The sequence below is a fragment of the Corylus avellana genome, chromosome 10, assembly GCF_965113065.1.
Source record: "Corylus avellana chromosome 10, dhCorAvel1.hap1.2, whole genome shotgun sequence".
Taxonomy (NCBI): Eukaryota; Viridiplantae; Streptophyta; class Magnoliopsida; order Fagales; family Betulaceae; genus Corylus; species Corylus avellana.
This window is the reverse complement of record NC_142499.1, coordinates 13,327,912-13,388,859: the sequence shown is the minus strand read 5'-3', so window position 1 is coordinate 13,388,859 and position 60,948 is coordinate 13,327,912. Positions and strand designations below refer to the sequence as shown.

Here is a 60,948-nt window from a genome sequence, read left to right as displayed (position 1 = left end):
CACAGTTGCTATCTCCTTGCAAACCTTTGTCTCTTGGATAAAAGCTTTAATTTGTTGCGACCTAATTAATTGATGTGCGTCGATTCCCGATTTCTAGCTTGAGACAACTGAGTGGGTCCCTCCTCCTCCATGGGTACTTTTAAAGTAAATTTTGATGTATCCATTTGGCCAAATTTTGGAGTTGCTGCCACCACCCTCAAGAACCACAATGAATAAAAATAAAATGTTTTTACTTTTTTTTTTCTTTTTTTTAAGGTGTTCAACGTTTATTTGTTGAGCTCTCGTTGAAATGAACAAAGGTCTTGATTAGTGCAAGATTCGAGAAATTTTAGGCAATAAAGATACTTGCATATTATTTCATTAATTTGCTGTTATTTTTATTATTATTATTAAACTAGTGACCTCCGCTTTATGAGGCGTGGTTTAGAACTGATTGAGCTACTCTTTAAGGACAATTTGCTGCTATTTTTAAATAAACACTTACAATAAGATAAGATAAATAATATCCAACTAAAGATAAACATAAGAATAAAACTAATTTTAAATCAAATTGATAACTATTAATCTTTTCTTTATTAAATAAAATCGTTATTTAACACAAATTTTAATAAATAATCTAACATAATTTCTAATTTCTATTAATCGTAGTAAACCTAATAGTAATTTTAACCCTTTCTAATTTTTCTTAATAGTAGTAATCCTAACAATCCGACGCTGCTGAGTTTTGTCAACCTCAACCAGATATTTCGACTCATCATCCTCACCTCGTATCTCCATTTTCTTTATGTGTTTGGGCTTTCTCATTTCCATCTCTCTCGACACACATGATCTCCAATTTCTCAGCACGCATGATCTCCAATTTCTTTTGTGTTTTGGCTCTCATTAGTGTATCTAGTTCAATATCCACAATAAGAGCCTGAACTATCTCAAACCCATATGCTAAAACATGGCCTATGCATGTAATAAAATTCAAAGATAACTAAAAAAAGAAAAAAAGAAAAAAAAAATGATTTAGTACGTCTAAATAACTTGCTAGTTCCAAGCCAATTTAGCAAATAGAGAAATACCTTGTCTAGTCCCACTACCACAGCTTCCGCTATTTCATACTTTTGTTCAAAAAGATAATGCAGCTCCAACGTTGGAACAAATGCCCTAGTAACTAAACATATATAGATATAAGCAAGCGTGTTAGTTTCTCCTAAGTGTGACATGACCTATCTCTGGCGTAAATTATGATTATGATGAATATGTATGAGTTGTATCAAAGTACCATAGAGACCCTTCTTGGAGGGACACGTACAAGAGAAAAAAAGATAAGGGACATACCATCAAAAACATAGGATTCGATTAGTCTTTCGATGTTGTTGAGTTGGTAGAAAGTGTTTGTAGCCTTTTTTGCTGTAAGGCGATATTGAATAGATGCAACAACAGTAACAAAGACATTATCCTAACAAGACAACATAGATCACACAACTCACAGATTAATCACAATTTAAATATCACACGTGCGCGCGCACACACACACAGAGATATATATATATAATGTTTAAAATTGAAAAAAAAAATAAAAGGAAAGAAAAAAAAAATAAAGAGAGTACGCAATAGACCTTTGTCATCGTTTCACATCGAACATCAAGCTGCTGCACACGCAAAGTGAGTGAACAGAGTAGTGGAGAATTTGTTTTGGTCGACTGGACCAGAACATAATTAGAGCATTCTATTTATACTGGTTTACAAGTGTACAATTGAATTGGAAATATACAATTTACAAGGAAAGTCTTTTATGCCTATTCTATTCTAATACAAATCACTTCCAATAAGACGAGATACAAATCAAATCTACATGTGTTCATTGTGTGGCTATCTAAGGAGGTCTTGTGCAACATGTATTGATATCTAAGGAATGTCTTGCACACCACGTGGGAGTCTACAACAGAGACCTTAGGAGTGCTTTGACAGCTGGAGTATCAATCACCAAATCCTTCCTTGATAGGAGTATCAATCACCAAATCCTTTCTTGATTGTAATTCCACAATTCCTGTAGTATCTTCCTTCTTTGCTATCAAACTGATTTCCATAATTCCTGCAGTAGAATCTTTGTGATGAGATGAGGTGGCTGAGTTGCCTGCTACTACTGCATCTATCTTAACATCCCCCCTCAAGCTAAGGGGTCTAGGAAGGACCATTAGCTTGGATCGTAAGAGGGCAAAGCGAGCAAAGGATAGCCCTTTGGTAAAAACATCTGCAATTGGTCACCAGTGGATATGAATTTAATCAAGATATCCCTATTCAAAACCTTCTCACGTATGAAGTGGTAATCAACTTCAATGTGTTTGGTGCGAGCATGAAAAACAGGATTGGAAGCCAAAGCCAAAGCACTGACATTGTCGCACCAAAGCACAGGAGCAACAACCAAGGGAATACGTAATTCCTGGAACAACAAACGGAGCCAAAATAATTCAGCAGTAGTTAGAGCCATGGAACGGTACTCAGCTACCGTGCTTGATCAAGAAACTACGACTTGTTTCTTGGCACTCCAAGACACTAAGCAATTACCTAGAAAAATACCATAGCCCGATGTTGAGTGACGATTGTCTGGGCAGCCAGCCCAATCAGAGTCGCAAAAGGCTTGGAGATGCAACTGTCCCTTGGTGTAAAGAAGCCCATGGTCAGGAGTATGTTTCAAATACCTGAGTACCCTCTTAGCTGTGGACTAGTGAGATGAAGAGGGGGAGTGCATTTGCTGACACAATTGATTGACAGCATAAGAAATATCCGGGCGAGTAAGGGTACAATATTGAAGGGCGCCCACCACCTGACGGTATGCACTTGGATCAGCTAGCAACTCACCATCAAATTTAGAGAGCTTGGAACCAGAGGAGCAGGGAGATGTAGTAGGCTTATCACCAAACATGCGTGTGCGATGAAGAATGTCTGCAATATACTTGGATTGGGATAGGTGTAAGCAAGCAGTAGAGCGGGTAGCCTTAATGCCAAGAAAGAAGCCCAATGGACCCAAGTCTTTTAAAGGGAACCTCTCCTGGAGCTTAAGAATAAGAGATTGAATAACAGGGGGCTGATTTCCTGTGACAATTATGTCATCAACGTAAACTAACATAAAAATAGTAATGTCCCCATGAAAGAAAAGAAATAAGGAGGAATCAACCAGTGAAGCCGTGAACCCCAGCTCCAATAATGCAGTAGATAAAACATGTAAACCAGGCTCTTGGAGCCTGCTTGAGTCCATAGATGGACTTATGGAGTTTACATACAAAATTTGGTTTGTCACCATCAACAAAACCTTGAGGTTGCTCCATGTAGACCTCCTCCAACAAGGTACCATGCAAAAAGGCATTGGACACATCCAACTGCTTAATTGGCCAATCAAAGTGCATAGCCAAGGCCAAAATAATTCGAATAGTGGAAGGCTTAATAAGGGACTAAATGTTTCACTGTAATCCACACCACTTTCTTGTTCAAAACTTTTGGCAACCAAACGAGCTTTGAACCTATCAATAGAACCGTCAGCCCTTTGCTTAATTTTGTAGACCCACCAATTCCTTATAACACGTTGGTGAAGTGGACGAGGACACAATGTCCATGTCCCATTAGAGATCAAGGCCTCAAACTCAGCAGTCATAGCAGCCCTCCATCGAGAATCAGCGGCAGCTTTGGTGAAGCAAGATGGTTCAGTTTCGGTAAGGATGGAAGGAAAGGCTTTGAGAGGAGAGTGCTTTGTAGTATAGTAGAGATGGAAATCATCAAATGATTTAGGCTTAAGGGAGCCAGTCCTAGAGCGTGTGGTCATAGGATGCACATGGGGTGCAAGGCTCTCAGATGGGCAAGTGCAGGAGGTACATTGGGAAGATGGGCACTCTCAGATGGGGCAAGGGCAGGGGATGTAATGGGGAGTTGGTCAAGAATAGTACATGGTGACTCAAGGGAAAGACTAGGTGAAGAAGAAGGATGATCAAGAGAAGCATCCAGGGAAGAAACAATAGATGGGAGAGAAGAAGAGGCTGTGGCAGTGGGTGGTGTAGAATTAAGAGACAATGAAGGAGATATGGGATCAGGGATACTTACCGAAACCATGAAGGGAGCATCAGATACTGCATTGATCTTTGTTGTTCCAAATACTACCTAAATTAATAGATAATATTTAGTACATTTTAACTCACAAGTGCATAAGATCAAAACAATAGTATAGTAGGCAAATACGAGATAATTCCCACAAGGATTGGTAAATTATGTTTAGAAGTAATTTCCTATTTAATTAAGAGATAAACTCAATTGTCACGATAGAGTTAAAATAAAGAAATAAAATAAAAGATAAACAAAACTAAAAAGGATTAGGGTTTTGATATCCACCACTAATCAGACTAATTAAGATAACAATATGCCAATGCGCCAATTATATCGGTATAATTAATGTTTGCCAACCTAAGGGCATGGGTGTCTACTCCTTAAGCTATTGATTTCCCTAAGCAACAAATTAGGCATGGGTGTCTACTCTAATTCTTTTCTTTCTTAAAGGATTTAGCATGGGTGTCTACTAAGTTGTTCTTTAAGAAAGCATAAATCTGAGGAAATCGACAAATACACGAGGCCTAGGGCATGGGTGTCTACTCCCGGTTCCCCATGTTGATTAACCCAAGAATCCAGTGTGGATATCTTTTGTTACTCTTATTAAACCCAAGACTCGATCATCCAAATTGATTTAATTAACTAGTCTATACCACATGCATATGTTGGCCAAACAGACACATATGAGAAATACAAGATAACAGGTATTAATCAAGTTAAAAATACCAAAATATAATTCTAGCCTGAGATAGCTGAGTGGGGCCCTCCTCCATGGGTACTTTTAAAGTAAATTTTGATGTAGCCATTAGCCCAAATTTTGCAGTTATTGCTGCCACCCTCAAAACCACAATGAATAAAAGTAAAGTGTTTGTACTTTGGTTTTTTTTTTTAAGGGTGTTCAACGCTAATTTGTCGAGCCCTTATTAGAAGGCACAAAGGTTTAATTTGTACCAAGAACTTTATACAAGTTATTCTCGCTATATTAAGCTTTGCTTCAAGGTCCTTGAGTATTAATTGCAGGTAATGCAAGATTTGAGAAATTTTAGGCAAGATACTTGGAGGAATTTTGGGCATTTTAAAATAAATTTCTCATATTATTTCATTAATTTGCTGCTATTTTTAAATAAACACTTACAATAAGATAAGATAAATAATATCCAACAAAAGATAAACATAAGAATAAAACTAATTGATAACTATTAATCTTTATTAAATAAAATCGTTCTTTAACACAAATTTTAATCTAACATAATTTCTAATTTCTATTAATCGTAGTAAACCTAATAGTAATTTTAACCCTAATTCTCTCTCTTTTCATCTAAACAACACTAAGAAGAACTTCAAGATGAGGGAAGATCTCTTCCCTCCTCCCCTTTCATGATAGTAGTGCTCGGCGTCTTCTCTGTAGGTTCCACTAGTCTCCATTTCTAGTGGGTTGCTTTAGATCTAATTTGTAGATCCAGATTTAGTCTCTTCAACCTTAGATCTGATCATTTTCTTCAGCCAATGAGTGTTTTCCGAACGGATGTCTACGATGTCGTGCTTCTCCACTGCTGCTTGTGGGGGGTTTTTGTTTTTGTTTTTTGTTGTTGTTATTGTTTGTTGTTTTTCTTTTATGATCCTAGCCGTTGGGCTGAGGATGTGAATAATACTTTTGGCTTTCGGGTCGAGAGGGGAATGGTTTGGGTGTGAGTAATTTGCTCATACCTGAGAAATAGCTTCCTGTGCTCTTGGAATGAGTTTTCGTTAGCAGATCTGTTCTATAATCTGAAGATGAGGCTGGGATAGCGGATGTTTGACAGCATAGATTGGTTTTTCATTGTAAGATCTGTTATGTTTTCAATTTTTTGACGTGTAATCTTTTAGCTTCGGCTATGATCTTGCAGAACTGTATGTTTTGTGATTGTAAGAGCTTTATGCTCTTGACCACTACTAATGAAATCAGATTGATTTTCATAAATAAATAAATAAAATAAAAAATAAAAAAATTTAACCCTAATTGATAACTATTAGTCTATATTAAATAAAATAATTCTTTTCTTTAAGATAAATTCTAATCTAACATAATTTCTAATTTTTCTTAGTCGTAATAACCCTGACAATCTGACGGTTTTGAGTTTTGTCAACCTCAACCAAATATTTCGACTCATCATCCTCACCTCGCATCTCCACTTTCTTATGTGCTTGGGCTTTCTTATTTTCATCTCCCTCGGCAGACATAATTTCCAATTTCTTTTGTGTTTGGGCTTTCTCATTTGCATCTTTCTTAGCACGCATGATCTCCAATTTGTTTTCTGCTTTGGCTCCCATTTGTGTATCTGCTTCAATATCCATAATAAGAGTCTGAACTATCTCAAACCCATATGCTAACATAGCCTGTGCATATAAAATTAAAAAAAAAAAAAGATTTAGTACGTCCAAATAACTTTCTAGCTCCAAGCCAATTTAGCAAATTGAGAAATACCTTGTCTAGTCCCACTACCACAGCTTCCGCTATTTCATACTTTTGTTCAAAAAGAGAATGCAGCTCCATCATTGGAACAAATGCCCTAATAACTAAACATACATAGATATAAGCAAGCATGTTAGTATCTTCTAAGTGTGACATGAACTATCTCCCGCGTAAATTATGATCTTGATGAATATGTATGAGTTGTTTCAAAGTATCATAGAGATCCTTTTTGGAGGGACACGTACAAGAGAAAAAAAATAAGAGACATACCATCAAAAACATAAGATTCGATTAGTCTTTCGGTGTCACTGAGTTAGTAGAAAGCATTTGTAGCCTTTTTTGCTTAACACGGTATTGAATAGATGCAACAACAGTAACAAAGACATTATCCTAACAAGATAGCATAGATCGCAACTCACATATTAATCACAATTTCAATCATATATATATATATATATATATATATATATATATATATATATATATTGTTTAAAATTGAAAAAAAAAAAAAAAAATAGTATACGCAATAGACCTTTGTCATCGTTTCACATCGAACATCAAGTTGTTGCACACGCAAAGTGAGGTGGCCAGCTATCTTCTTGCCACAAATCCAAGGCATACAGTGACAACCAGGCTCAAGCACATCATCAAACTTTTCAAAACTTTCTTTGATAGCCGAAGTTGATTGGTCCACTTTAACACAGCCAAAAATTTGCCCCATTTTTGCTCTACGCACAAAATATAGAAAACGTACGGTTAGGGAAATCAATTGTAATATATAAAAATCAATCTTGAACATTCACCATTAGTAAAAGATTTAACAAGATATCCAAACTCAAAGAAAAAAAAAAAAAAAAAAAATTCTTTCTCCAAATTTGATTGAAGGACGTGATTTAAATAGACTTGCAACCAGATATACTAATCCTAATGCAAAACAAACTCAAGACTCCTAACCACAATTGAATTAAAAGGACTCTTACGACAATTCACACACTACTTCTATTACAATTGAAGGTCTCCAAACTACTTAAGAGGTAGATAGAAATTAAGATGAATTTTTAATCCTAAGCCTCCTAGGACGTACGGTAACATTATATATATATATATATGACGCCAAAATTATATTATACAGAATTTATTAAAAAAATAAAAATAAAAATAGGAAGAGATTAAAAAACCAGGAAAAACTAAATAATTGATAAAATAATAATAATAATAATAATAATAAGGCATATACCCCTTGTCTATACACCAAAATACATTTGGTTTAAAAATCTATATTTTATTTTAAAAATATTTGCAATTGGGTGTTATATTTTCATAAAATCTTGATTAACTAGGTATAGTTACGTTAAGCTACCATGGGGTGTTACTCACTTCTATAAACAAAAGAGGAATATTGGTAGCTAGCTAGGCTTACAAACAAATTTTATAGAAAAAAGTTTTACAACATGATTAAAAATTAGATAAATTTAACTTTTGAAAAACTCAATCACGTGTAAGAAAAGAGAAATAAAACACGCACCAACTCATATTTTCCCACAAGCCCATCACGAGTAAGGAAAGAGAAATTAAGAAGCTTTGCAGGATTCTTAATTTCTTATGGCCACCAGCGTTTTGGATATGAAACGAGGATATAATTTACCTTAAGTCCCCTTCTTTCTTTTTCCTCTGTTTTCTTTTTCTCTTCTCTGGTAAACAACTTATATTTCATGTGTTTGGAGGCAAAATGTTTCTGACAACGGCAGGGCACAAGGAAGATTGGTGCCTTGTGCTTCCAATTTGTTTATTATTCCATATATACACTATGGTTGGTGGCATATGAAGCCTCCGTAGATTCTGTCATACATGTAAGAGGATGCTCTCATCTTTTGATCTATGCAGTTTTTACCTCACTCCATGTAAATATGCAAGTTTGTTATGATGTAGGTAGACCCCACAACCTTTTTCACGGTACAAGGGAAGAGACATACACGCACAGTGACACAGCAGAGGTCTTCGACAACACAGAATGTTATGTTTACCAGTCCATGCAAATTAATAAATAAATGTTTTGTTGCATTTAATGATGTATATAGTGTCATATCATTTAAATTTTTTAATGAGATGACAACATATACACCATTAGACCTGTAAAATCTAATATAGATCATAATTATACAACAATAATCATGATTTAAGCCTGAAAATCCGAACATTGAGCAATAATATAAGTATAGTCAGTTGTCAATTGAGCCAGACCCATGGTTTGGCGAAAGATATCAGGACATTTCCCAAACCACGACAGAAAAATCCAGGACATAAAGGAACAAACCATTGCGTTGATTGAGCGTTTAACAAAAAATGGGGTGGGAGAAAAGGAAAGAAAAAAAGCTCAAATGAAAGATTCTCTCCAACTTTTTCAAAGATTTTGGAGATGGTGATGTTTTGAGCTAGTAGATTTGTGGGATTTTTTTTTTCTTTCTTTTTGATACACAATAGTTTTACAATAAACACACAACCCCACGGGGTTGGGAACTTATAGTCTGTTTTGTGTGCCTATACACTGTAATGGAACAGAAGTATTCTGTTTATGGTAATTGAGTGGACTTGTTCTGCACAAAGGCCTCCAGAGTTGAATTTTTCTCCTGGTAATCTTTAAATTCAACTCTCCTTCCATGACCTGCAATTGGATTTAACCTCTTAGATTGCCATCATAAGTGGCATTGATGTGATAAATGTGAATATAAGAACATGAAGACAGACAAACCAGTTCCAAAATTAGAAATAAACGACAAGGATTACATAAAAGAAATGCATTTTCTTGTTATTGCAGATGTGAAATGGAGTGATTAGTAGTAGGATGCATAGAAAGTAATAATAATAATAATAAAAATAAAAATAAAGAAACAAACAAACAAAACTAAGAAACGAATGTTTTTTCAATTGGTTTCATGTAAATGACAAGAACTACTAACCAGGTAGTACCCACTTGAAGTCCAAGTCTAACAGAGCGCGAATGCTCTTCAGTTGCAGGGGAACTGCAAAAGAAACAATTAAAACGAAAACTGATAATTAATCATCATTGAAAAACAATTTCAGTAGATGATTAGGAAAAGAGAGATTCAGCTAAGAAGATGTTCGTCTTCTAGGCCAAGACATGGACCTCCTCAATGGATTTATCATTTATTATATCAAGATCATTGATTTTCTCCAAAGATTGTTACACCATATTGGCTTTATCCACCAAAAATCTACTATAAATTCTTGTGAAATTATCTACCGTTCATACCTGAACAGTAATTGTACCGCTCAAAAATGCTCAGCCCAGATTCTGCCATGGCCAGATGGTCTCCCGTGAACAAAATCTTGAGTGACTTATAAAATAAGCAGACTGATCCCTGTGCCATCACATGGGAAATAAAATAATGAGCCCAGTTTATTGTTTGTTAATGCATCTCAACTTTTAGAAGTTAAGGTTGTGTAATTAATAGTATATCCAAAGGCAATATGATGAAGAGGCCAATTTCTCCAGGATATCCATTGCTGAACATGTCAAAGTGTGTAAGACAAATCAGACGAATATGATTTGAGGCAATATCAATTGACAAATAGGAAGTTAGGATACAAAGTTTTACAAGAAAAGGTGAAGCCATATCCATGGAAAATATCTACAAGTGTGCCATCAAATTCTCAAAATCTTTTTTTTTTTTTTTTGGGGGGGGGGGGGGGGGGGGGGGGGGTTGGTGTGGCAGAGCACCCTTGCCCTCCAGTGGGATCTGTCTGTCTGTCCATGCTTGGAGGCATATGTAGAAGGTTAAATCCCTGGCAAGAGTGGCTTTCTTTACTTAGACATCACCATTAAAGAAGATTCTAACTACAGATAATTTGCGGTTTTCGGAAGTGCAACATAACTGTAGTGGATATATGTTGCATGTGCAAATAAAAAGAAAGGGGAAACAAATCATTTACTTCTTCATTGTGATTTTCCTCAAGAATTTGGATAATGGTATTCTGTTCGTTTGAGATTTTGTGGATTGTTCCCAAAACTGCGGTCAATTTGTTTGGCAAATTCGAAGGACACTTTTGGAGGCATCATGGTAGGCAATATTTGGAACACAATTCCCTTGTGCCTTATGTAGTGTATTTGGAGGGAGAGAAGCTTTGAAGGGTGAGGGCTGGGTGTTGGAATTGAAGCTTCTGTTTTCACGTTCTCTACATGATTGGATAGCTTCCAGTAGTTGTTTCTCATTTTCAATTTTTTTGGAGTTTATTGATATGTGTTGATCTCTTAAATTTTAGATGCTACAATTTTTTTTTTTTTTTTTTTAACCTCCTATGTACTAGGGTTGTGCCCCTTTTTTATGCATATAATTTACTTACAAAAAAAAAATAAACAACAGATCCATAAACTTACTTCAGTGTGGCCTGGAGTGTATATAAGTTGGATGTCCTGGCCAAAGCTCCACGGACCACTCCCCTCTAGCTTTATCTCCACGTTTACAGTAGAATCTTCAACCTGGCAAGACCAGGACACAAATGATATGTTAGTTTGAAATTGATATTTATGAAGAAAATCAATCAGATGCAAACTTTCCTCAACTTGTCCAACATATGACATGTTTCTGTCCCCGCTTTCAACTACTTAAATCAATAGACAGGAAACAGCCTATGCCTGCTTTAAAGATTCAATTTTCCACCCTTCTTTTTCCCTTCTTTTTTTGAAATGTTTACACTAGTGTTTATTGAAAACTCCTATTGCTCTTAGTGCAAGGGGGGAAAGTCCTAGATTCAAGTCATTCCTCAAGTACGAAAAAAAGGAAAAAGCATAACATTGGTGGTGCAAGGAGACAAAGTGCCCCAAAGATAGTACAAGTATTTTGCCCCATAGTTCTCATTATTGGAGAAGATCTCCATCAACATTCCTAATGAATAACCCAAAAATTGCACATCCCTGTGAAGGATTCGCTACAACTTCACGAGAGAGGAACAAATGTAAATATATAAAAAATATAAGGAAATATTAAAGGGTAAGAAAGTGAAAGGTACCTCCAGTGAGTGCAGAATTCTATCACAACTTAGCCGCTTCGACCACCTCTCGTGATCTGCTATGTCATCCCTGACCATCATAACATATGTCAATATCATCTGGAAACACTTTAGATAATCTTACATCTAGGTTTACATTTAGGTCATGTCATCATACTTGTGGGTTAGAAACATGTAACGTGCCCCACCGAACATCTCAATATTATGTGCAAGCTTCTCTGTGAATCTCGGGCTGCAGAACAACAAAATAGAGAACTTATTCACAAAAAATTTTCCACCTAACATGACTAATATACACTTTTTTTTTTTTTTTTTTTTTTTTAAAAAAAAAAAAAAAGATCTTGTATTCGTCATTCTTGCCCATATTTCCAAAACTTCTGATGTGTTTTTACTGTTAAAGTATCTCATTTATCTGCAAAATTTAAAATTTAAAATTTTTTAAAAAAAATACCTGTCTACAAGTATATTTCCTTCAGGATGAACAATCAAATAAGAAGTTGCCCCGTATGATTTCTCAGAATGATAACCACAGTGATAAACACCCTGAAACCATTATGCAACTCTGAAGATTCACAAAGGAATACAAATTTGAAATTGGAGAAATACTTTAAAAAAAAAAAAAAAAAAAAAATTGCAATTGGAGAAAAAACGCAAAGAAAAAATATAAAGAGAAGAAGAGAAATATCATTTATCAAGGAAATGATGGTTTGCGTCTTAACCTAATGTACTAAGAAATTGGCTTGGTGTTGCTTGTAAGTTGATCCGGGAGAAAGTAACTCCCTTCTGCATCTTTAAGGTTGCAAGAAACGCACTTGAACACTCCAAAAACCTCTACTTTACCTAGACTGCTTTCCTCAGAGAATTACTGTAAAATGTTTGTTCTACTACTCAATTTTAGTAATAAACACCAAGTCTTTTAACCAAAAATTACCCTTGTAGACTTGTATTCTATTCAAAAGGCTAAACAGCCAGATGATAACTGATAACTCAAAGATCACAAGCAAAGGATTTTGCTGAGCATACACAATAGGTACGCAGAAATCCTTTTGGTAGCAGTTAGAAACAATCTTTCTCACAATTTGTTTCTAAGAGCACCCTTAGATTACAGATTTTTTTTATTTTCTTTTATAAGTAATTCAATCTCATTAGAAAAGTGCAGAGGGGCGCAACCCTAGTACATAAAAAGCATACAAGAGAAGCCCCTATTAGGGAGAAAAGAAGAACAAAAGTCATAACTTTAGATTACTGAATTCAAAACAACATATACAATAAATTTTTTTTTTTTTTTTTGATAAGTAATAACCAGTCTTATTAAAAGCGTAAGGGGCCCCAAAGTACACCAAGAGTATACAATAGGATCACCTAACTAGAAAGGGAATATACAATAAATAACTACCCTCTCTTACTAGCTGGTACTGAACAACCATTTTCCCTTTAATCCATATGCAGAATAGGATTTGCAAGGGCAATCACTATTTATGCTATGAGCCGTATCCATCAAAGATGGGAATCTCAGCAGCCAATAGATTTTTAATTTTGCAGTCTACAATTGAATTTTTTTTCAAATTGTATAATTTACTACTTTCCACATCTTCATGCAAAATTGAAACCAAATTTGTTTTATCAGTAGGTCTTTTTCTATTTTGGCGCTTTTGAGGTTTATCTCATGCTAGCATGATTGTTCATGGTTCAACTATTAGAAATCGAATCTAGGACCTATCCCAAACCCACCCCAGCATTTACCACTGAGACAAGACCTATGGGCTAGAAAAATATTTCTTTCTAAATATTCACATACATTTTTTATATGTCTACTAAGAAACCAAAAATGGAAAGACATGATACTTCCAAGAATGCTTACTATTTACTATGTAAATAACACAAATGCCTGCCAACTAATAATGTAAAATAATGAACTGGCAAGAACAAGCAAAAAAAAAAAAAAAAAGACTTACTGGAATTCTTTGCTCATCTATTGGACATGGGAATGTCTTCTGCACTTGTCGAATATCAGAAGCAGGTTTCTCTGTATGAATTGAGTTTGTTGGACATGAAAGCAAGGCCTAAGATACACCAAGGATTTAAGATGAACTGTTAGTTTTGGTGCTGCTATATGGAATAAACCAAATTCTAAAACCATAAGGAAAAAAAAAAAAAAAAAAATCAGGGAGAGAATTCTATAAAACCAAGTTTGCATTTTTTTTTTTCTTTTCTTTTGGTAAATGACACTCCCCCAACCCTTATATCATTTACCTCTATAAATTTTAACTCAGTGCAACACGGACCTTACTTTGAAGGTTCAGTGTTAGTTTTCTTCTTCCGTGCAAATCAGTTGTTAAGTTGGATAGAAAAGTTTGTGAAATAACTAAATTGCCTTTGACAAGCATGTTCATTGTATAATTGTTTAGGCACAAATTTGTTTTATCTATTATGTTGAAAATAAATATTAGGGGATTTGAGAATGGGATTGATATTTTTTTTTAATGTTTATGACTCCATTTTTCACATAAATAGGCAATTTAGTTATTTTACATATTTTTCAGTCCAACTTAACGGTTGATTTGGACAGAGGACAAATTGACGACAAAAATTCAAAATAAGGTCTGAGTTGCACTGAGTTAAATTTTCAGGGGCAAGTGACACATGTATAGTAGTTTATGAGGAAAAAAGTGTCATTTAACAACCCCGCTCCCCTTTTCATTCTAAAATAATTGATCATACGTGAGAGTCATTCAAAACAGCTGCATAGTAATGAATCATAATTTCTTTGTAGGAATTTAAAGCTTAATCTCTCCCTATTTTTAGAAGATAAAAGGGAAGACAGTCATATGGTGATAGGGAAGATCACTGGCAGCCCCCCTTGACGACTTGTAAGAGGCAAGGAAAAGCTGGTTCTAATGCTCAAGTCTTAATTTGGGATGTTTTGGATGAATGGAGAGCTCTCTTGAGACCTTGCTTAGCTAGTCTGAGTTGAATCCAGTCTTATTTGTTTCTCTTGGCTGGGTTGCTTCTGGTTCAGTTTTAATTTAGTTTTACTAAAAGTAGGGGTAATCTGGTAGTGTCTATATTTGCTAGAATGGCTATACCAGAGGTCCATGAATCATATTTTATGTTTCAGAATCCTTCTCTATTCTGTTTTAGTAATTTTTACTTAATTTAGTAGCTCTTTCTTCCTTTTATTTGATAAGTAATTCAATCTCATTAAAAAGGCAGATGGGGGCAGCCCTAGAGTACACAAGTATACAAGAAAGACCCCCCTAATCGGGAGAAAACGAACAAAAGTCTAAAAAAATTTAGAAAAACTAGAAAAATACGGACAATTGTACACCCCTATCCATGTAGAAAGGGATTTTAACAGAATAACATAATAATAAGAAGTGTATGTATGAAAAAAAAAAAAAAAAAAGAAAAAAAAGAAAAATCTGCTAAGGGGAAAAAATGAGGGCAATGGGAAACATAAACCGATAGCAAGAAGCACCTGTAGAGCTTTTAGCCGTCCCTCTTCACAAGTTGGCTGTTTGAAAACTGCTGAGAGTTCATCAACTCGTGTGAAGGTTTGCTGTGAAGATCAAGAAATTCATGATCATTATCAAGTGCATTATTCCAGAATTATCATAAACGTTATTAACAAAGAAACTCCATTATGAAGAGGCCAAAACAAAAAATGATTACTACAGAATTTTCTGGATGATAAAAAGGAAGTGCGGCAGATATTCACGCCACAAAGATTCTGACAGTTTCATATAGGAAAAAGGATAGCCAATCGGGAGAGCCAATAAATCCAATGCTTCATGTCAGTTGATAATTCAAAATATTCAATTCTTCCCATCATCTTCAGCCACTGGCTAACAAATGGCCATTTTAAGTGAACTCAATCAATCAAAATGAGAATTTTACATCAAAAAAAGTTTTGAATTGACTACAGTGATTACAAACTAAAACAATATCAAAACTGTTATGACTATGACCTTGAATCCAACTAGTTCTATATAACCAAAATAAACAAATGGAAGTTTCGATGATTACTGGAGCCATCCATCGACAAGTATCACAGTCTATGCAAGTGTGGTCTGCAAAACAAATCAAAGGGAAAACTCGAATTGTTTACATATCAGATTATAATCAGTTTATAACGCTATGATGTTAATATACATGTAAAAACAAAGCATTGTTTGATTAATTACCAACAAAGAACTCGCCGTCAACGTTCTGAGGCCGTCTCTGTTTTCGCGAAAAAGTGGATCCCTGGGCTTGTGCTTGTGGGCTTTGAATGGATTTTATAACAGGAATTCTACACGCCGTTGAATTTCTGTACAAGTTGAACGTCTTGCGAGTTCTCGGTGATGATAATGATTTCTTCGAAGAGGAAGGATAAGGATGCACAGCCATGCTCCTCACGACCATGGCCATTTCCCTATTCCGGCAGTCCAACTTCGGAATTATTCACGCAACGATGACTCTTTTAATCTAATATATATATATATATAAAATAGGGGAGTTATTTATTAAATTACTCCCCCATTCAAAATTTGCTCAAAAATGTGTTACATTGTCATGGTATTGTGACACATGATTTAGAAAGTAAATTTTAGAAAAAAGTTTAGAGAAGTGTATTGTAATGTGATACGATGTGCGGCTCCTTCCTGACCCTGTGGTGTTTTCAAAATTAATTGGGATGTAGCTCTTGAATAGTTAAGAAAACCGATGGGCGTGGGCATTATTGTTCAAGACCATGAGAGAAAGGTTCTAACAACAATGTGTTCTTCTAGGAAATTTATCATTGATCCAGTTGTGACGAAGGCTTATGCAGCATGGAAGGTGGTGATTTTAGGTAGAGAGCTGGCCTTTGCAATGTCATTTTGGAAAGTGATGCTCTCAAGATTATATGTCCATTAATCATGGAATAGGTATGGGAATTTGATAGACGATTCGAAGTTTATTATTATTATTATTATTAATTTTTTGTAACAACATCCATTCAATCAAAAGAGATTATAATAGAGAAATAAATACAAGCTAATCTGAAAAATTCAGTCTAGACAGACCCCTAGCACTTTAGTGAAATTGTAGGAGAGCAAAAAAATGAAAAGCACTAGCGAATGTAGCCAATTAAAGCCTAGACGCTCCAGGGTAAATAAAACTCATAAAAACTTAAATCTTAACAAGTTTTCAAAGAAACTGTGAAGATTTATCAGGAAACAAATAGTGGAAAAAGGGTTTCCTTCGCATACACAAAGTCTGAGGGCCAACTGATTCAAGTTATTTGAAAAACTCAATCTAGACAGACCACTAACACCTCAATCAACTGGAAAGAGACCCAACACGCGAAAAAAAAGATATTTTACATAGATACAGAGTCTGAAGCCCAACAAGTTCGGGTTAAACAGAAAGCTACGCAACAAAACATAATGGAAATACATGACAAAAGGTAGGGAAAAAAAATCTAAATTCATAAAATAGTAACACCAGAAGCAGAGGTGGAAGCAGAGGCATGGAAGAGCTCGTGGTGGCGCATGAGAGACATGCACCGACGCAGGTAGTCAATTGGGGAACGCCAAAAGAGAAGTTCTAGGGAGCTAAATAAATGAAACTAGAAAAATTTTCAAATTGGTGTGGCAAGAGTTTTTAAATTAAAAATAATGCAATTCTCTCCCTCTCTTGTCTGTCACTCATGGTTTGCCACGTCATTTTGAAAATTTTTCTAAGTTCATTTGTTTGACTCCCTAGTACTTCCCACGACAAAAAAGGTCAGCGGCAGTGTAGAAGGGTTGAGGGACGCCACACATGCTGCCTAAGGCGCACCACGCGTCGGCACATGTCTATTTTGGATAGACATGTGCATCTCTCTCCCTCTCACTCTGCGTCTCTTTCTCTCTCAATCTCTCACTCCCAGCCATGCGTGCGTGTGAAGAGAAAGGGGAAGGACATGAGGAAGAAGAAAAGAAAAAAACACAGAAAAGGGAAGAGCGTACGTGGGAAATAATCAAATGGGCGAATATTTATGCTTCATTTTGTTTTGAGAGAGAGAGAGAGGTCACTCTCCGCCACCTATCTTCAGTGGCAGAAGCATATTAGTACTTTTTTCTATGGTGACGTCATGTGCAACATAGTAGGAGAGAAGCAAATATGGTGGCCCATTTGTGGCAAAAGAGACTTTTTTTTTCCCTAAACCCTTCATCCCCCCTCCCAATCTTATGAAAGTTCCCTAAACTATATGAATTGAGGCTGTTGCCCAGCCCATAAAATTCTGCGGCCCCTACCCCTTTCTCCTACCCATTAATAGTGGAAAAAATTTGGCCCCTACCCGTGGGGCCAAGCTTAAAGCTTAAACTAGACAGCCTTTGCTTCACAGCATTAAAAGTTGGAATAAATGGGTATGGGCCTTTATGCACTGCTTCTCGCATCCTGCCTTTGTTCCTTGGATTTTCCTGGGTTTTGTTGGGATTTACCTATTTTTAAAACTTTAGGTTCTTGGTTCATTTTTTTTCTTTTTTTTTGTTTAATTTATTTTAGGTTCTTGGTTCACTTGAATTGTGTCAAGGATCTTGGATTTCAGTTGTTTCTATTTATTGTCCTTTTCCTTGATGCGTGTAATCAACAAAATCTTGGACAACTTCTGGTTCTCAAAGAACCTGACTTTTATTGGATTTTGTTGAACCACTTCATGTTTATGTTTTGCGACACTGTATGGTTGGCAAAACTCCAAAGGAGATTTTGATGTATTAAACCCCCAAAAAAAGAGAAAGAAAAAGAAAAGAAAGGAAAGATGAAAAGATTTTTTTTCTTTTTTTTTTTAAAAAAAAAAAGAAAAGAAAAGAGGCAAAATTGTCAATATTTTCACTCTTTGGCCCTGTTATTTGGTTTTGTTGGTCATTTGTTGACCCATATCAATTTTTGGCCATTTATTTGCCCAATTTATTTGGCATTTGTCATATTGTTTAAAATATAGGCCAATTTCTGCCCGTAATTAGCTTTCATTTTTTGCCCATAGTGGCCTGTTTTTGTTCAGCATTTGTGGTATAAAATATTTAAATAATCTTAAAATTAGGGATTTGATAAGGATTGTATTATCTTTAATGATAAATTGTGACTTCATAATATTGCATGTGATTTATAAAAAACTTAGTTCATCATATAATGACATGTATGTTATGTGCATTTATACTCACTAAGTCGTCGAACTTACTCTTGTATTTTTTTTCTCATATATGTGTACCTGTGTTGCTATAGATAGTTTAGCATAAGATGAAACTCGAGAGGCATCCAATTATTGTGAAGGATTTGATCCGTATCATTTTTGAGCACCTAAATCCCGTGTGCATGGCTCAAGTTTATGTGGGATCCTTATGGCCCCACCCGTCATGATATGATTGAAATCATTTTTATTATGTACCTTATTAAGTGTAGACTTTAATTATGTTTCAGAATAATAGAATGTGATATGTATCATATTTTGATGACTAGTCTCTGACCTCGACATTTGAAAGTTTATCTATGCTATAATGCTTTAAGTTTTTACTTGGATTATATATGATTGTGAATTTAAATTATAGCTATCTATGTCCTTTAAAGAAAGTCTTTTGTTGCAGAGTCTCTTCGGAAAGGATGAAATCTTTGAATTTTGTTTTTCGTGGAATTTGTTTATTGCTTCGCTACATTCAACAATTCTCTTTTTCTTTTTTATTTTTTATTTTTTATTTTTTTTTTATTTTTTTATTTTTTTTTTACCAATTTATCATGTACAAAATGATACTTTCTTGCATTAAGACATTATTTAAGCTCAAGATTAGTAATTGAACAATATTCAACAATTAAATATAAAATACAAGAATTGATACAAAGTAAGGTATGATAATATATACTTAATATTAATAAGAAAAATGCACACTTTTAACCTATTATCAACCATTCGTAAACACGAATCTAAGCTCGATTATTAAATGATAAATATAAACTTGGATCAACTTTTATGAACAAGCTTGTATAAGACTCGACTCGTATATATATATATATATATATATATATATATATATATATATATATATCATAAGTTTAATCAAGTACAGATTATAGTCACATAATGTTACATAAGTATACAAATTCATACTTATGCAATAATTAAGTAACTAAGTACATATATATATATATATATATATATATCATAAGTTTAATCAAGTACAGATTATAGTCACATAATGTTACATAAGTATACAAATTCATACTTATGCAATAATTAAGTAACTAAGTACCTAGATTATGAATTGTTGATTCATAATTCACAAAATATTTTACAATTAATTTTAAAATATTGTTCAGTTAATGAACTTGAGCTTAAATGATGTATTACTGCGAGAAATTAGCTTAGGTAGGAATTGGCGGTAAAATTACTAGCAAGTAAAAATAATGAGATACGTGTGTAGATGTTCAAATTGGATAGGCAATGAAATCAACGTGGGACCAAACTGAACCTGCAAGCAAAGCCAAAGAATTAAATTGCAAGAAAACAAAACAAGAAGAGATCAATCCTGATCCTTGTGGGGTGAAGTAAATCAGTGCAGCTTCAAGAAGATATAGAAGGACAGCAAATCAAGGGTCAACAAAAACAAGACAAATGTTTTGCAAGAAAAAACCATACATCTTGTAGAAAACAAAGGGCCAAGCTGGCCAGCTGCTCCTTTGAAGGATCAAAACAAACAAGAAGAGAAGAAGCAACAAAACAAATAGACAATCACGAAGCAGAACCGGTTTTTAAAGGAAAGAACCAATGCTAAAATGAAAAGAAAAAGGAGAAATTTTAAAGGGACTCTTGAAATACATGCGATTTAACAAGATTTTTTAAATTTTAAAATCTCTTAATTTTAATTGAAAGAGTTTATTATTTCGTAGAAGATTGGTGCCTTGTGCTTCTAATTTGTTTATTATTCCATATATATATATATATTTCTCTCCTGATTGCAGCTGCGTGCAGAAGCTGGCCTCACATGATGCTGCAAAACATTCAGACAAATATTGGTTTCTTTTGTTTTTACTTTGGCTCTGGTCTACTTTCTTCTTTGGTGTCACCTGCACACTGGCGCTTTGAAAGAAAGAAAACAATTTTGGGTATATATATATATATATATATATATATGTCTGCACCTGAACTTCTCTCATACATGCACTTAGTCTATCAAGTTTGGGTATATATATATATATGTCTGCAAATGGGGCTATTGTATTTGTACGTTGAAGCCATGAAAGATTGAAAGATGAAACTCAAGTCCATTTAATTGATTTCAAGATTCCACTTGGACTGAATAAATCATTTATCCAATTCGTTTCAATTAAATTAGTCTACTTCAAGGCCGGCCAGCTCAAGTACCACTAAAACAAATTAAGCAATTAATATTTTTTTAATAAATATTATTTCTTATTCTTTGATAAAGGCCCAGAATTTAAATAAATATAATTGGATTAAATGCAATTATATGCAATTAAGCAATTAAAATCGAAAGCATTAAATAAGGGAATCAACATTATTAAAGTCATTTTTAAATATTGGATTAAATGCTGGGAAAAAAAGAATTCATCTCCTTTACATGTTCAAAATGGATTTTGTATATCCTATAATTTCTTTTTATTGATATACTCACCAACTCATGTCACTTAATTATTGTTTGTTTCCTTATTTTTAACGTTTCTTGATTTGTAGTTTTTAATTAAATTTATTTCAAATTCTCTTTCATTGTCTGATATCTTTGCCTTAATATAATATTACCATATATATTTGCTTAAGAGTTAATACATATTGCGCTTATTCTTTTCTATATATATGCAATAAGTCTCTGATCGAGTGTTTTTCATTTCTTTTGAGGATAAATTGAAGTGTTTTTGTGTACTTTTCTCATCTAAATATGAAATATTCCGTGACATTCTCTCTTCTTTTGGTGACTTTGCTAGTTATTTCTTTGGGTATTGTTTACTCTCCTTTGTATAAATTTTCTTTCTTCTTCATTATCTTAAATATGTCTACATTGAAATATTAAATTTTCTACATATTTTAATAGATGTTTAGTGCACAAAAAGACTTCTTGTTTATTCAATAAAGAACAAATTCTGAACATTCGGTTTTTTTTTTTAATTGAAATTTTTTATATTGGTGTATAAAGTTTCTTTCTAGTTTAATTTGTATTTGGTGCTAAAAAAAATAAAATATTCATTCAATAATATAGTTGAATGATTATAGTTTTGACATTCAGACTTTGATCTAGAAAACTGGCGAATTCTTTTTTAAGGTGTAGGGTGGTACAAAAAATTAACCTGTTTAAACTTAAATATCTTTAAATTATATCGTGAGAAAGTTTGTATTTAGTTTACCATATATTGTAACCTATTACATACAAAATGTTATCTTTTATTTTATTTTATTATTATTATTATTATTTTTTTATGTCCAACATAAGTTTTAGAACCTTCATCTTTAAGGTAAAGGTCATGGTCTATACATACATAGAACTGTTAGTACTCTTGATCTATTCGATTTAAAATGGATTTTGTTTTTTTTTAACGGTAAAATGTAGGGTTGAGAACTTGAGAGCTAGCTAAAGAGCTCTATAATTTTTATCATGTTAGAAGCAATAAATAATTGATTCAACAACGTAGGTAATTTATTTTGTGTTTTGACGGTAGTTGTTTCCTTTAATGTGTAATGTTATAATATAATTATGTTAGCACCATAATGAAACCATTATATTTGCCTTAATTACATTTTTTTTTTCGTCCTTAAATAACAGGAATCGTATCAGGACAAGAATCCATTAAGTTTGTGAAGACTTGCTTTGATGGACCATGTGACCGTGAGAGTTGCCGCCACGATCTGTGTGAACTTTTACCTGCAGAATGTGTAACTCCAACTAAATGTTGTTGCTGGGTAGCCAATTGAGCACCAAAGTCTATCGGAGTTTCACCCTTACTAATGAAATAAGTTTACCTCCAATTGTACGTTTAGCCAGTGAATTTTATGGATTTCAAGTTGATGAAAAAAACATAATAAATTAAGTAAAGTGAAAAGGAAAATGAAGGCTAAAGAGTGTTGTAGCGAATAAATTGAAATGAAATAAACAATGCTTTGATAGTATCAACAACTCATAAGCAGATTATTCACATATAATGCAGAATAATATATGAGATGGCACCAAAAGACTTGAATCCTTCTATTTTTTTCCCATTAAAAAAAAAAAAAAAAAGAAGCATTCTTAGTTACTTTTACCATGCCCTACTAGTGGCCGCGGACGTTGCTGTAATAAACATTCTTAGCCCAACGAAAAAGAATAAAGAAAAGGTAGTGTGTTGTTACTATATATATATAATTATATATATACTTAGTGTGAAGCCCATGGTCTGAGATTTGGTCAATGCACTCTAACATCTTTTTTAGTGTAGGTTTAGGGTGGGGCTTGTGGCCTTAAGAACATTAACATTCCATTAGGCAAAGTTTTATTTATTTATTTATTATTTTTTTAATTTTTTAAATCTACCTGGATCAAGTAAAATTGAGATAATTTATTTTATGGTTCAAATTTACAGATTTACTAGCGTATATGGTGAAGTCGTGAAAGTGAATATATTGTCATGCTATTTAAAATTTTCAAATGATGTGACACTATATACATTCTTTAGACAAAATTTGAACCATAAAATTGATTCTCTCTTTCGATCCTATTCCTTTTTCCAAAACCTCAAACATTTCACACTAATTCATTTTTCTAATTGAATAGTCATTCCACGTACCAAACCGTTCAATTAAATTAACCGTCAGCAAGAAACCGTGTATTGATCAATATACTTTCTGAATTCCTTTAAAAAATAAAAATAAATGTACGTACTTTCTTAATTTTCTCGTTTCCCTCTCTTTCTCTCCCACCAGAACCCTTTTTCTCCTCTAAAAACCATCGTTTTCTATCCTCCCGTTTCCTCTCCCTCTCCAGCAATAACTATTCGATTAGTTATCAGAGTTGGTGTTATCTTTGTATTATTTATCTTTCATATATAGGTAGCTATCTTGTAAATTTTAAGTCTTTATTTTGTATACAGATAAATGATAATGAATTATTTATCCGCCAAATTGAAAGTATCGTATTTTCTTTCACTCATTTGATAGTTTGAAACTGTAAAATTTGAAATTCTTGACTTTTTAGATGCAATTTATTGAGTGATTTTTTTTTTCCTTGGGTTATAACCTGCCATTCTAAATATTAGCATACTATGATTCCAGATGTAATACACTCAACTAATTTTCATTCTTATATTGGTCAAAATTCATTAGAATTCTGGTCAAATGCTTTTTAAGGAGCAAATAAACATCAGATTTTGAAGCTATATATTTGTGATCACCACAATTTAAACGCCAACATTGTTAATGCAAACAATTTACAATATGATCTACAAATATATGAAAATATATAATATAGATATATTGAAAATATATATCAATTTTATAGATTTATTTTAATATATAAAAATATATAATATATATGGGTAGGCGGCCGCTAACCACCCCTCCATAGGTGGTTAAAACGTTTTATTTATTTTTTATTTTTTAGACAGTTAGCAGTTTAGTGCAATTAATAACCATTTGCCTTTTCAACCCTAAAAATAAGTGTGCTGTCTCTACTTCTTACATTTTTAAGGGCTATAGGTAATTGGTAATGTAGTTTATTCCAGAGAAGAAGCAAACATATGAAAGAAGATGAGCATGCTATTCTTATTTCGTACATTTTTTATGGGCTGATTGATGATGTAGTTGATGCTTAGACCCTATATGTCTAAGACCTGCTGATTCTACTACCATGTTTTTGTTGTTTCTTGAACGTTCGACTTAAATGGTGCATTTTGATGTGCAAAATATCTACCTAAATTAATAGATAAATAATTGTACGTTTAACCTGCAAGTGTACAAGGCCAACATAGTAGTATATGGTGCAAGTACAAGATCATTCCCACGAAGATTACTGAATTTATGTTTAAAAATAAATTCCTGAAGTAAAACAAAGATTGATTGTTTAAGTGATGATAATAAAAGGTAGGGCTTTGATATCCACCACTAATTATATTTAGCTAATATAGCAATATGCTAATGCTTTGATCATGTTATGCATATCTAATGTTTGTCAACCTAAGTGCATGGCGTATACTCCTAAGGCTATAGATTTTCCTAAGCAACGAGTTAGGCATGGCATATACTCTAACTCTTTTCTTTTCTAAGGGATTTAGCATGGTGTATACTAAGTTATTTCTTAAGAAAGCATATGTTCTATGGAAATCGACAAACACACGAGGCCTAAGGCATGGCATATACTCCCGACTCCTCATGTTGATTAACCCAAGAACCGCGGTGTGGATTTTTTTGTTACTTATGTTAAACCCAGGACTCGACCATCCAAATTGATTTAACTAACTAGTCCATACTACATGCATATGTTGATCAGGCACACACATATGAGGAATTCATGTAAGTAGGCATTAATCATGTTAAATAGCATAACAAGATCATCACAAGGGCGCCGATATTGAAATATTAACTAAACATAACTAGGGCTTCAATCTAGCCCTACTAATTAAATTAGCTACACATAAAATTGATGTTAAACATCTTCATAAATAAAAGAAAAGAAAAGAATAAATCCGAGACTTGAACTTCAAGAGCTCCTCTTCTTCTCCTTATAAAGTATATCTATTCTAAAGGTTTAAGGGTCTATTTATAGGCTTTAGAAGTCCTTGACAAAGTAGTAAACCTAGGGATTTCGTAGGTTTTCAAAACCTATTATATTTGGGAGTTGAAAAACCCTAATATGGAAAGAATGACAATCTGGCTGCCACTTGGTATGTCTCCTGCGCACGGGTGAGATCGATCACAACCCGTGTGCGCTTGATCGCAGGTCTGCGATCGATCGCTCCTGGCCTGAATTGTGCTTTGTCTTTTTGGGTACTGCGCTCGATCGCAGGTACCCTGCGATCGATCACAGTGTCAGAATGCTCCCAATTTTCCATCTTCTCTCTTTTGAGCCCAAATCATCTAAATTTACCTCATTTTCTTCCAAAAGCCTACAAAAGTATGAAAAACACAAAAAGGAATTAAAATGACCTAATTAACCAAAACCAAAGGATTAAAACATGCAAGTTGAAGGCTGAAAATATGAATATTTTAGCATTTATCACATTTATTATAGAAAACTGCTATGAGTATCAAATTTTTAATTAAAAGATGAGTATCAAAACGATGTGTAGCATTTCTCTTGATTAATTATTTAGGTACAATTTCGATCTTATCCGATCATTCTTACAACAACCAACGTCTCCGGCAACTGTCTCCGGCGAGAATTCCTATTTCGAAGAACCCTATGGGGACAATGGAATGGGTAGCCTTTGAGGTGGTGCATTCTATTGTCCGGTAGACCATTTGGGAGAAATTAGAAATTCTGGATACGGTGTCTATTCGGTTGTTAGAAAGTTTTTCTCTTTATATTGGATTCTTATATAAAGTTTTCTCCTTAACCTGATGTAGTGGAGAAGAAAAAGTTTTTCCAAACGTTTTAACGACTGTGAAAGGCGTAGTGGGATCTTGTTTATTCTGAAGAATGGCGGAAGATCTGTCAAACCAATTTGCAAGTTTTTCGTTTACAGAGGATGAAGAGGTGGAGATCGTGATACCTGCTTGGGAATTTGAAGAAGTGGTTTCATATGGCAAATCCTGTGTTGTGGTGAAACTGATAGCAGATTGAATGATCAGTAAAGAGGCGATCAAGACAACGCTTCTAAGGTTGTGGAAACTCTACGGAACAATGGTTTTCAAGGTTCTTGATGAAAACTTGTTCTTGATAGAGTTTTCCGACATGTGAGATAAGGAACGCGTACTGGATGGGAGACTATGGGTCTATGAAGGAAATCTTTTCCTTGTTGAAGATTTTGATGGTATTACTTCTCCTTCCAGTTACACGTTTGAGAAGGCAGCTTTTTGGGTGAGAATGAAAAATCTGTCGTTGGGATGCATGGGGAAAGCGATTGGATGTAGGATTGGTGAAACTGTTGGAGTGGTTGAGATCGTCGATACCGATGCAAATGGGATAGGTTGGGGTGAATTCCTATGAGTTAAGATTCTTCTCGACTTAAGAAAACCTCTTCCAAGAGGCAAGAAAATCAACGTAAAAGGGACATCCCTTTGGATTACATTACAATATGAACGGCTACCAAAGTTTTGCTATACCTGTGGAATCATCTGTCATGGTACTACGGGTGCACCCGGAGAAGTAGCCTACGACATCAAGAGAAGCCTGACTATGGACCGTGGCTACGTGCAGAGTCTCCTACACGGAGAGGGAAAAAACACGTGAAGGATACACGGCGGGAGAGGGGAACCCGAGTAGGTGGTGAAATCAAGGGCGGCGGAGCTTCGGAGGCGATGAGAGGCGTAGCCGACGTGCCATCGGCAAATAAGAACCCTAAATCCCAAAATAGAAACAGCGGGGACATTGGTGCAAATCAAGGAGCGGGGACTTTGGCGCAAATCAAGGAGGTCTGGGTGATTTTGTATTTGGTAAGAACCCATTTGTAAGGGAAGATGCTAGAATGGGGGTTGGACGCAAGCAAAATCAAGATTCGTCTGCGAGAATTAATTCCAGGTCAACAAATAGAGGTCTTAATGTGAAGCAAGCTGGGAAAGGAAAGAAGACATATATACCAACCAATGGTATGTTGATTAAATCGCTTGGATGTGGGCCAACAACGTCTAAGTTGCGAATGGATCAAAATCCTATGGGCCTGGGTATAATGTCTAGAAGCCCAATAAAACTGAACAGGTACTCTGGCCCACTGTTTTCTGATGTGAAAAAAACCTTGCTGGACGAACAATTGGGCGGTAAGGATAGTGTGGTTTCGGGGGTGGGTGCTGAAGAGAAGAAGATAGTGTCTTGGAAGTGAAAAGATGATGGGGATCTTAACCCAAATACTGAAAAGAGTCAGTCTCAAGGGAAAAATAAGAAATGGGAAATTAGTGGGAAGGTCCAGGAGAGTGGTGGTGCAAAAATATCTATTCATGGTTCGGGATTGGCGGTGGTTGCGGAGCAACCCCGTCGACTGTAATGAATATCCTAAGCTAAAACTATCGAGGGCTTGGGAACCCTTCGACAGTTCAGGAGCTTTGCTGCTTTGTAAAGCAAAAGCGACCCACTATGGTCTTTCTCATGGAGGCCAAGTTGCGAAAAGTTAAAATGGAGAGCATCCGATCCAAAGTAGGCTTTCCAAGTATGTTAGTAGTTGATAGCGTGGGACGGAGTGGTGGTTTGGCGTTGATGTGGGTAGATGATAGCGTGGGACGGAGTGGTGGTTTGGTGTTGATGTGGGTAGATGATATCATAGTAGACATTCATAATTTCAGTCATCGCCATATCAATGGCATGGTCAAAATTCCGGGTGAAGGTGTGCCATGAAAGTTTACTGGTTTTTATGGTCACTCGGATCCATCAAGAAGACACGAAGCATGGGCACTCCTCGAGTATCTAAAAAATACTAATCCCAATCCATGGGTTTGTATCAGGGATTTTAATGAGATATTATTTTATTCGAAAATGGGGAGGGGGTGGACGTTCAACAAGCCAGATGTTGGCCTTCCAACAAGCTCTAGCAAATTGTGACCTATCAGACTCGGGGTTTAGAGGGGCTAAATACACTTGGTGTAATTTTCGGAATAGTCCAAATTTTATAAAGGAACGGTTAGACAGAGGAGTCACAAATTCTAGTTGGAGGGATCTCTTTCCAGAGGCTGAAGTATTAGTGGTGGGGTCAACCTGGTCTGATCATTCCCCCTTATTTCTTTTTATGCCTGCGGCGAGATTGGGAGAAAGAGCAAGTAAATCCTTCCGTTATGAGCCACAGTGGGTGATGAAGGAGGGGAATCGGGAGGTCATCAAAAGTGCATGGACTATTTTACCAATTGCAGAAAACGGATGGGAAGGCATTGAAAAAAATCTGGGGAGGTGCAGACATGAATTACGTACATGGAGGGTGGTCCAGAATGAGTCAAATACTGCCAATATTGCAAAATTACACAACCGGCTCCTAGACTTGTAGGGGAGTACCGAGGTGGGCAGTGACGTGAAGATGTTAACAATTCGGCGTGAGTTACAAATGCTGATGGAGAAATCAGATATTTACTGGAAACAATGGGCCAAAACTGAGTGGTTAAGGGGTGGCGATCGTAATACGAGATTTTTTCATGCATGTGCAACTTCCTGCAAAAAGACAAATCACATAGCTAGCATTATGGATGATCGAAACTAGCAATGTACAATAGAGGAGGAGGTAAAGATGGCTTTTGTGAATTACTTTAATTCATTATTTTCTTCTTCACCAGGAGGGGACTTGGACTCATGTCCCCAACTATTGGAAAGAAAGGTTACTGATGAAATGAATACCTCTCTGTTAAAACCTTTCTTGGCGGAGGAGGTGTATTTTGCTCTAAACCAAATGGCTTCTACCAAGGCCCCGGGTCCGAAAGGCTTCCCTGCAGGATTTTTCTAGACTAATTGGGATACTGTGGGTGAGGATTTCTATTACGTAAATCTTGGCACCCTCAATTCTGGTAATATGCCTCATTTTTTGAATAGGACTAATATTGCTCTTATCCGCAAAGTGAAAAATCCAAAAAGTGTCACTGTCTTTAGGCCAATAAGTCTCTGTAATGTCCTTTACAAGGTGATTTATAAGGTTTTAGCCAATAGATTAAAGAAGATTTTGTCGCTAATTATATCTCCTATTCAAAGCGCGTTTATTCCTGAGCGTTTGATCACGGATAATGTGTTGGTGGCATATGAGGCTCTTCATACAATGCATACATGGATGCGAGGAAAACAGGAGTTTATGGCTATTAAATTGGATATGAGCAAGGCATACGATAGAGTGGAATGGAGGTTCCTTGAAGCAGTTATGAGTAAATTGGGTTTTGCCCAAAAATGGATTGATCTAATGATGATGTGTGTTACGACGGTAAATGATGCAGTTGTAGTGAACGGCCAACCGTATAGGTCCATAAAACCAGAGAGGGGTATACGACAAGGTGACCCAATCTCACCTTACCTTTTTCTCTTGTATGCGGAGGCTTTAAGTTGTCTACTGACAAAAGCTCATGGAGAGGGGGTTTTGACCGGGGTTCCTACGTCCAAAAAGGGTCCTCGTAAGCCACCTTTTCTTCGCGGATGATAGTCTCCTATTTTGTAGGTCAAGTATTTTACAATGGAATTCTTTGACGAAGGTGCTTCGATGTTATGAGGAGGCTTCGGGTCAACGCCTTAATAATAATAAGACGTCCATCTTTTTTTGTGAAAATACTTCCTCGGAGGATAAGGAAGCGATTTTGGAGGTTGCGGGTATTCCAGCCACACAATATTTTGACACTTACTTGGATCTCCCAGTCTTGGTGGGGAAATCTAGATTTAAAGCTTTCAAAGGCATTATTGACAGAGTTAGAAAGCAGTTATCTAATTGGAAATTGAAGTTTTTGTTGCAATTTGGAAAGGAGATATTACTCAAAGCGGTAGTTCAAGCTATTCCCACTTATTGTATGAGTCTATTCCTCCTCCCGAAAACTTTATTTGCGGAGATTAATTCGATTATGCACAATTTTTGGTGGAGTCATCACGGGAAAGATTCTGGGGTAAATTGGATGAGTTGGGGATGTATGAGTCAATCTAAAGCTTCGGGAGGTATAGGATTCCGTGATTTTACATGCTTTAATAAGGCTCTCTTGAGTAAACAAAGTTGGAGACTTTGGAATCACCCGGCCAGCTTAGTGGCTAATGTGATGAAATACAAATATTATCCTAAAACTTCTATTTTGGAGGCTAAAGTGGGACGAAGACCTTCTTTTGCATAGAGAAGCATCTATAATTCCTGTGATCTCCTTAAAGAGGGTTTGGTGTGGAGAATTGGAAATGGGTCTACAGTTAGGATTTGGAAGGACAGATGGCTTCCTACTCCTACCACGTATCGCATCAGCTCTTCGCCTAGCTTGCTGGACCCGAATGCTATGGTTAGTGAATTATTTGTGGGGGAACCAAAATGGTGGAATAACAACCTCTTGGAATCTATTTTTTCCCCAGAGGAGGTCCGACTGATTCTGACTATACCACCTAGCTACACAAACCAACCGGATACACTTATTTGGAGGGGCTCGGCAACTGGACGGTTTACTGTAAAAAGTGCGTATTATATACAGCAGGAAATTGACAGCTGTGGAAAGGCGGAAAGCTCATTACAAGGGGGGTCCAGTGTTGTTTGGAAGAAATTGTGGGCCTTGCCAATCCCAAATTCAGAGAAAAACTTTTTGTGGAGAGCCAGTCATGATATCCTTCCTACTAAAGGAAATCTGTGCCGGCGATCCATCATACCGACTCCTCATGCCCATTGTGTGGATTGATGGAGACTGGATTTCATGTTCTCTGGCAGTGTCTGTTTGCCATGGACGTATGGAGTATGGGTAGTGAAAGAATTCAGAAGAGCTCTTTCTCTGAGCCGAGCTTCAAACAAGTGTTCATGAGCCTCTTGAACAATTGTGATCAGGAGGAACTTGTGCAGTTCGCTGGGTTAGCCAGACGAATTTGGCTGAGAAGAAATGAAGTTGTGTTTAGTAGGACGATGTCTTCTCCACACTTTGCTACAGATGACGCTTAGGGTGATCACAAAATATCAGCAGGTCCAGCAAGTGAAGGAGTCGCCCTTGATCACAACGGTGGAGTTGTCTCTAATCCGCTGGTTAGCTCCTCAACAGGGTTGGGTTAAGGCGAATTGGGATGCTTCACTGGCGGTTGATCAGGGTCTGATAGGGTGTGCGATGGTGGTTCGGGATTTCACAGGGAAGATGGTTGTGGCCAGAAGCATAACTCGTCGGGGATGTCCTACTCCTAAGGTGGCGGAAGCTATTGCGGCTTCGATGGCGATTAAATGGTGCAAAGAGTTGGGGCTCTCAAAGGTCCATTTTGAAGGGGACGCTAAAGTGATTGTGGAGGCGGTGAATCACGGTGAGGTGGGCCGAAGCAGGATGGGCCATGTGCTGGAGGATATCAAGCTGGAACTTCTTTCTATTCCCAGTGGTAGCTGTCGTATGTTAAGAGAGAAGGGAATAATGTAGCCCATGTGTTAGCCAAGTATGCCTTACAGCATGAGGTGATTAACTTGTGGGTGGAACCACCGAATTGTATTCGAGAACTATTATGGCTGGAGCAATTTGCCCTAGCTCCTTGGTTTTATAATGAGAAATTGATAACTATTACTCAAAAAAAAAAAAAAAAAAAAAAAAGGTTGCAAGAAAACAAAACAACAAGAGACCAATCCCGATCCTTGTGGGGTGAAGGAAATCAGATGTCCCAGCTTCAAGAAGATACAAAAGGACAGCAAATCAAATCACGGAGCTGCAACCTTTTGTCTCTTATAAAGTGCAGAAAAGGAGGAAGGGTCAACGAAAACAAGACAAATGTTTTGCAAGGAAAAAACACACATCTTGCAGAAAGCAGAGGGCCAAGCTCTCTTTAAAAGGGGGTAGGGGGAGTCTCACTTTTGGAGGGAGCTACGAAGCTCCGAGTAGTTGGAGTTCAGTCCATTCGGTGAGAAACATTTTCTTTCCTTTGTTTTATTTTTATTACTTGTGAGATTTGATGTTCTCTAAAAGTTGTAGATGATTTCGGCGGTGCACTTCTGCTGGTTGGACAGTGGACGAAGACGTCCGGCAATGGCCGGTGGCGTTTGGGCAGTGACCGGCAACGTTGGGCAGTGGCCGGCGATGTTGGGCAGTAGATGCGACGTTGGGCTGGCCAGCGACGATAGGCAGTGAAGTTGGCAGTGGTTGCTTGGCTTTGGTCTGGAGGCAACAATGACTTTGGGGACTTGGGCAGTAACAAAATAGAGTTGTTTCATTAGTTTGTTTGATTTTTTTAAGGATTCGATGTTACTGAGTCTATTTGGGTTTGTGTACTTGTATGATGTGGCGGATTTTAATTGGTTGCTGTAAAAGCCACCTTTTACAGACCATCCGAACCTAAAGGGCTCGCTTTGTTTTTTTACCAATATATCAACTCCTAAAAATTGGTACTTTATTGCATTAAAACGTTGATTCACTTTGGCTCAAGATTAGTAAATTAAATAATACTTTACAATTAACTATAAAATACAAGAATTGATACAAAATAAGGTAATAAGATAATACTTAATATTAATAAGAAAAATGCACACTTTTAAACTATTATCAATCCATCGTGAAAATGAATCTAAGCTCAATTATTAAATGATAAATAGATATAAATTCGAATTGACTCGATTAATCGTCATCTTTGTTGACTCTTAGTGTGTGTTTCACAGCCTGAAAGAAGAAGACAATTTTTGTCGCATGGTTATTCTTTTCATGGCCCTTGAAATTCCTATGTGCCTCTTGTTCGGATCTGCGTTTCATTTCACCAAACCGACAAAAGACGAAAATAAAGGAGGAATGAAATACGTTGTTGCTTCCATTGGTTCACAGAGATAAACTCACTCTTTGCATGCTTGATAATAAGTTAAATGTGTGCATTTTTTTTTAATTAAAATATGTATTATTGTACTTTATTTTGTACTAATTTTTACATTTTACAATTAGTTTTAAAATATTATTCAACTAATGAACTTGAACTTAAATGATGTATTAATTCAAGAAATTGCATTTTGTAGGAATTGGTAAAAGTTTTAGCTAGTAAAAATAATGAGATACGTGCGCATTAATGGAATGGATGTTTAAATTGGATAGGCAATGAAATTAACGTGGGACAAAAGTGAACCTGCAAGCAAATTAAGCCAAAGAATTACATTGCAAGAAAACAAAACAACGAGAGACCAATCATGATCCTTGTTGGGTGAAGGAATTCTGATGTGCCAGCTTCAAGAAGATACAGAAGCACAGCAAATCAAATAACGTGAGCTGCAACCTTTTGTCTCTTATAAAATGCAGAAAAGGAGGAAGGGTCAACAAAAACAAGACAAATGTTTTGAAATGAAAAAACATACATCTTGCGGAAAACAGAGGGCCAAGCTCTCTTTAAAAGGGGGCAGGGGGAGTCTCACATTTGGAGGGAGCTCCGAAGCTCGGAGTAGTTGGAGTTCCGTCCATTCGGTGAGGAACATTTTCTTTCTTTGTTTTATTTTTATTACTTGTGATAACCTACACAGAGGTTTTGTAATCTTTTTCACGCAGCAATGCTTATCATTATATATTTTTTTTCTCTGATGTTTACAGAGGTTCTGATGTGATGGTCACAATCTGTAAGCAAAGAGGAGCTTTAATATGGGCAAGCGAGAGCATAGTAGCTGAAACTCCGTCTGTTTCTCTGCTTCTTCCATGGCAATACCTCCGTATCCTTAAACAACATCCCCACCGTCACTCCTTCATTATCAACCTTGCCTATTTCTCTTACTTCGCTAGATTTTCTTTCCTCTCCATTATCAACACCGCATGTTTCTATGATTTCATCACCAGCTTCATTTGAGTTTCTCTCTCCTGAATTTATTTCTGTCTTCAACTTCACCAACTTCTTTATCAACTTCCTTTGCTTCATTTTCATCAGGTTCGCTTACTTCAACTTCCCATTCTGAGTGTGCACTACAATATTCACTTTCATCTTCTTTTTCAACGTTGCTCATTTCTACTTCTTTGCTCCTCTCCATTTTTCTTGGTTTCTCTAAGTGGTTTCTATGATTTCATCATCAACTTCGTTTGAGTTTCTCCCTCTTGAATTTATTTCTCTGTCTTCAACTTCACCAACTACTTCATCAACTTCCCTTGCTTCATCTTCATCAACTTCTTCAACAGGTTTGCTTGCTTCATCTTCCCATTCTTAGTGTGCACTACAATATTCACTTTCATTTTTTTTTTCAACGTTCCTCATTTCTATTTCTTTGCTCCTCTCCATTTTACTGTTAAGCAACATAACACTGAGCTGCCATGTGACACAGTGCAGCAAGATGGGCTTCATCAAGACTTCACAAGCAGACTTCACAAGGAGACAAGCAGAATAATGACTCATCCACTCATTAGTCTCCTACAATTTCTGACTCAAAAGCACAAACAAAGTGCTCTACAGCACTTCGGACAAACCAGCCATGGCCCATGCAGTAACTTGCCTCCAACAGCATGCGCCATCTTCCCACAACTACACCAAGATTTATTATATTCATTAGTTTAGACATAGCTTACTGTATAAATTGACAGCAACACCTTGTGTAATAATTCAATCAACTTTAGTGTAATCATTTTGAGTTACTTTCATTTGACTACTAAAAGTTTTATGGTATCAGAGGTCCCTAAGGATTAACATCCATCTTGGTTCATTTTCTTCTTTTCTACCTCAATTGTTATTCTCCCCCGTCCCACCAATATGTCTGATGCGTCTCAAACATCGGCTACTACTCAATCCTCATCTGCTCCTCTACTTCCTGAGTCCCTCAACAATACCACATCGGCCACTACTCAATCCTCATCTGCTCCTCTACTTCCTCAGTCCCTCAACAATACCACATTGGCCACTACTCAATCCTCATCTCCTCCCCTACTCCCTCTATCCCTCAACGATACCACTGCCTCTTCTTCTTAAATCATCACCACCTTCTCTCTACCCAGCATCATGTTGTGCAAATTTATTTAACTCGCAAGTACACGAATCGATTGTAGTTTAATGGATTGCAAGTGCGAGGTTGATCCCACAATGAATTGTGTTTTTGAAAGAGCAATTTATATCTAAACTAATTAAATCCTAATCTAGCTAGTTCCAAAAGGTTTTTGATTTTGAATTTGGTTTTGAAATTAAAAGACAAACATAAACTAATTAAATTAAACAAAGAGATAAAAGACTAAGGTTTGATAATTCACACTGATCGAATCATAACAACATACTTCCATGTTTATCAATACTAATCTGAAGTTCTCACAATTAAAATCTTAGATATGTTTTACTATACTTTAACAGTTAATCAAAACTATCTCATGTATCCATTCATTACACAAATCACAAAAGGAATCCAATATCAATTAAATCATCAGTGGTATCCGTAAGTCACAAAAGATATCCAATCTTAATTGAAACACTAAATGTATCCGTAGAACAAATCACAAGGGATATCCAATTATTTAGGCAAATAAAATCAAGCAATCAATTATGTGAAATTATCTTAAATCATCAAGTGTATCATTGAATCACAAAAGATATCCAAGAATCACTCCACACATTGAAAAGAAGTAAAACAATTGAAATATTAAACCCAATAAAATCAGATAAATAAAGACTTACATGAAAGTACTGATATTCTTCATCAGTGAGGCTTCATCCTCAACCTTAGTTGGGAATTAGCTCCACATAAAAATAAAACATAAACTAAAGAAAAACTAAACTAAAAGAAAAGCTGTGGATTATATTCTATCTCCAAAATTGTATTCCAAAACTAGTCTCTAGAATTGTGTATATTTTCTTGAATGCAAATAAGTCTATTTATAGGCTTAGGAAAGCCTAGAAGCCCTATTAAACTTAGATAATTCGGAGGTCTATCTTCCAGTCAAAATAGAAGTCTGAAATCGGAATAGGATTCGTTCAAATTTGTGTCTTTTTATTACAGGGCGATTTTGGCATAGTAACCATCCGAATTGAGAAAATCTTATTTAACAATGAACTGTAGTATTTTGAGTTAGCTTTCTAATGCCGCTTGAATCACTTCAATCAGATATTTGAGAAAAAAGGTATGGTCAAAATACTAAGACATGTGCAGAATCTGAATTTGAATCCAATCCGAAATTTTATCCAATCTGAACTTTAATCCAATCTGATCTTTAATCCGATTAAACCTTTTCTTGGATTTGGTTAAACTTAACCACATCATCTAGGTCTTCTCAAAATATGCTTTCTTCCAAACTTTGCATTTTTCCCTTTAAAGCTGTAGTTTTTCTTCAACGTTCTACAAAATACTAAAAACACAAAACTAACACAAAACATTAAATAACGACATAGCTAAAAGATTAATTAATATAAATAAAGGGGTCCAAATATGGAATAGTTGGCACTTTCACATCACTCAACAGATCTCTACCAAGCTAGATAGCCCTATTGACTACCTCAATTGGGTTTCTTATTTTACTCCCATTCTTAATGCCCATGATCTCATGGGCTTTGTTGATGTCACATAGCCATGCCCTCCACAATATGTCACTGATGCGATTGGCAAGGCCACCACAGTGATTAATCTAGCCTACTCAATATGGCAAAGGAAGGATCAAAGCCTTCTTAGTTGGTTCAACACCACACTGTCAGACCGTGTCCTCTCTTCTCTCTATGGCCTCAAAACGGCTAGACAAGTTTGGACCTCATTTGCTACTCGATATGCCAATCAATCAAAGGCCAGAATCTCCTATCTGAAAAGATCATTACAAAAATTCAACCAAGGATCCAAATCGTGTTCTACTTTCCTAAGTGAAACAAAGTCATTCTCAGACCAACTTGCTGCTGCAGGACAACCTATTGAAGATGAAGATCTGATCTCCTACATTCTTGGAGGTTTGAATCATACCTTCACTACATTTATCACTCTGTTCAATTTCACTATTCGAATATCCTCTATGACATTTGAAGAATTCCAGTCATAATTGCTCAACCATGAAATGCTGCTGGCAAACTACCAATAATTGCTGCAACCACCCACTGAGTCAGACAATTTTGCCCTCACTCTCAGAAAGCCAAACCTTCATCTGAGAACTACCACAAAGGCAAACCTGGAGGTCATTCCATAGACAATTATCAACCTGCTCCTACTCCTCCAAGAAACTTCTCCAGAGACAATTATCAACCTGCTCCTACTCCTCCAAGAAACTACTACAGAAACAACTACCAGCCCAACTTCAGGAGGTTTGGAGGCAATCAGGCTTCAGGAGGTAATCATTACTCCAAATCCTTACTTGGTGCTCCACTCAACCATGTAGCCTTCAATAGAATACCCTGTCAAATTTGTGGCAAACTTGGACATCAGACACTAGACTGCTTCAACATAATGGATTACTCCTATCAAGGAAAGAATCCACCGTCCCAATTGGCTGCCCTTGTTGCAAGAGCACATCCTTCAGTTCCTGAAGCAAATGAGGAAGACCTTTGGTATGCAGACAGTGGAGCCAACAATCATGTCACTGCAAGAACCATTTAAAGGTGATGATGAGGTTGCTGTAGGTAATGGCAGAGGTTTGTCCATTTCAAACATAGGTTCCTCTATCCTCTATAATCTCAAACACCCCTTTCCACAACATTTCAAACTCAATCATATTCTACATTGTCCCATTGCAGCAGTTAATTTGTTGTCTATTCAAAAGTTTAGTGTTGATAACAAATGTTGGTTTATCTTAACTGATTCTCATTTCTTTGTGAAGGAAAACCTCACGGGGTAGACTCTTTTGCAAGGGCAAATTAAGGATGGCTTATATCCAATCTTTTTGACCAAGGTCTCCAGTAAAGCATAAAGTTTACTGCCTTCCTTGGTGTTTCTGCTTCCTCTAGAATCTGGCATAGCAGGTTAGGACACCCTGCACCTCCTATACTCAACAAAATCAAGCATCTTGCTCAACTACCAGTCCTTGGTTCTTCCTCATCTGAGGCTCTTTGTGAACCATGTCAAGTTGCCAAGTTAAAGTACCTTCCTTTTGCTACTTCTAAGAATGTAACCATGGCTAGTTCTCCTGTTCCTTCTATCAATGGATATCATTATTATGTTGTTTTTATTGATAACTACTCAAGATTCTCTTGGATATATCCTATGCATCATAAGTCAGAAACCTTTGAATGTTTTGTTAAGTTTAAGTGCTTGGCTGAAAACCTTTTGTCCAAGAAAATCAAATCATTTCAATCTAATGGAGGAAGAGAATTCACATCTAATCAGTTTAAATAATTTCTCACTTCTAATGGAATCTTGCACAGAATTTCCTACCCCTACACTGCTGCCCAAAATGGCTTTGCTGAAAGAAAGCATAGGCACATTGTTGAAACAGGATTGGCTCTCTTAGCACACTCTCATCTCCCTCTTCCTTATTGGACTGATGCTTTTACTACAGTAGTTTATCTCATCAATAGGCTTCCCACATCTTTGTTACATCACCAATCACCCTATGCCAAACTACTAAAGAAAAATCCTGATTATACTTTGCTCAAAGTCTTTGGTTGTGCATGCTTCCCTCTTCTTAGGCCCTACAATAATCACAAGTCTCAAAAATGCATCTTTCTAGGCTATTGTTCCAACTACAGAGGGTATAGATGCTATGATCCCCTCTCAAAAATGCATCTTTGGCTGTGCATGCTTCCTTCTTCTAGGCTATTGTTCCAACTGCATCTTGGTTCATCCAATGTTCCCACCTCTCACGACCACCACTATTCCTTCTACCTCTCATCATCCTATGACCACTAGACTTCAAGCTGGTACCCGTAGACCTAAACCATTTCCCAACTACAAACGCTATTTTTCATTAGATGCTCAAGAATCGCAAGCTTGAGTTAAAACTCGCCGAAGGCCGAGGAAGGCATCACAAGGGAGAGGAAGATATAAAGAGAGGGGAGAGAGTAAACTGCTTTCAAAGCCAATTATTGTCAAGCATGGTGTTTCTTCGGAAGCAAAACAAAGTTTGGCTTCAATTAGAGTTGTTGACAGAGAATGGTGATAAAGTGGTCGAAAATGGGAACGTGAAAACCGAAAATGTTATTTATTGGAGAGATTTTGAAGATGTAGTTTATCTTTTTAACCTTTCTCATGAATAAGAATCATTGTTTGTGTGAAACTTCATTCTTTTCAAGAACATAGTGTTAACAATGTTTGTGGGTATTATTTCTGTTAAACCCTCACGAGACTTCACTCATCCACTACTAATGCCTAGGGGTTTAAAAGACTTGTTGTATATGCTAAATACAATCGTCTCTCCAATGAAAGAGGATTTATGTTTCATTTTTTTATTTTACTTTTAGTTTGGTATTGCTAAGGGACTAGTAATATGTAAGTTTGGGGGTGTTTGATGAGTGCCAAATGTTGCATATTTGAGACCCTTAATTTGCATATGTTAACTCCTTAGCATTTTTATATATTTGATGTTGTTTTCTTTAGTGTTTTCAAGTTCCGAAGGAAAAATGCAACTAATTCCATTAATTCTTGGTTTATGACACTTCAGGGAGCATTGGCAACAAATTTGGATCGAGAGATGATTCGCATCTGATGAGTCCTACTAAAAAGACCATATCTAAAGTTTCAGAGCACGGATTGGAGTGAACTTTGAGGAATTGGAAAGCTAACTCAAAGATCTACAAAGTCATATTTTACAAGAGTTTGCTAATTCCAATGTTTACTAGGTCAAAAGAGCCTCCGTTCGCAGGCCGTTTGCAAGCCGTCCGCACGATGAAGTCCCCGCATACGATGAAGTCTCTGTCCGAACGAACGTAGCTTGAGAGCACCATTCAGGTGCTCAAGCGCACTCGGGTGAAGTACCCATCCGGACAGACCACTTATTAGACCTAGCCACTGTATTTTAGGTTAAAACCCTAGAAAAACCCTAAAAAAAGCCCTATAAATAGGAAAGACATGAAAGGAGGCTGGGAGTCTGAAATTTCACACCTTTTCTCCCCTTTAGCCTAGTATTCTTTAGGTTTAGGATTTATTTTCATAGTTATGTGTAGCTAATTTCAACTAAAGTTGAGGATGAAGCTTCACCAATGAAGAGCAACAATACTTTCATGTAAGTTGATATTATCCGATTTTATGGGTTTTAGTATTTAAATTATTCGACTTCAATTCAATTAATGGGATAATTCTTGGATATCTTTTGTGATTTACAAATACATTTGCTGATTTGAGATAGTTTCACTTAATTAATTGCTTGTGTTTTCTTTTATCAAAACATTGGATATTCATTGTGTTTCGTTCTACGGATACATTTCATGATTTGGTTTAAATTTGATATCTTTTGTGATTTACGGATACATTTGATAATCAAATTAAAGACCCAAAAGATAATTGTAGCAAAGGCGCCCATATTGCAATCCTAAACAAACATGATTAGGGCCTCAAACTAGCCCTAATTAAATTACTAACTACATAACAAAAATAAAAGGGGAAGAGATGAAAAACCCAAACTCTTCTTGATCTAGCCTTCAATTCCTTTCCAGAGCTTGTGTCTGCTTCTCCACACTTTTCCTAGAAGCTAAAAGGTTTATTTATAGGCTTAGGAAAGACCTAGAAACCCTAGTAAACTCGTAGGTTTAAGTCCTAGTACAAGTGGGACTTTGAAACCCTATTTTGGGTAGAAAAAGGAGTCTTGGCCTGTTGGTCGCATTTAATTTTTCTCCAGCGCATGAGTGCGCTCGATCCCAAGGGGTTGTGCTCGATTGCATTTCTGTGATTGATCCTATTGAGTGCTGTTGCGCTCGAGCCTAGGTCTTGTGCGATCAAGCGTAGATGCACTTGATCATGGTGGCTTGTGCTCGATCCCAAAGCTCCAGATTTTCCCAAAAATGCCCTTTAAGTCCGAAATTTCTAGAATTGCTTCCTTTTCTTCAAAACCTATAAAAAGACATAAAACACAAAAAGGAAACAAAATTTCAAATAATAACAAAACTAAGAGCCTACCATATGTAAATTAAGGGGCTAAAATATGACTATTTTAGCTCTTATCATTACTCTATGTTGACATGTGATGATAAGATTCCTGATTTTGTTAATTGTCCATTAGATGGATGTTAAGGCATGATATTCTTGAACTTGGATTTTAGTCAAGGGCAATTAGTGAATCTTGTACCTTTGGATCTTATATTCATGGATTACATGATTCTGGGTTACGTACGAGTTAGGAGATTCTATAGAATCTTTTTGTACCTGAATGGACTAAGGAGTTATTAGGTACAGATGGCTGTGGAGACAAAAGAGGTGGAAAGAGCTAATCTAATGATTATGATCGCAAGATCAATTATCATTCTAGCAAGGCTAATGTAGTAGCTGACGCATTAAGTAGAAAGTCGACGGTAGAGCTTGCCGCTCTTGGAATTTCTCAACCTTAGTTGGTTATGAAATTTGCTAGAATGGGAGTAGGAGTGGTAGATGAGGGTGCCCCTGCACGCTTGTCTAACCTGGTGGGAATTGCTTCCAAGGATTAAGGCTGCTCAGTTGGAGGACCCTGAGTGTACCAAGATCAAGCAGTGCTAGGAGAAGGGAAGGTTTAGGTATTCAAGCTTAAGGACAATGGGTTGCTCACACATTTCAAGCAAGTGTGTGTACCAGAAGGCGGAGGACTAAGGAAGGAGATAATGAGCGATGTTCATCGTTCTCCATATACTGTACATCCTGGAAGTACCAAGATGTACAGGGATGAGAAGAGGACGAAATTGGAGTTTAGTACCGACTTCCACCCACAGACAGATGGCCAGTCGAAGCAGACTAACCAAATCCTAGAGGACATATAACGGGCTTGTGTATTGGACTTCAAAGGTAGTTGGATTTAGTACCTACCTTTGATCGAGTTCACTAAGAATATTAGCTGCAGGCGACTATTGGAATACCGCCCTACGAAGGACTTTATGGACATAAGTGTCGGTCGCCCTTGTATTGGGACAACATTGGAAAGAGACAAACCTTGGTGCTTGAGATGATTCAAGATACTCGTGACAAAGTGCTTACCATTAGACAAAGGATGAGTACATCCTAGAGTCGGCAGAAGTGCTACGCCGATAACCAGAGACGACCTTTGGAATTCAAAGTGGGAGATCGTGTGTTCCCTAAGATATCACCAATGAGGGGAGTGATGCGATTTGCGAAGGAATGGGAGATTGGCATACATGGTTGCCTTACCCCCAGACTTGGTTAGAACACATGATATTTTTCCTATCTCGATGTTAAGGAAGTACATCGCTAATCTAGACTTAGTGGTGAAGTATGAACCTTTGAAGATCCAGGAAGGGTTGACATACACCGAGTGCTAGTGAAGGTCATGGATCGGAAGGAACAAGTACTACGTACCAAGACAATTCCTATCGTTAAGGTATTGCACATTAATTATGGTGAGAAGTGGAGTAGGACATGCGGAACCGTTATCCGCATTTGTTTAAAGACTTGATTGGGTATGACTATTTTTCTCAAGATTGTACTTGGATAGAATACCTATTCCTGTTTTGGGTAATAGAATAGTGGACTAAGAAATAGTTTATTTTCCTTTATAGGGAATATGGCATAGATACCCACCGATCTGAACTGCATGTGGAATTACTCGACTTGGGTGTTGAGATTGATGAGGACTAGTACAGTGTAGGATTTGTGAAAACGTGTGTTGATTAATAAGATAACAATGAGGCTTGTAAACTATTCATGTAAAAGACTGATAAGATTAATTGCATCGTATGACATGGTATACTGGTACGTGCAGGATAACGGCCATGGGCTTATTATACAGGTTAACTTTATGGTCAAATGTGTGTGTGTGTGGGCTTTGGATCCAATGGTTTTGTGGCAAGCGCAACCATTCCTTAATGGTTGGTCACTACAGGACGTACATCATTAGTGGTGTGGGCCACCCGAGGTCGGACTTGGTCGTGCCACTAATGTTATGGACGGTAGCATACAATATCCGGGGCACCGGTGTTGTATTACAGGTTCCTCACGATAGCGCCAACCCTGCTAAGAATGGGTAATATCTTGAGTAGACCATATGGTTGAACTATCACTGTTATTCATGATTATAAGCATATATTATATCTATATCACATCCATGATAAATTGTCATCTCATAATGTTGCATGTGCTTTATAAACAACAGAGTTCAGCATTTGATGACAGTTACGTCATGTGCATTTATACTCACTAAGTCTTCTGACTTACCTTGTATTATTTCCCTTTTTTCTCCATATGTACAACTATGCGGTTATAGATACTTTAGCAGAAATGGATACCGCGAAGCATCTGGTTATTGTGGAAGATTCGACATGGAAAATGCTTGAGGACTTATTGCAAGCTTATGCGGGTGCTCATGGTTTTTTTTTTTTTTTTTTTTTTTTTTTTTAATTTTTTTATGAATAAGAAACTTCATTAAGAGTAAACAAACCAATCAACAAAGTAACATCATATACAAGCCCTTTCAAAAGGCCAAAACCAAAACCTCACAGAGGCTTAAAACCAACCAAAACAAAACTAGAAAAAACACAAAGCTGCATAAACCAGCTTACAATCAGCTAAAATACAAGCAAAACATAAAACCACCACCAGAAAGCCTTCCTAAAAGATGGACCAGCTTTCAAAAAGAATACACTCAATAAACCATACCAGACTCCACAAAACCTGCAAAGAGACCTACAGCAACAAATCTGCAGGTAAATTCCATAAAGAGGCTAAAATCAAATTCTCTCTAGTCTTGTGGAATTTTCCATTCCCAGCTAGTCTAGATCGCACTTCCCAAAGGATTTTCTTCAAGAGTTGCTCCTTAGTGCTAGGTTGACCAGAGTGCTTTATATCATTTCTTGTGCGCCATAAGTTATAAACTACAGAACCTAAGACCAGCAGCAGAGGATACCTTTAAGAGCATTATTCCCCCACTGACTGATGCCTAGCTGCATAATCTCACCCCAAATTACAAAAGGCTTGTCCACTCTACATCGAAGCATACAAAACTTCTAAATTCGATAACGGAAACTGCGTTCAAAAAACATATGCTCTCTGCTTTCCATTTGATTATGACAGAAAAGATATTTAACATCACCATTATATCCCCAACTGAACAACTGACCATTTGTTATAAGCCTGTTCTGCATAGCAAGCCATAAAATGAAAGCATGTTTGGGAATGGCATGTGAAAACCACACCATCTTCCACCAAACAATCTCCACCTTCTTTTCCCTAAGATGCTTCCAAGTTTTGGAGCTAACATAGGTACCTATCCTAGAAACACTCCATAAAGGTTTATCATGAGGACCAAACCTTATCTTAGGAAGCCTAGCTTGGATCTCAACTAGCGCATCAGACCTGGCTGGTCTCTAAAACCAGCCACCATTAAGGATGACAGAAGAAAGCATAGCCTCCACACTACTCTGAGCATCATAGACAGCCCTATACCCAAAAACCTCAAACAAAATACCAAAAGGATGCCATGAATCCAGTCAAAGATGAATATTTTCCCTATTACCAACCTTAAACTTTACAAACCTTTTAGCAATATTCCTCAACTTCAAAATCTTTCTCCAACTCCAAGAACAATTCTGAGGAATACCACACTCCAAAAACTCCTCCCTTTCAATAGATTTTCTCTCACCCAGGCCACCCTAATAGAATCAAACCCAGCAAAAAGGCTCCGAACATGTCTGAGCATAGCAGTTTGGTTCCAAACTTCCAATCATTTCTGCCCCAAGCCTCCTTCCTTCTTAGGTAAACACAGCTCATGCCATGAAACCTTAGCCTTTGCAGACCCTTCAATCTTCCCATTCCAGAGGAGCCTATTAAATCTCTGTTCAATGGCCTTGATAATCTTCTTACGAAGAATAAAAATGCTAGTCCAATAAACTTGTAGACTATACAAGACAAAAGACAACAATTGGAGCCTCCCTGCATAGGATAAGTTCTTAGAAAGCCATGAGTCAATGAGCCCAATAATACTTATGGGTTATGTTGTAGACTTAAGAGCTTTGATGCATACTTGCATATTAAGATATAGCATGAATCCCTAGTAAAGATGATGACTTGTATAGTGTGACTTTAGCTACTTTGATGATCTTTGGTAGATGCTCTGGTTGTAATGATTAATGTTTATAGACTTTTAACACTTTCCGCCGCTTAGTATCCTCTATTTTCGAGGAGTAGAGGTCCTTGAGTCTTGTCCCACGAGGGATAAGGTTGGGAGATGAACTGTGGAGTTAATTACCAGTTAATTAATTTTTAGGGCATTACAAAAAGGTAGGGTGCCCCCTAAACTTAAACACCAGTGCACCTGTCAAAAACTTATAGCAATATTGTCTTATAGAAATAAGCATCATAAGATTAATTGCTGTTAGAAACAAAAATAAAATGACAAGAAGTAAAATGAAAAAGGAAAGAAAGAAATCATGAATTGAAGTGCGAAAATAAAATGGAAAAGAAAATTTACAGTGCTTTCCTCGATCATTCGGATGTCCAACCAAATCCTTCCACCATTTCTTCTTTAAAACTTTATAGCATTTTGGAAGAGTGTTTCGCCATCTTAGGTAGCCAACTTGCTTGCTTCGAAGGATCTTCTTAGGAACATGGTTCCTAGATTTGCGCGCTTGTGTATATAAGTCCTTGAGTATCTTGACATAAGATGGCTCTTCGAGACATTAAGGAGCTGAAGCTTTGGGTTCATGATGTGTCTCAAAAGGGACAATGATGAAGGAAGGAGCTTTAGTACTCACTTCCTTGTCATTGGACAGATTTGGATTTTCTGGGGGCTCAATTTGTTCCTCTTTTTCTTCCTCCTCATTGTTGATAACAATGAGAGGCTCAGCTGCTAATGAAGATGGATTAGGGAATGATATCTTAGTGGTTTCCCCATTCTCAGTTCGCATCTCAAGAGTGAAATCCAATAAGGCATCAGCTTGCTCACGTAACATGTCAAGGTCCATATCACATTCAAATTAAGCAAAGCACTTTTCCAAAGGATCCTTCAGACTTGGCTCATAAAAAGTCTCAGCTTGCTCAAGTAACTTGTCAAGGTCTAGATCACATCCAAATTGAGCAAAACACTCTCCCAATGGGTCCTCAAGACTTGGCTCATTAACAGTCTCCTCAAAAATTTCCTCACTCCCAAGTGTGGTGGTGGCATGGACATGCTCATGATAAGAATTGCTGGAATCATCCTCATCAATCATGTAGTGCCTTTCAACCATCAATTGACTTTGAAGCTCTTCTTCCTCAATTATGTAGAGTTCAACAACTAGATGACCGATATGTCCTTCCAACTTTGCAATTGCTTGAGTGTTGGCCATGGTGGCTTAGGAGTTCACCATGTTGGAGTTTTTTATTTCTTGTATGGCTTGGGAGTTGAGCATGCTGGTTTTGTTCATATCTTGCATGAATGCTTTAAACGTGTCTTCCAATGATAATTGTGATTGTGGCACTTGATTGCATGATGAAAGATTGCAGAATTGGTTATTGAACTACGGATAGTCTAAATGGTGCAGTTCATAAGGTGAGGAGCTGTATCCTGAGCTTGCCATGAGAAATCAAAATGGTTGCTCCATTCCGAGTTGTAAAAATTGAAATTTGATTCAAACCTTGGGCTTGAGAAATTTGTGTTCATTTGTTCACAAGAAAAATTAGAAAATTGTCCAAATGCTGGACAACTACTAACATAATGATATGGATTGAAGCAATATGAATATGGTTCATGTGGGTAGAATTTGTGGGGGTAGTTGGTAGAAGCGGGTATCTTACAACTATGAGAATCACGTTGTATAGAAAAAGTATTAAAATCATTCACACAGAAAATCCATGCTTCACTTTCACTCTTTAGCATGCAGATATCCCACATAAAACATAAAACATTTTTTTTAAAATAAAATGAACAAAAAATAAATATTATAAAATAAAAAATTAGTACTACACAAAAGCATAAAACTAAAAAAAAATACCATACTCTACAATTTATTGATACATGATCACTAGGATATTATAGTCTTCTAAACTTAAGAATTGATCCACTAATGCATATGTACTACTATTTAACAATTTTGAGAATTTTTTCTAGAAAGAAAAAGAAACACTTATTTAATTGGTAGAAGGACTCAGGTAGGCCGAAGGAGGCCCTTGCCCCCTATTTTGAGTTGAGTTACTAGTTGAAAATGTACCTGGAGGAATGTACCCAATGGAACCCTTCAACACACCTGACAAGCAGTCTGGCATAGTTTGATTGTTGGAGAGATTATGTGATGCTTCAAAGATGAACTTTGCCAATCCAAAGTCAGTAACATGGGCTACCATATCCTCATTGAGGAGGACATTGCTTGGCTTTACATCACAATGAACAATCAGCATGTGGCAATGGAGATGAAGATATTCCAATGCATAAGCAACATCTGTGGCTATGTTCAATCTCTAAATAAATCTCAATCTCTTGCATCGATGTTGCTCATCCTCTATAGGATGCAGCCATTGGTCTAGGCTTCAATTAGACATGAACTCAAAAACTAGAATCTTAAAGTCATTACCTTGATGATCAATGCCTGAGCAAGTACTGATAATCTTAAGGAGATTACGATGGCGTAAACTTCTCAAAGCATTGCATTCATTAATGAAACTCTTGGAAGCTCCTTGTTGTTGAAGGTTTAAGACTTTAACTGCAACAATCGCTCCATTGCTAGAAAGAACTCCTTCGTATACAGAACCAAAACTACCAGAACCAATCAAATTGTCCATAGAGAAACCATTGGTTGATGCATGGAGTTCTGCGTAAGATATAGATGCCAATCGCCAATCCTTTAAGGAAGATGCAGCTAAAGGCCTCTTTCTCCATTTTTTAACCACACAACATGTGAGGAAAAAACACAATAAAGCAAATATCAATATGATGGGAACTACTACTTTGAGTGCAAGGCGTTTCAAGGATGAGCGTGGACTCTTTGTGTAGCATTTTGGTAAAAGTAATTGTGGGACACCACCACACAACTTGTTATTTCCAAGTATTGAAATTGCACTTGCATCCGAAAAAAATCCCTTCACTTGGCACTTTCCCAAAGAGATCATTATGAGAAAGATTGAGATGTTTAAGTGACAAAAACTTGGTGAGAAATTCAAGAATTTGCCCTAACAAGTTATTGCGCGAAAGATCAATTTCTTCTAAAGCTTTTAGTGTTTTCAAAGATGGAGGAATTGCTCCTTCAAATGAATTACCTGCCAAATGCAAATGTTCCAAACTAGTACAACTACCAAGGGAAGCAGGAATTTCACCAGATAGTTTATTTTCAAAGAGATCTAACACCCCAAGATTTTTTAAGTTACCCACTTCAATTGATAGTGTTCCTGGCAAAGAATTATGAGATATGTCCAAATAAATCGAAAGGGAAAAAAGACCAATAAGCTGTTTTGGTATGCTACCACTGAGATTGTTACTAGAAAGATTTAGTTGAAGCAAATTTTGGCAGTTGCCTAGGCTTGGGGGTATACTTCCCTCAAATCTATTCTCCTCCATAAAGAGCTTTGTCAATTTAGTGAAGTTACCTAAGGAGGAAGGGATCGGCCCTGAAAAATTGTTATTTTTCAAATATAGTTCTTGTAACTGCTGGAGCTTCCCAAGAGCATCCGGGAGAGGACCTCCCAAATAGTTATCTTCTAATCCCAAATCGATCAAGTTTATAAGGTTCCCAATCCCAATTGGAATGCCTCCATGTATCCTATTTCCCACCCAAAAGAAGCCAACTTAGCTGGGAGGAAAAGTTGGCTATGGAGTTGGGCAATACTCCACCAAATTGATTACGAGCAAGACTCAAGGTCTCCAAAGTAGTACACTTAGCAAAAAAAAATGAGAAAACTCAGGTCACCAACTTTTCCATTTCCAAGTCTATTTACTTCGAAATTAAGTCTAACCAAGCCACACAAACTTGCTAGATTTTGAGGCACCGTCCCAGTGAAACTATTTTCAGCAAAGTCAAGCATGTAAAGTCTGGACACATTTGACAATGACACGGGAGTATGTCCTATGAAACTATTACCATCGCCGAAAAATCTTTCAAGGTTAGGAAGAGTAAGGCCAACATCTGGTCGAAGGCTCCCATGTAACTGGTTTTCAGCTACAGATAAATGGTATATGGAAGATATATTATAAATGAGAGGAGAGATAGTACTAGATAGATTATTCACAGCAAGACTAAAAAATCTCAAGCCTGATAGACGGCCAAGCTCACTAGGTATGATCCCTTTTAGATTGTTCTTGGGAAGGGAAAGAACAAACAAAGAAGAAAAGTTTCCTATCCACACTGGGATACTTCCTGTAAGGTTATTCCGAGCAAGTTGCAAGTAAACCAACTTTGACAATGAACTGAGCTTGATAAGTGCTAAAATATTCATATTTTCAGCCCTTAACTTGCATGTTTTATTCCTTTGGTTTTACTTAATTAGGCTATTTTAATTCCTTTTTGTGTTTTTCATACTTTTATAGGCTTTTGGAAGAAAAAGAAGTAAAACTAGGTAATTTGAGCTCAAAAGAGGAAATGAAGACAATTGGAGCTCCCTGGTACTGCGATCAATCACAGGGTACCTGCGATCGAGCACAATACCTGAGAGGACATAGCCGCAAATAGGCCAGGAGCGATCGAGCGCATGCCAAAAGAAGAAACGTTCGCAGACATGTGATTGAGCGCACACGGGCTGCGATCGAGGGCACCCGTGCGTAGGAGACTTATCAAGTGGTGGTTGGATTGACAATATTTCCATATTAGTGTTTTCCAATTCCAATTTGTAATAGGTCTCAAAACCCTACGAATTCCCTAGGTTTACTACTTTGTCTAGGACTTCTAAAGCCTATAAATAAACCCTTAAGCCTCTAGAATAAGGGGACTGAAAGAGGAGAAGAAGAGGAGCTCTTCAAGTTCAAGTCTCGGGTTTATTCTTTTCTTTTCCTTTATTTTATGAAGATGTTTAACATCAACTTTATGTGTAACTAATTTACTTAGTAGGGCTAGATTGAAACCCTAGTTATGTTAAATTAATATTTCAATATTGGGGCCTTGTGATGATTTTGTTGTGCTATTTAACTTGATTAATACCTGCTTGCATGAATTCCTCATATGTGTGTGCCTGATCAACATGTGCATGTGGTATGGACTAGTTAGTTAGATCAATTTGGATGACCGAGTCCTAGGTTTAACTTAAGTAACAAAAGAATCCACATCACGATTCTCGGGTTAATCAACATGGGGAACCAGGAGTATACACCCATGCCCTAGGCCTCGTGTGTTTGTCGATTTCCATAGAACATATGCTTTTCTAAAAAACAACTTAGTATATACCATGCTAAATCCTTTAGGAAAGAAAAGAGTTAGAGTATACACCCATGCCTAACTCGTTGCTTAGGAAAATCTATAGCTTAAGGAGTACCCATGCCCTTAGGTTGGCAAACATTATATATGCATAAGATGATCAAAGCATTGGCATATTGGCATATTAATTGAATATAATTAGTGGTGGATATCAAAGCTCTACTCTTTTTTATTATTATCAACTCAATCTCTAATTTACTTAAGGAAATTATTTTTAAAGGGAAATTCAGCAATCCTCGTGGGAATGATCCTGTACTTGCACCATATACTACTATGTTGACCTTGTGCACTTGCAGGTAAAACGTACAAATATTTACCTATTAATTTAGGTAGATTCTTGCACAACAGAGCTCTTATGGAATCTGCCCAACAAGTTTGTTGGCACCAACATCAAGCACTCTAAGTTGTGTACAGTGACTTAGATTGGTTGGAAGGTTCCCACCAAAGGAATTGAAACTCAAGTTGAGATGCTGCAGGCATTGTAGTCTTCCTACTTCTTGAGGAATTTCACCATAGATGTTGTTATTTATCAGGTTGATTCCTATAAGATAAGTAAGATTTCCCATGGAAGGTGTTAAGGTGCCAGCTAATCTTTAAGCCACCAGGTTGAGAACCATGACTCTTTTACTGGAGGGGCTACATGTAACACCAAACCAGTTGTAGAAATTGGTGGAGTCATTCCATGAGCTCATGAATTGAAGTGGGTCTTCACTAGCTTCTCCCAATATGAGGGAGAACATTTCCATGAGACCCGGGACAGGCTGAAGGACTTGCCTAGATCATGCCCACACCATACTGTCCCAAAATGGCAACTAGTGCAGAGTTTCTATGATGGTTTGACCGAGTCCAATAGAAATATGGTAGATGCATCTTGTGGGGGAACATTCATATTGAAAAGTGAAGATGAAGCATGGTCTATGTTTGAAAATTTGAGTAATAATTCTCTTCAGTAGGTTTCCACCAGACGGAGGGCATTAGCATCTAAAGCACCAAAGACCGAGAGTCTTTTTGGAGTAGGACATTCCTCAAACACGGCCACCCAAGTAGTTGAGGCTATCACCAAGAAGCTAGATCAATGGATGACTGATGGTTTTGCTCCTAATATTGCTCACATGCACACACTACCTGAACCATGCTCATTCTATTCTAGTCCTATGCATCAGGTAAATGACTGCTCTTCTGCTAGAAATTATACAGATGTTTCTAATGAGCAGGTTAATGTAGCTTTCTCAAGACTGGGCAATGATCCGTATTCCAATACCTATAACCCGGGGTGGAGAAATCATCCCAACTTCTCATGGAAGACTCTAGCTTCGGGCAACTTAGCCCCTAGACTACACAATCAAGCTCAATCCAATAGGTAGTCCTACCAACCTCCTTCCACATATCGGCCTCCACAGCAGCAATACCTAGCCGCACCATCTCCTCAATCGAATTTCGACTTCCAAGATCAAATGTTGAAAAGTCAAGATCACCTGTTGAAAAGTCATGATCATATGTTGAAAATTGTGAGTGAGATAAGTCAGACTGTGAAATCTCAACAAGAGACAGTGAACTCACACTCCCAATCCCTTGCCAAGCTAGAAGCTCAATTAAGACAACTTGCCAATGCCCTCAACAGGAGGGATGAAGGAGAGCTTCCAAGTCAGCCAGTGACCAACCCTAGGGGACTATACATGGTAGAAGGAAGCACGTCTCATCAGGAGCAAGTGCAAGCTATCACCACATTGTGAAGCGGAAGACTAGTTGACAATCATGTGGAAGAAGAAAAGAATGAGCAAATTGAGGCCCCACAGAATCTGCATCAGGACAAGGGTAAACAAGTAAGCATCGAGGCATCTTCATCATCTGCCCCCACTCCTGAGGTACCATATGAGCCTAAGGTCCCGATCCCAGAGCGGCTTACAGCACCCTCCCACTTCGGGAAACAAGGAGAGAGGATACAAGACATGACGGAAACCTTCAAGCAGGTTCAAATCAACATCCCACTCCTTGATACCATCAAGCAAATTTCAGACTATGCAAAATTTCTCAAGGACTTGTGCACTCAAAAGGGGAAGAATCGGAAGCACATTTCCAAGAAGGTCATTCTCACCGAGCGAGAAAGCTCTTTGATTCAGCATAACACTCCTCCAAAGTTCAAAGACCCTAGAGCACCTACAATTTTGTGCGTCATCGAAAACACTGAGATTGAGAGAGCTCTCCTTGACTTAGGACCTGGTGTTAATTTGCTTCCATACTCAGTATATCAAAAACTGGGCTTAGGGGAATTGAAACCGACAAGTACTATCCTACAATTGGCTGACCGCTCGATCAAAAAACCCCGTAGGATTGTGGAAGATGTCATTATCAAGGTAGACAAGTTCTACTATCCCGTTGACTTTATAGTTCTGGACATAGAACCAGTCCCAAATCCAAATAAGCAGATTCCTGTCATCCTTGGGCGACCTTTCCTCGCCACAGCCAATGCATGCATCAATTGCCGGACAGGAGTAATGAAGATCTCCTTTGGGAATATGAAGATCAAACTAAACATCTTCAATGCCTTCCAAAATGCACCTAATCAGAATACATGTTTCTTCTTGGATGACATTGGAAAAATTGTTGAAGACCCACCTCTTGATCCTTTACCTGAAGCCCCATCATGGAGAAACCCAACAGAGCCTATGCCTCTTACTTCAAGTACTCCACCACCTGATGACAACCCCACAGGGGACATATTTCATTCAGAAGTTACCGAAGTAGACTTCATTGGGGTGGAAAATACTTTGTCAAGTTCCCTGGCTACCCCGGACCCTCACAGAGACAAAAGGTTGACCATGAAACCAGTTCGGGACACACACCTTGAGTATTGTCATAGGGAGCATCAAGACCTTTTAGCTAAGAGAAGCAGTTTTAGGATGTTAAGAGGAATCCTCTTCCTTGTGGAGTGCTACATGATCATAAAGAAGAAGGGATGGAAGAGCTTGATTGGATTTCTAAAGGATCGAGGTAAGATCCTTTAGGACTCGGAATTACATTGAGAAATACCTTATAGGATCAAGCGCAGGCCCTGTGCACTTGACTCCTCATTCCACCAGGGTACTTGATCTCCATCCAGTTTTACTTTATCCATTGAGCTGCTCCCACGCACGCAGACCGGAAGATCTCAGTTGTCCTGGACTGTACAAGTACGTAGAGATCTTCGTGGGACCGAGGAGGGAGTCTCAATCGATCTTTTCTAGGATTCCTTATCACGCCACGCACAGAGATCTTTCCTTTGATAGATAAGAGGGCTCCCCCCTTGAACAGACTCTTAAAGGTTAGGTTACTACCCGCCTCTACAGAAGAGGTGTACTTTGTACCGTCCGGAGGTCATATAGATAAACCCGGAGCAATAAACAACAATGTGTGCACTTGATTGGTATTTGGTTGGAGCATCACTTTGTTTTTCAGGACATGTGTTTTTGCATTCATGTTTGGGGTATGATATGCCCACATTTGCTCATTCAGGTATTCCTATACCCTTGATCTTATTCTGTAGTTCTATACATACATTGGGACAATGTATGATTTAAGTTTGGGGGTATGGAAAAATAAAACACGGTACATTTTTGTTGTTATGTCATTCTTAAGCATATAGTTGAGCTTTAATTTTGGTTTAAATTTTATTGGTAGGCTTAAAGTTGTGAACACATGATCATATGACTTAGGGATTTTGAGTCTTGTTACTTACTTCTGACAAACATGAGACACTAGCACATATCTATGAGGTATGAAATTTGAAACCAATTGTGTTTGTTTTCAATGTCTTGAATTTTGTTGGGTGACATATTGGACGAATAACCTTGGCATGCTATTATTAAATGTAAAAAAAAAAAAAAATTAAAAAAAAAAAGTTTGAATTTTTCACCAAGTAACTAGACCTCTTGCCTCATTAAGAAGTGAGTGTTCGCGTCAAAAAAGTGAAATTTTTTGGTTGACTAATAAAATGGCTAGCTTGGCTTCGTAGCCTTTTTGACTCGAGTTAGTAGGTGTCTTTACACCTAGTGCCCTAAAGCCATTTGGTTTGGGAGACATTGGCCTAACACTCGATACATGGGTCATCTAGAAAGCTTAAGGGAGCTAATCATTGCAAAGACTACAAGAAAAAAAAAAAGTGTATGCCTTGGTTATTTCACTGGATATGAAGTCCAATGAATTCTGAGATGTTAACTCATTCATATTGAAATTATTTTGAAGCCTCATGATTATGTGTTAGTTCACTTTGCACTAATTGAAATTTGTGTATCTCAACCTGCCATTTGTAAGTGATTTGACTTGTAAATTCCTTGGAATTTTGAAGATTTGAAGTTTATAATTTTGAGCTTGTGACTGAGAACCAGTATTTTTGTGATGCTTTATCCTTTTGAATGACATAATGATGACAATGTTTGTGGGTATCCTTCCTAGAAAACCCTCATGAGACTTCACTCGTCCTCTAGGGAATGCCTAGAGGTTTAAAAGACTTGTTACATATGCTAAATGCAATTGTATATCCCACGAAACATCGATTTATCCTTTTTTTCAGTTTATTTTCTGTTTTGTATTGCTAAAGGAGTAGCAATATGTAAGTTTGGAGGTGCGATAAGCACCGAATGTTGCACATTCAAGCTCCTTAATTTGCATATGTTAATTTCTTAGCATTGTTATTTGTTTGACTTTGTTTTGTTTTTGTGTTTTCAGGTGTTTCATAAAGATACAAGAAAATCATTGATTTTGGGCTCAAAATGCATTTCAAGTACTGTAGCAACAATACAGTAGCAAAGTTACTGTAGCATGTTACTGTAGCTATAGTAGGCTCAAGCGCACACGGGCGGCAGAGACAGAAAAGAGTCCGAAATTGATAAGGAAAGTTTTTTAGGTTTCCCAATCCGATTGGGAGACTGAATTATGATTTTTCTGGGATTCATAGGGCTTCTAGGGTTCTCCTAATCCCTATAAATAGGCCTCTAAGCATTGAGAAAAAGGACACACCGCTTCGTAGAGCTAGAAATCAGAAAATTGTCTTTGGAGCTTAGAAGATCATGAGCGGCTAAACCCCTTCGTGGGGTGTTGATGTAACCCTATCCAAGCACAATGGTTTGATTGTATTTAATTTCTACATTTTCAATTTATGCATGTTGATTGTATGACTATGAGAATTGCTACCTTTTGATTATATTCTTAATTATTAAATGCAATTGTTCTTAAATTCCAAAATCAATATTTGTGAAATTCTTCTCTTGTCTTAGAAAGTCTTTTACTTTTATTGATCTCAAATCATTTTTGTTTTATGTGACTATGAGGATGATGGTTATACAATGGGTTTAATTGACATATGATCATTAGGATTTGATAGGCCATGCTTAGGGAAGACAGATTATACCACACCCTAGTTTAGTGTAATTTAGGTAGACAGTCAGTGCCAACCGAAGATGGGTTACACTTATTCATTGATTGTATGTATCCTGTTAAAGAATTTGATAATTTATACCTAGGGAAGACGGGTCGTACCGCATCTTAGTGGTTAGGTGGACGATCTGTGCCAATCGAAGATAGATTATGCTTATTCTTTAATAAGGTAGTTTCTTGTTTACTTATAACATGCATAGAATGAATTTCTGGTATTAATTATGATTAGCCATTGTTGTGCGGATAGAGGTGAAGTCAATACCCTACACTCTCTCTCTTATTTCAAATCTCTTTTATTTTCATGCACTTTAGTTTTAAAGAAAATCAAATCAAATATCTTTTTAATTAAGTTAATTTTAATCTTTCGAATTTGATAACAAAACCCCTGCAGTCCTTGAAGTTTGACACCCTCAATTTAGCCCTATCCTATGGGATTCGTCCTATTGCGTGATAATTTTATAATTGATATTTTTGGTCACAAAAATACCACATCAGTAGCTATTCACATTGCTGCAAATCCTGTCTTCCATAAACGCACCAAGCATATCGAAATCGATTGTCTCATTGTAAAAGAGAAAATTGCTACTAGTTTGATTCGAACATTACATATATAGTCCAAGCATCAATTGGCAGACATACTTACGAAGCCTCTATCTCGCACATATTTTCATTCTCTGTTGTCCAAGTTGAATGCCATCAATATTTTCCATACTGATGAACATTCCACTTGAGGGGGCATATCAAACTGTATTAAACTAACCTATTTAGTTAGTTTTACAGTTTAGCAAGTTGGTTAGGAAGATAGTTAGCTGGTAGCTGGTTTGTTATTCTTCATGCATGTGTTAAATGTGCATCACATGTAATAAATTCAGTTAGATTAGTTTCTGTTCAGTTAGCTTGATAATCTAGTATAAATATAGAGCATTGCTGAATGTAATCTTTATTGAGTAAATGAGAATCAGTTATTCTCTTTCATTTTGTTTTCCTATTATACCCCAAAATAATTCCGCTTACGCACTTGAAATTAGAGCACATATCAAAATGTCTTATATAATCGAACAAAAATTAAGGGAACACACATTTTGGCATGCTGTCTTAGCTTTTTTCTGGATTTTTTTGGCAGGTGGGAGAGTAGCCACTTGTTAATGAATAATGCTCATATGCAAAAGCGAGAATTCCTTGCAGATTTCAAAGTATTAACAAAATCGATCTCGAATAATGCAGAAAGAGTGCTTCATCTGGTTTTGTTGGGAATATAATTTTCAAGTAAGGACCAAGTCTAATTCCAGAGTTTGCATGATATTAAAATATTAATAAAGTTCATCATTGAGAGTTAAAAGGAGATAAATTTTTTAGGGTAGACCGATTGGGAATAGTGTGAAAGTAGGAAGAGATGTAAAGAAAAAAGTTTTCTCCATTGCTTTGAACAGATTCACACATTTCTCCATTGATTGAAGGGTCAAGTACTTTACATTTGAAATGAGAGAACCATTGATGGAAGGGTCAAGTACTCTACATTGAAAATGAGACAGCCATTGACTGAAGGGTGAAGTACTCTAGACGTGCTATACATTCTTTCTTTTCATTTTCTCATCTTTTTAATTTTCAAAATATCATTAAAATTGTAGGGTCCATGTGAACCCATTTTTCTCATTTTAAGTGAGACAGGGTCAAGTCTTCCTTTAAAGTGAGAGAACCAGTAAATGCAATTAATTTCATCGTCATTGCAAGTAATATGTTATTGGTCTTGGGCTTTAATATATATATATATATATATATATATATATATATATATATATATATATATATACCAAGGAGTAAAAGGAGTAATGATAATTAAAAATAATGAAATAAAGCAGTAAAACCTTCCATGCAGGAGGTAGAACCATCCACGTAGGAGGTATATGCAAGGGAACTTACATATTGAAATGAAAATTGGAAGTGGTGAAGTTACAAGTTGAAAACGGAAAGGATTACAAGTTGAAAGCAGCAGGATGGCTGCAGATGGATTTCAGGTGTTTAGGCTGAAAGCTTCTGCCTTACAATGAAGGGGACTTGTCTTTTTATAGACAGAGTCCAGCAGGTAACTAAAATTACATCAGTAAATTAAAACAGAAAAAGTAAATACTGTAGTGTCGGCAGGCACTCTAGTGTAACTGTAGTGTCGGCAAGCACTGTAATGTGACTGTAGCAATTACTGTGATGGTGCAAATGAGCTGTCAATGGTGCCACGAAGGGCAAATGAGCTATCAATGGTGCCACGGAGGGCAAATGAGCTGTCAATGGTGCCATGGAGGGCAAATGAGCTGTTCAATGGTGCCACGGAGGGCAAATGATTTATAAATCTTTAATTCTGGGGTAATAATTTTCACTGTCTCCGAGAAAACCAGAATTCCCTAACCAATCTCGTATGGGATTGAAAGTTGCTTCAGAGGATGCATCGGATTTCTTATCTTCATCAGAACTGGAGCTGTCATTGAGAGAATTGAGCAATGCTTTTAAAATTCCCTTCTCTTTTTTCTTCGAAGATGATTTTTTCTTAGAAGAACTGGAAGAGGTAGCAGGGGCAGTGGTTGCTTTGGGGGGAGAAAGGAAGGTGCTGGGGGTTACTAATTGGGCAGGTTTTCCAATGGTTAATGGTTTAGAAGCAAGAGGAGCTTGGATTTTTGGTAATTGTGGTAACTGGGTTAGTGCTTTGACGTTTTCAATCAAATGGTTAGTTCGTAGGTAATTATCCCACCATTTAATATACCAATGGCGTTCCAATCTGTCATCAAGAATAACATATTGCCATTTGATGATCCAGGGAACCTTGAACTTTTTGGCAAAATGGAGAGTGTGGGGAAACTTGGACCCATATTCATCAGTATGGTAAAGATTTTTGAATGATTTAAAGGCTTCAACAATTTTTAATGGGAGAATGTCAGGGATAAGTTCGAATTTTTTCCACCAGTTGGAGAACCAGAGAGGGAGAATGCCTCCAAATTCCTTATCAAAGCTCAAGAACCAAGAGTGGTCAAATTTTGAATTTTGGAAAAGGAAAAATTTGAACCAAGCATTAACGTAATCATAATAGCAAAAAGGAATTGGGAAATCATCTAATTTCCTGAGTTGCGAGGGATGTTCCCCCTAATCTTTTTCAAGAATAATTTTATCAAAATAGACACTATGGTAAATGAGTTTTTTGGGGATCAGTTTTACTGTAAATGGGTTTAATATGGACAGACTTTGTCTGAAGTAGGATATTAGTATAGTAGAAGAGAGTTTTCTGAGGGTGCTCAGGGATCCAATGGAATTTTGAGGGAAAATAAGAAGTAGCAATTTAAGCGGGGAATTTAACGTGGGATCTGTTGAATTCAATGTGAAATAAATATTCAGAATGAGGAAGAATGACATAAGCTGAGGATTTATCATATTTAGTGAATGGAGCAGCAGTCTTTTGGGAGGCTACCACAAAAGGGTCATAGTCTGAAATAAGGGCACTGAAGTAAGTGGCCAGAGAACCGGGATTGAAAGCTGAGAATCGATTGGCTAGTGCAATAGATGAATTGGTAGCCGGAGGGGGCAATGGAAGTCTCTGGCCTCAAGGCCAAAGGCTTGGATTCAATCTTCTCCTTGGCCTTTTTGCTGGCCATTCTGGACCGCAAAAATTCACGAGTGAGAAAGTATGGGATTGAATTATTGGATCCTTTAATGTATTCAATATCAAAATCAAAAACACTTAAAATGGCTTGCCATCGGGCAAAAATTTGTTTTGATGCAATATTTTCAACATCTTTTTGCAGAATGTACTTGGCAGACTTACAATCAATGTGTAACAAAAACTTTTGATTTAGTAAATCAGATTGAAATTTAATGATGCATAAAACAATAGAAAGAATTTCTTTTTTAATAGTACTATAATTTATTTGAGCTTTATTCCAGGATCCAGAATGGAATCGAACAATTTGTTCGGGGGATCCTAGTGAAACAATTTGTTTCAGAATACCTTCAAAACCAATTTCAGAAGCCTCAGTTTCAATGATTTTGAAAGCATTGTCTGAAGGAATTCCTAAACAAGGTAAAGCGTTGACATGGGCTTTAATTTCTCTGACAAGAGAAGTATGAGTGTCAGTCCAAGGGGGAGGATTGCTTAACAAACGGTCGAATAAAGGTTTACAGTGTTTTCTCAGATCTTTGTAAAAATTTGCAATGTAATTTAAAGAACCTAAGAATCTTTGGAGCTGATTTTTATCAATGATAACATCAGGAAATTTATCAGCAAATTGAATAGCTCTATCAATGGGTCTTATCCGACCTTCAACAATATCAAAACCAAGGAATCTAATTTTTGTTTGGAAAAATTTGATCTTTTTAGCAGAGACAACAAGTCCATTGTGTTTGACTGTTTCTAGAAACGAAGTCAAATGTTTCCAGTGTTCATCAACAGTTTTGGAATATATTAAAACATCATCAATGTAAACGATAGTAAAGTGACTGAAAGGATTGAAAATATCATTCATGATATTTTGGAATTCACTGGGAGCATTCTTTAGACCAAAAGGCATTACATTCCACTCATAATGCCCAAACGGGGTAGTAAAAGCAGTCTTATATCTATCTTTATCATCAATTTGGATTTACCAAAATCCTGACTTCATATTGAACTTAGAAAAAACTATAGCCTCACTGATACGACCGACTAAATCCTTCCTATTTGGAATGGGATATATGATCCATTCTAATGCATCATTGAGTGGTTTATAATTCATTACAAGCCTAGGGGCTCCCCTTTCTACTTCAGCATTTTTCATGACATAAAAGGCAGCACAAGACCAAGGAGATTTACTTTTACGAATGATGCCTTTGGCAAGCAAATCAGCAATTTCTTTTTGGCAAAAATCTAAAGTTTCAGCATTCATT

The 60,948-nt window shown here is 36.8% G+C and overlaps 1 protein-coding gene and 3 pseudogenes across 1 annotated transcript; 1 reads left to right on the top strand and 3 right to left on the bottom strand.

Moving 5' to 3' along the window:
- Window positions 1-3,804: 3,804 nt before the first annotated feature.
- LOC132162335 (uncharacterized) lies at window positions 3,805-7,256 on the bottom strand (annotated as a pseudogene).
- Window positions 7,257-8,724: 1,468 nt separating this feature from the next.
- Window positions 8,725-16,020, bottom strand: LOC132161712 (metallo-beta-lactamase family protein). Its single transcript, XM_059571888.2, has 11 exons — window positions 15,748-16,020; window positions 15,590-15,633; window positions 15,042-15,122; window positions 13,519-13,626; window positions 12,015-12,106; window positions 11,721-11,795; window positions 11,564-11,633; window positions 10,932-11,033; window positions 9,807-9,915; window positions 9,493-9,555; window positions 8,725-9,197 (listed from the first exon to the last, which is right to left on the bottom strand). The coding sequence occupies exons 1-11, from the start codon at window positions 15,971-15,973 to the stop codon at window positions 9,106-9,108; spliced, it is 1,062 nt and encodes a 353-aa protein (XP_059427871.2). The 5' UTR covers window positions 15,974-16,020; the 3' UTR covers window positions 8,725-9,105.
- A 17,874-nt stretch (window positions 16,021-33,894) lies between these two features.
- LOC132162334 (receptor kinase-like protein Xa21) lies at window positions 33,895-51,380 on the bottom strand (annotated as a pseudogene).
- LOC132162687 (small nucleolar RNA Z247) lies at window positions 37,113-37,194 on the top strand (annotated as a pseudogene).
- Window positions 51,381-60,948: the final 9,568 nt, after the last annotated feature.

Coding starts and splice junctions, on each gene's coding strand:
- LOC132161712 (XM_059571888.2), bottom strand. CDS start 15,973: ATGGCCATGGTCGTGAGGAGCATGGCTGTGCATCCTTATCCTTCCTCT. Junction 15,634..15,747: donor TGACGGCGAGTTCTTTGTTG/GTAATTAATCAA, acceptor TTTGTTTTGCAG/ACCACACTTGCATAGACTGT. Junction 9,916..10,931: donor ACACTCCAGGCCACACTGAA/GTAAGTTTATGG, acceptor GTGATGGCACAG/GGATCAGTCTGCTTATTTTA.